Genomic DNA, 72,089 nt, shown 5'->3' with positions numbered 1-72,089 from the left:
GCGTGTATATAAATGTTTTGAAATAAAATACTCTCTTAAAATAATACTGCATTTGTTGTAGTTACCAAATAACAAACTTTTGGCTATCAGGGTGACTGTAAATACTTTGGTGTGGAAATACAGGGTTTGATTTAAAATTTTAAAGAAGATGTAAATCTGAGCCAGGCCTCAACATAGTAAATGAAATTTCCCAATTTAGGCTGGTTCTCAAATTGTACATTCTTGTCCTGCATTGTGGTTTTTCTTTTTTCTTCTTTTCTATGTAATGATCTAGAGATGAACAGTGAAGAAAGATATTAAGCTGTTCCAGTTCTGTGTATTATTTCCAGCTTGTCAGGTTTCCTCTTTTCTGGCCTTTCAGACATCAGTCTTTATTGTGACTTGTTGCTGATACCTGCTGATACTGGCGCTTGGTACCACACCCTTTTGAGGATATCTGGCACATTGTAGCTTCACCACATCTGGAAAATGGTACAAATTAATCTCTGCTTAAAGTCAGTCATTTTTGAATGACAACAATGGTGTAGTTTTCAACTCTGTGAGATGACATATGTGGAAACTTCTTGCCTGATTATCTTTCTAATCTATCCTCCTTTTATTTTGAATTTTCCTGTAACAAAATAGGGCTTCTTCCTGAAATGCTTTGATGCTGCTCAATGTAGGACATTTAGTGAATTCTTCCTTGTCAGGCTGAACATTTAGCAAGTTTTGGAGGAAGAAAAAAAAAAAATGCTCCTTATCACATGTCTTTTTTCCCCAGAAGCATAAGCTGTATAAAGAAACTGGGAGGCAAATATTTTGATGACTTTATGCTACTCAAAGATATTTTTAGAGGGAGATAACATCATAGTTCTAGTAGCTGCCTCCATGTTCTGCTGGTGTGTCAGCAACCAGATAGACCCAGTCACAGGCTTTAGCTTTCATTGTAAAACTTATGTTTAAAGGCTTCCGTATGCATATTTTGGTTGCTTCTAATATTACTTTTTAAGAAGCAGGAAGATACTGACTGCTGGGTTTTGGTTTGTGTAAATTTTTTCATTTGTTTGGTTTTGGTTTTTGTTGGTGTTTTTTTATATAAAAAGAACACAGAGTTTTGAACCCATGAAGTTGAGTATCTGCAGTTTGGTTTAAGTTCCTCTAATCTAATGCATTTATGCTTGGTTGTCATACTTGATTGAAAAAATGAAAGCTGAATCATCATTTGCATCACTCATATCTGTTACACAGCTTTTTGGATTTACTTTGAACATATAGAAAGTATTGTTATGTTAACCCAGACTTGTATTAAAAAAAGAAATACACCTGCCTTGTCTTCTAACTTAAAAAAAAAATTAGCCTGCGTGTATTGTTAGTGGTGGTTCTTTGGGAGCATGAAAGTAAAATTTTTGAAGGGTTATGAATTAAAAAAAACCAGTTTGTTGAAAAGGTAAAGGAAGAGCTGGAAAATGTTCCCTCTCTCCACAGTAATTGTTCTGATTTGATTGTATATGTAACTGTTCCAAACAGAGGGGAAAATAACCAGGTCATAACATGACCTCTGTATTCATTTTCTTTGGAGCAAAGCTTCCTACTCGCATTGAGACTTTGTCTTCATTGAGAAATATTGAGGGCTGGTGGAGACTGAACTGCAGAACAAAACAGGGGATACAGTGTGAGAATTTTGAGATTGACTTCAGCCTAGCTCTCATGTGGCTCCATAGGCTGCGTACCCCTGTGGCCAGAATGTATATTCACTTTAACTTCAGCTGAAAGAGATCCAGTCCTCATGCTCCAAATCAATAGTCATTATGCAAGGACAGTTGGGAGACATAACCTAAACCAATAATGAGACTCATCCATTGCTGACTGAGAACATGCCTACCATTGATTACTGGTTCTGACAATTTTTACTGGTAGTAAATGGGTGTGATGTAAAAATGAGAACTTTGTAAAAGATTGAGCTGTATATACATATCTATTTCACTTTTCCTTTGGAATTTGGGATTCCTTTTTCAGAAGCACGAATAGTATTTATAGCCTATCCTCATTTTCAGGTGTCCGTTTTTAATGCAAAAGTTTCATGGTGGTCTTAATTTTAAATGAATTAGAGTACGAGAAACCTTTTCTAGAATCTTGTGATCTATAATTAGCTTCTTGGACTGCAGAATGTTCTAAACTGCTGACTTCCAGAAGTTTGACATATACAAAAAAATGTAGCTAGAAGATGTTTGACAAAGAAGTTACACATGGATGCAGCAGTGACTTCAGCAAATTTGTATAGAATTGATAAATTTGCTTGGACAGCTACTGATTTACAATGAGGAAATTGTTCAGTATAATTCTGGGTGGTAAACAAAGCTTAATTCTTTTTAAGAATACACATATGTGTGCACATGGTATATATATACACATATATGTAAAAGTGAGAACACCTCTATTGTTTTTTCTGAGGTAAAGGAAAGCTTCATTCAGTGCCTAGAGTAACAGGAAAAATTTCACTAGATTTAGAATGTCACATATGATTCAGGTCTTGCCAGAGACTGAAGTCAGTGGGATGTGCTAAGTATGTTACTGGCCCAGGATCTAAGATTTTTTCAGACTCACAGAAGACTTGTGTGGCAACTGTGAAAGCTAAATTCAGATCTGATTCCTGGTCTGGCCTTCCGATTGCAGGAACATTCACCCTTTCTCTGTTCCTCAACTTCCTGTACTAAGTTTTCTTGTGTGTTGAGTATAAATAACAGGTTTGTAGGTCAAACAGATGAGCCACTGCTAGATTTAAATATTTCATCCCATATTCCATAAACTCTGCTCTGTTATCAGTGAAGCAGTTTGTAGAGAGAGTCCTTAAACATAAAATGATAAAAATGTGATAAAAATGTTCTTCATCTCTAACGCTCACTCTTTTTGTCTCCTCCCAGCTTTGCTAATACTGTCAATACATATCTCATGTGAGGCCTTGTGGAGAAATGTAAACTTTTAGTGCTCTGAGGCACACCAACTGTGAGCAACTTAATGATAAAAGAGCCATTGAAATATATTGCTGGAAAGCCAGGCTACATTTTTCAAGCATGTGTTTATAAACTCCTCATTCTAAGCACAATGGCTGCATTATAAACCAGAGCTAGGGAATAGGCACAGCTCCAAGCAGTCAGGAGTGCAGAAGGAATAACAGCTGACTTTTGTTTATCAGAGCAGCTTGAGCAGGATGTGCTTTCACATATCTAAATATTTATGTAAACAGATGCACATTAAACCACTTAGAAATAAATAAAGTTTTCTGAAAATAGAACTCCACAATGATGTCAAAGGCTATTTATCTTCAAGAACTGTGGGAATGAGCTTCAATATGCAAATATTTCATTGAAAAAAAGGCAAAAAACCACTAGATTCAGATGTAATTTCTTCAGATTATATGGTACAGGCCATTTTACTGTGCTGAGTGTATAGATGTACTAGCTGGTTTTTTGTAAAACCAGCCAATTTTACTTTCTTTCCTAGCTTCTCCTATGGTAGGTGGCATTTACTTGTTGGCAGTATAGACTTTGGGAGAGTGCTCCTGTCTGCTTTTCTGCATGCTGAAGCAGAGCTGGAGTTGTGTCCGCTCTGCTAGGCAAGGGTAGAGCTGTCTTGCCTGCACAGTGCAAACACTCCAGGGCAGCATGGATTTTCTCCACTTACATTGCATGTCTGTAGGGAATTGCATCTCTGTAGACAGTCCCACAATTTGAAAGATGCTATAGTAGAGCCACAATAGAAGGTTGCTCTCTCTATGCTTTTGTACATTTTTGGTTTTCTTGCTTGGGTCAGCTTGATGGTGGTGATTTTTTTTTTTAATGTCATTCTGCTTTTGGCAGCTTTGTGAAATTTTTCTTTTATAACTTAAAATATGTGCTAAATGTTCTTCTCCCCGCTCTTTTTTTGTTTGTTTGTTTGTTTGGTGCACAAACTCAGGTTGTTACTTTATGTAATGAACTTATCCAAAGTCTTAAATTTGAAACACTACTGTGGACTTCTCTGTGATCTTGTCTTCCCATGTCCTCTGAAAATGCAGCTGTTTTTAGATGTCTTTTCTTTAGAGCATTTATAAAGTTTTTCAGATACATGGTTAAGATGTTTTAAAAGAAAATTGCCTTAGGAAATATAAAAAGACCTATTTAATTAAAATTTTTACAGGGGGAGGAAGAACTAACGGGGACATGATCAGCACATGACTGTAATGTGCCTGGCACCTGTGTGGCACATATCTTGTGCCCACAGACACTGAGCACTTCCTGGCTCAGTCACCTGCTCTGCTCCATGTTCCCATCTGCTCTCCCTGAGCCTTGAGGCAGTGAGCCCTTCTCCTTTGGCCACTTGAGCCCCCCTGCAGCTGCAGGGTCTTGGAAGCTGGTCTGCATCCCTGCCCCATGCCAGACCATGGCATGGATGCCAGAGGGATGCTACTGGTAGCAGGCAGCAAATCTTGACATGAAATGGCAATTTATAAATAATCATTCCTGGATGTGAATTACATTTTCTGTATTTGATTTCTTCTACTTGACAACATTGATTCAGATTTTTGATAGGTTTCTATTCTATAAACTTGATTGCACTGTTAGCCCTTTATGGCTTCTTGGACCAGCTTCATGTGAATGAAGCTTGTAAAAAGAACTTTGAAACAAACTGTTGTAAATTTGGGACAAATTAACTTTAGGGGGTATAATAGCCATCAAGATATATTAGCAGATTTTTGTGATCATTTAACATCAGTAAATGCTAGTCCTTATTCCATGTGTTCTTTCTGTGAGAACAGTGCAGCTGGTCAAATGATTAGAGAGTTTGTGGTTGGAAAAGGAAATTAGTTCTGCTCAGTCTTAAATTGAAATAGTCAAAAGCTTTTTTTGCCTTTTTTCTGGTTCTGCATGAAGCACCATGTTTTTGAAACTTACTGTTTTGATACCTTAGGTTTGCCCTTGCTTCTAGTAAATGTGGAGGTTCTGGTGCTTCAACCAAGTAAAAAAAAATGTATTCTGTGATTATGAAATTCTTGTAGTTCTTTGTTCCCAAAGAGCTTCATTTCATGAATGGGATGACCCAGACCATAGTTCTTTTGGCCAGAACACTCATGGTCATAATGATAGACCATCCCTCCCCCCGCTCCCTATCCCAATTTACATTTGCTGAATTTGTCTACAGTTTAAATATATCTGTTTTGGCACCCTGCTATGTGGGATCAAAGTCAACAGTCTGATTTTGACCAGTTAGGCCTGATAAATCCAAAAAGTCAAAACTGCCATTACTTCAGATGCCAACCAAAAGTGTTGTTCACCTTTTCTATCTGAAACATTACCCTAGACTGGGGACAGAATTTTTTTCCTAGACCCTTCCTAATTCTTTCAAACCTTTTTTATGTTTCTTCTAGTACCTTACATCCGTTGAAGATAGTTAAAAAGAAAAAAAAACCCAATCAATTAATAAAAATGAGGTTATTGTTCTGCCAGTTTTGGTTTAGCTTCATGACAGATAACTTGCAGAATAAAACAATGCCTTAGCAGTCTTTAAATGCTATTGGATTACAGCATTATTATCATGCTTTGCTGCATAGGATTTATTGTAGAACTTACTTAAATTAAAATAAATAAATTTTATTTAACAATAATTCCAAATACATGATGACTATGTTGATTAAAGTGGTATTGTATTGCTATACTCGACTTCTCTTGGAGTTAGTAAATTGAAATGTGATTCTAGGTAAATTCTGATGTTACATCTTCTAGTGAAGTCAGGAAGTTTTAGTCTAAAAATAAAATGTCTTGAAATACAGACAAGTTAAAGAAAAAAAGAAAATTTCTTCTCCTATGAGGAAAAAACTGATAGTCAAATCTTTTTTGTTCACATTATCCTCCTTGCTACTTAAATCTTTAAAATTTGGTTAATGTAAAACAATATTTATACTCTCATGTAACTATGGGTTAAAAAAAAAGATTTGGAAGTTACTTTTTTTTTTTACAAGTGATCCTGATTTTTTTATTAAAATATTTATTCAGGCTTTCCCTTAGGTACCTTAGGTATGTGTCAGTGGAAAAAGGAATTTCTCATCCTTTTCCACCTGTCTTCTGAATAAAAAAAAAAAGTTTCTTAATTTGGTTTTCTTTGTTGCACTTCCAAGAGCTACAAGTTTGTAAGGAACATATTTCTTCCGTTCTGTTCAAATCTGAAAAGGAGGAAAAGTGAAAACTTAAAATTCTTCTAATTTTTCTGTGCTCACTCCAGCTGCTGCAAAATTAATGATATGGATGTATGCAAATACACTAGAATTTTTCATGCTTAGAGGAAACTGTACAAGACATCAGGGAAAAATATTCAACAAGTGTTTTCCAGTTTAGTTTTCTCTCCTCTTGTTGACAAGTCAAGATATGTGACATGGATTGATACATGTAGCCTTTATTTGTAGCTATAAAATTCTGAGGGATTTAATACCTCTTGGAGAATAGAGTTACATTCTTAGAATTTTTTGCATTTTCTGTGCTCCCTAATCAGTGTCATCAGTTGAATGTTTTTTTCTGTAAGCTCTCTTCACAAAAAAATAAAAAGCTTTTTCATGGATGTTTCTGTGAGAACATGTTAAAGAGGAGTGTATGAAAGTAAGAGGAATGAGAGATAACCAGAGATTTTCCCAAAATTGTCTTGGAAAGCACAGTTTCTACTATTATGAATGAGTTCTATGTCCATGCAAGTGCACATAAACAATCAGAAGAGTTAAATTAACTTCATGAATTTTAGATACTTTTTGGAACGTTTTTGAAGTTCACTGTCTTACATGAGTGATACAGTACCATTTATCCAGAAAACTAATCTTCTGTTCATACTCAATTTCCTATTAGCTTTAAGTCTCTGATTAAAATATTCTACAGTGTGTGCTCTGCAGGCACTATTAGAGTGTGTGCAGCTACTTCATGTTTCATTGGAGATATTTTTGGATTACTTAGTGATTCATTATGGATGGTGTCTTAACAGATAATGTGTTCCTTGACTTTGTGTCCATTATTGATCATGCTGGACCTTAGAGACACACATGTGATTTGTAGCACTGAATTTTTCTCAAGCATACAACTCTCAAATGATAACAACTCCCTGTTGTTATGAGTTGATTTGCTTTATAGAGCTATATTTCAGTTTTTCCAAAATGCCCAGTATTCAGTAGTGTAGTGTGCTTGGCTTTGTTGCTGCTGTTCTTGGCTTGACTATGACTATCCTGCAACTCTTCACATATTGAGAGAGGAATCAACTGGCATAAACGTGGAAGTGTTGGTTGACTGAGACCTTTCAAGGTCATCCAGTCCAACTTCCTTCTCGAAGCATGAACATCAAATCAGTCATAGCTTTAGTTAGCTTTGGACTTAAATCCTGAAGGCCACATGCTGCAGCCTCCAGGCAATGTTAGAAGCTTTTACTGGACCCTCTCCAAAACTCCCCTATTCTTAGAGCAAGGGTTGAAGAGGGATGATGTTCTCCAGCTGCAGCTTACCAGTGCTGCACAGAAGCAGAAAGTGTCTTCCCTTACCCTCCTGCCTGTGTTCCTCCTGCTGTAGCCCAGCTCTGCTGTTCAGTCGTTGTCATGGAAGTGCACTGTTGTCTTGTTTGTAGTTGGCATCTGCTGGAGCTGCCAAGCCTCTTTTCAGCAGGTGGTAGTTCGGCCTGTGCTTCTGCCCTGGGAGCAGAGCTTTTCACCTCTTGTTGAACTCTCTAAGTTTTCTGCTGGGCCAGGCCTCAATTTTCACCACCTTCCTCTTTGAAGCTCCACCCTCTAATTTCTGTTAGTGTTTGAATTCCTGACAAAACATCTGGGTTTCCCAGACACTGAATATTTGTGGCTTGTGAGAGTAGAACAGTCGCTACCTCACGCGGTGTTTCTGCTCTAGACAGAAAGTAACAGAGGTAGTATTTCAAGTTATGATCCAAATGACATTTTTCCATTCATTAAACTCTATTTAATGACATTTTGCTTGATACCAAAAGCATTTTGAAGACAGATTTCCACATAAATATGGTAATTGGAGATAATGCAGATAGCAATTAAGCTTGCTGCATGCAGTAGTGGAGGCCTTGAGAAAGAAGCTTAGCAATGAGGTTTGTCTCTGTTGCAAGCAGATTATAGACATTTTGTAAAGCTATGATCCTGGTTTGTGTTCATTAGCATTCATGAATGGTCATGTCATACTACTTTACAATGAGATTAAAATCCTCAGCTGTTACCTGCTTGTTTTGAAAGTTTCCTATTATGATGGTCAGATCATTCTGACACCATTCATGGTAGTCTTAAAAAGATGACAAGAGTTTGAGCCACCAAACCTTAAAAATATACATGCATTGTGAATAGCATTTATGAAAACACCACACAGAATTTCTTAATGTTCCATTTTGCATTCTTAAGAGTGCTGGTGTGACAATGTGCACAACAAACAATGCTCTGGGTGTTGGGCTTGTTTGTGGTTGGAAGAGTCAGTAGGCAACATTCACTGCAAAGTAGAAGGGATGTAAGAGTCAAGCTGGCCATTAAGCTTTTAATGGTAAGTAGATAATTCAGGAAACCAAAACCTAAAACATGTTCTGTAGTTGCAGTGCCTTCCTCAAATCCTCCTTTCCCACTGTGTTGACAGCTTTGCTTGTCTTCTCCTCGGTGTCATTCAGACCTGTTCGTGTCTGCCAATGAACCTGGCAGATACATGGCTTTATCATGTGGGATTACCTGCTAAAAGGCATACAAACAAGGCAGGGGAGTGAAATTTGTGAGTTTTGCTGGAGTCTTTGATTGTAGATGAAAGAACATCTGAGGAAAAATTGTAAGCATTTTTGAAAGATATTGGTTTTGCTGATTTTGTTTGCGATTTTAAGAGTGACCTTGGTGTGTCTGTCAGTGATTTAATTCTATGTCTATAAAAACAAGACTGTTTATCTGTGTTTTAATTTCTGTTTAGAAATTTCACCACACAGCTGATCTTGAGGTGGTGCTACAAGAAAAGATCTAAAGGCCTTTAGTAATATCTTAATGCTGTCTTCTTCTGTTCCATCTGTTCTGTTCTTCTGTTTTAGGGAAAATTGTGGAGTGATAAGTTTCCATGAGATGTATTCTTTCTGTGCTGTCCTTGATGAAGTTGATATTGATGCTGTAGAGAAAGGGGGCATGGTTGTCTTCTGCTTTCTTGATGCTGCTCCCCTTCTCCTTGGAAGGATCTGTGCTGTCTTCAAGGACCACTCAGGAGCCCAGAACAACACGTGGGCAATGTAAAGAGGGGGTCCTATCTTGTGGCAAGGTGTCCTGGCTCTGGCCAGGACAGGGTTAAATTTATCAGTAGCCAGGACAGGACATGGCCGGAACATGGAGATTATTCTGTAGTGCCTCACCTCATTGCCAGGCACAAGGGCAAGGGAGCCTCTTCCTGGGAAAAGAAGCTCCTTTCAGAGGAGTAAGGTGGCAGAAGGAGCAGTCAGGTAATGCTGGCTCTGAGCATTTTCATGTGAATTACTCACTTCTGTCTTGTACACTTTTGTTATTAATATTGTTCCTGTTAATTTTCTTACCTCATTGCTGTTTCCAGTAAATTGTTCTCATCTCAACCCACTATCTTTACCTTTTGTGCCTCCAAATCTCTGCATCACCGTGGGGGATGGGAGTAGGAAAGGGAGGGAGTGAGCAAGTGACACGTGGTTTTGAGGGTCTCAGTGAGAGCACTAAATTGGGGAGTACCATTCCTAGAGCACAACACAAAAGAAAGCAATCTTCATGTAGATTAACAGGGTACATCATATGTTGTAAATGTGGCTATTTGCAGCTATTAAATGTTTTTGGAAGGAAGAAAAAAAAAAGCAGCTGATATTCTGTTGGGCTGTAGTACTTATGGAAATACCTGCTGATGCTCCAAGACTGCTGACAGGGGAATTGGACCCCTATCCATCATTTCCACCATATTATTTAAGTCGTGTATACTTGGAGGTGTTGGAATGCTTAAGAAAGGAAGTGACAATACATGAGTGAAGTTTTGCATCCTGGGGATTTTGATGTTGTTTAAGTAGATTTAGAAAGCCCTATAATAATTTATATTTACAGTCTTAGCTTGTGTACCTTAAATGAACTCCAGAACATGGCACTGCTGACTTCAGAGATGTCTGTCTTTGTGAACAACTTAGTGTTTAAAATTAATGAATTAAAAAACAAAAAATGAAAGCCATGTCAAAATTCTGAAATGGCTTCTAAGAAACAGTTTGGGAAAAATAATTTCTTATCAGTTTTTCACTGCTTTCATTCACACTGCCAGATGCTTCTTCTATGTGTTGGTCAAGTTTGCCTGTGGGTACTTTTTTTTTTCCCTTCAATTTCTGCCCTAATTTCTTATATAACCATGGGTTGTGGAACTTTAGCTTGTTCATGTAAACCTGAAGGTGTCAGTATCACTTTTGGATACCGAAGTGTTTCATCACAAGAGAAATTTATGGTAAATTTATTTTTTTTTAATGGGTGGAGATTTACTGCTCTATTCATTTTTATAGTTTCTTGAATCTGACTTGAGTCACTGGGAACCAAGCCATGGATTCTTTGGTGTAGAGCCTTTGAGCAGCCTGTGTGTTACTGTGCTGAATCACAGCACCTGCACAAGCCCAAACAAACCGTTTTTCTCAAGCCCCTGGAGATCCTAGACTTATGAATCGCAATTTTCTAGTCCAACCAACATAATTGTAATAAAAGCATAAAATTTTTTGAAACAGATGAATATTAATCTACTTGTACCTGGTCTGAGCATAATTAAATTACACCTGATTTTTTGTGATTGATTCTATGAAGATTTACAAACTATGTTCTTGTGGTATGTGAAATATTTTGAATGTTGAATTGCTTTTTGTGATACACTTTTATTATTATTTCCATATGCACAAACCCTAGGCGTTTTGTTATCCGATGAACTTCCATAAATCATTATGAATTACCAAAAAATTGTTGCGTAGGTCAGATTACATTTTTCCGTCATTTTATTAAAATATATTTTGTGGTGATATTTTTTCTTATTTTCCATTCTTGCTTCCCTGTGATGTTTTTGTAGAACTTTCATCACTATTACTTGACAGTTAACTAAAGTGAAGAAAGAAGGAGGTGACACAAGTTCTTTCTTTCAAACTGACTCATATTTCCTATATGAGTTTGGGCAAATCACTTAACTGCTCCTTGTCTGTTTCCACATCTGTACAGCAGGAGTAAATTTCCCATGGGCTTTATAAAAATTAATTAATCTTTGGAAAGTACCTAGAAATCCTGAAATAGAAGGGCCTGTTGATTCCAACATCTTATAAATTACATCATGATGGCATTGACTAACGGAGGACTTGGCTAAAAGAATGTGCTGATTATTTGTCTATTTGTGTCAATAGCTGTAAGTGGTGTTAATATATGTTTCACAGGAATATATGATTATCTTGAGCCTTCTACATTATTCTCTATGGTTAAATAATGTCAACAGTAAAACTGACAAATGCTAGCCCTAGAAGACTTACATCATTGCTAAAAAGTCCGGCTGCCAATAAATAAAGTTTGGAGCAGGACAAAAAGTCTGGACTTAAAAAAAGAATTCTTTGAAAAAAAGAAATTATAATGTTTATTATCAAGGTAAATACTCTTGAAACACTTTGCTTGCATTTTTGTCATTGTGGCTCTATTTTTTCTTCCTGACTTCTCTTGCCTATTATTACTCCATATTTAATCTTTCTCTTTTGGGCCATAAGAATAAAAAGGATTGAATATTTGCAAAGCAATGCTACAGCCATCTGGAGAGCTGTGCATTTGGCCTACTTCTGTCTTTTTCATGGTAATTGTACTGCTTTTCATGGCACAATTTGTGATCAATAGATCTCTATATTGATGCTGATTATTATTTTAGGTGTTATTAGGAATAGCAATTAGAATGGCAAAGTGTTTTTCAAATTTTTTTTGGGTGGACCTGGGAAGGATAGTGAAGTCTACACTGAGGAAGCCTCAGAAAGGAGTAAGGAGGTTTTCATCATCTATGGTGTGACAAAGCAGCTGCCTGAGAGAGTCTTTGGTGTCCTTCTACACCCCATCAACTGAGGCTGTTGGTCTGACCCAGCCTTCACTGAACAAACAAGATTCTTCTGGTTCTGGAGGTGTCTCTGAGCTGTAAGAGCTGCAGTGTAATGCAATATCATCTGGCCATTGTTAAGTGAGAATTACTCAGTTGCAAGAACTACCACCTGAGGCCCTATGAACATAAAGTAAAATACAGTTGTTGATGATCAGCAATAGTAACAAAGAGAAAGTCTACCAATAATTAGCTGCATAATTACATTAGGTTAGACCTCTGGAAAAGCTGTTTTCCCCACACCCTTTTCTTCTTCATCCCCTTTGCAAATTAGCGCTTGCCCAGCCCAAACTTAAAACCTTTGGCAGGCATAATTATTGTCTCTTACTCTGTATAAAGTACCCTCCATGTGAGGCACACATATAGAGAAAGTTTGGGTAATAGTTGGCTTGGCAAAGAGATTTTTTTGGATGGATAAAAATTCCCAAGGCCTCTGTTTATTTATATAGTTCTTGGAATAACGCTGTTTTCAAAAGGCTCCTCGCCAGCTGCTGAGACAGCGTTCCAGCTAATATATTCCCAATGCAATCACCACACTTTGCTTTTCCCATCATAATATCCCCAAGGCTGTTCTTGGTTAAATCTCATGACTGGAATATAGGAAAGTTCACATTAAGTCAAAGCTCACAATGCCACAATGTTTCTTATTTTCCTTCTTTCTTTCTTGGTTTTTTTTTCCCCCCATTTTCTTCATTTCTTTTAACCAAGCCTCTTTAAATGGAAAGGTGCCCTTTTCAGCTGCTCTATATGTGAGGAGAATAAGGCTGCATATATAATGCCAAAAATAAGTGGGCCACTGTGGTGGATCTCAAAAAGTCTGTGTGAAGAGGTTACTTCTAGCAAGTAGATTAAATGTTCTGTTTCAGTGACTAAGATAAAAGCAGAACCAGTGCTAAGGATTTCTGTGGTATAAATGGCCTTTTAGCATTTCATTGTTCTTAGCAACCAAACCACTGAGGCAATGAGCCAGGACAACAAACTACACTTTTTCTGTTTGTTTTTATTTGACCTTTTTTTAAGAGTTGTAAAATTAAAGAGCAAGGCTCACATGTCTCATGGTCATAGTGCACAGAGAGCCCAAGGGGCTTGAGTTTATGAGACTTGAGTTTACAAGAATTTCTTTTTTTATTAGGTGAACTACTACTATCTTTGAAGAAAGTTCTTGTCCATTTCCATCCTTCCTCCCCATAACACTTCTTGTATTTTTTCCCAGGCATGAAAAGAGAAGTAAGTAATAACACCTAAACAGAACAATGAGCCAAACAATTAGTTTAGATTCATGATGGTGCCTGTTCTGCCCATGTGATGAAGGCAGTCCCTAGGAAGGTTCCCTAGGCAAAAGTAATTCATGTATACTTTCACAGTCCAACTTGAACCAGGAAAGGTGATTGTTACATGGTGCTCTGGGCAGTGAACAGTCTTGGACTGAGCATTATGCATTTTTAGCAAAGGGTGAATACAGGTAGAGCCAGGCCCAGCAAACCTGTCCTGCAATAGAACTTTACCGAAGACACTTGAAGTATCTGCTGTTCTCCTGCCACAGCTTGACTACACCAAGTAGCCAGTGAGACTGTTTTGTTTTTTGGTTTTTTTTCTACATAGCTAGTTTTCTTGATTCTTTTATCCAGGGTAAAGCAACTTTTACCCGTGATTTCACTGGTTTCTCTACATTCAGTGAGTATCACCAATGTCTTTACTTGTTACAAAGAATGTATCAAATTCAGTGCTTAACTTTACCTTCACTCCAAACCCGTTTTTTAGGCAGAAAGTAATTTAAAGTTTGGCCAGCTCTTGTCAAAATCCATTCTTCATTTCCCTCCTTCATAGGGCCTTTTGTGTTTATTGTTAACCACAGCTCATCCTCACTGTGATGAAGCAGTGCCAAAGACATCTCCTGCTTCCAGTGAAGTTTTTGCATTATGGAGAATTCTGTGACAAATATATTTCTAAGACATTAATTCCAAGTAAGCCTTGACTGAGCTACTGGCTTGTTCTACTGCCCTGTCTTGAAGCTTTTGGATGGAGGAGTGCTGCAATATGAAAGAGGAAAATATATTTAGAAAATATGACAAGAACCTTTTGCCCCCATGTTTAGCAGAAAAACTAAAATTGCTATAGAGTAAGTAATGGGAAAAGTGGCTAGCAGATAGCAAAGTACCATAGATTGAATTGAGCTCCCCAATTCAATACCTGGGGGGACTTCAAAATCCAGTCATTGGCAAGCAATTGCTGGGGGGCTCCAGCTTCCATAGAGGTCACTCTACAAAGACACTTACTTGAATTACTGTGTTTGTATTTTGAAAAAATAACGGTTGCTAGCTTATTTGGAGTCATTGTAAATATTGTTCATTCTCATCCCACTTTATTAAAATTTTGTTAGTTTAGAACTATTTATTGAACTCATCCTTTCTGAGAAGAGTCAAGCTTTCCAAGCATCCAGAGAAATGAATTTGATTTTTCTCAAAAGGCTGGATATGAACCTCAGGATGCTGCAGGTTGCTTGTCGCAGGCTGAGAGTTGCAAGGTCACTGTATATTAAAGGTCTTGGCAGCCTTTTTGCTGAGAGTCCCACTGTGTTTCATAGATGGCACTATTAGAAAACCTGAATGTTTTTCCTGCTGTTTCATTAAGCACACATGGGAAAGCAATATTTCTGTGAAAATGAGCTCAGCTCACGTGCACAGTCTGATTAGTGTTATCAGTTACATCTTCTGTGCTGAGAGTTAAAAAATCTGTTATTTACAACATCACATTACATTTATACCATTGTATTGAAGGAAAATAAAAATGTCCCATCTTCATTTGTAAAATGCTCCTTGAGACACAGAAACCAAAGATTACATAAATTATTTTAGAGATTTTAAAAAAATCAGAGGTCATGGTAGAATAAGGTTGATTTGGAAAAAAAAATCATAGCACTAATTATGACTATGGCTAATTTTTCCATCACTGAAAAAATTTTTTCCCTGTTACTCTGACTGATTTCTGAGCAGGAACATATGCATCTGAGATTATATAAATTTTTATGTATATAGGTGTATAGTTAATACAGCAGATATGGACTCTGGCTGCTTATGTGTACGTAAGCTCTTACCAATAAAAAGTGTAGTCTTTTTTTTTAACTTGTGCAGGCTATAGTCATTCTTTTTTCATGAATGTATGGTAAAAATATAAACTCTCAGTATAAGATGTATCTAAATACTTCACTAGCTCCTGTTCCTTTCCTCTGCATATTTAAGCTCATAAATACACCTGGCCTAAATGTTTCAGTATGAATAGCTGGTGGGGGAGGGAAGGGTCAGCCAGGCATAATATAGATAGATGTGATTATTTATTTAAAAGCTACTGGCTGGGCTACCTTAATAGCTAGGTTTGGTCAGTTCTATCTGGTTTCCACATGTGTTTCCTGTTTTTCTTCTAAATTCTATACTGCTCAGGGACCTGGGGAGTGCAAGTCCAGGATTTTCCTGAAGGGAAGGACTGCTTTGTTCATTACTGCCATGGGAATGTGTTAAATTGAAATGTGTTGTACAGGTCTCAGCTGTGTTTCTCCAATGGCAGATACAAGCTCAGCTTATTTGAAACATAAGAATGGGGAGAAAGCAAGTGGAATATTACTTTTTTTTTAGTGGGTAGTAAGTAGAGGGAGGATGTGCTATTTACTCTAGTTCTCCTTTTTGTCTGCCAAAGTCAGAGAGAGCAAATTTAAAAAGTGACTTTGAAGTATGCAAACTAAATGAGCTCTGTTTTTTAGCCTAGCATAAACAATGTCAAATACATCAGTAGTCTTGAACATTCAGGAAGAGATAAAACATCCCAAACAGAAAACCTGGAAACATTTTAAAAATATGTTTATTTGCAATCTGTGACTAGGCACAATTGTAATTTTTTTTTTCCTTCCTGGACAATAGAGTTTTAATTATAAGTGGTTCTGTCTCTTATTATGGTAATCCACAGTACACCCCTATAAATTGTTTGTTGGGAATTAAGGTTCTGACTGTCCAGCTAAGAGAAACAAGATACTAAGACCGTGGGAGCCAGTTCATTATCAACATACTTTTCTAAAAGTTACGTGCCCACTTTTAGTGGAATTATCACAGTAAAAAGCAGAGTTTTCCTGTCTACTTTGTCATGAGGGATGGTTGTAAATTATGTTCCAGTATTAAGTACTCTAATACATCCAAAAGAAGGAATTTCTACAGTCCACTCCAGGTCTCTGATATCAAATGAAAAAAATCAGAGCGTAATTTTTTCAAATTCCTTTTACAGTTGATAGAATATATGTTCTCCTGCAGAAGGAAGCACTGTAAAAGCAATTGCTACAAGAAACATCATCTCCATTGAATCGTAAAATATTAGCATGTCCAAAATTAACCACTTCATATTCTGTAGCTTCCAACTCTCTAGAGCAAAGCTCTCCTGCTTTTAGAGCATCTCAGAGTCACTGTTAGGGGCCAGACTTAAGCACAGCCCTAAAATTCTGTTTGTAGTCCTCAAATAGTTAGCTAACCTTTGACTAATTCATTTCATTGGCTTCTCCTCACTGCCTAAGGCAACAGAAGAGGAGCTAACAGCCTCCTAGCACACACTTTTCCCACGCCAACTCCAAATTATTTTATTTCATCAAATTGTGTGGAAGAGTATAGGTGTGTTGATTTCCTGGCTCCCTGTCCTGTTTGTTACCAACCTGTGCAATCAGTTCAGCTCCTCCCTTTTGAGACAATTGAAGACTGCCTTGGTACTGAGGTTCAGAAATTTACCTGATATCTGGACAGGTGGGGAGGCTCTCTTGAGTTGATGGGACAGGTCTGAGTGGAGACCTGGGTATTGCATTTTCCCAAAGTCAATCCTTCTCACCCAAGCCCTGGTGGTGTGTCCATGCGTGTGAGTAATGGGGTGGCCATGTCTTGGTCTCAGACCAGAGCTGTGATTTTGGTTCTTGATTACATTATCCAGGTGTTGTAGAGATGACAATGGGATGAAGTCATACTTGCATTAGTTAATTAAAGTCTTTAGGGAGGAGAGATGGAAACATTCTTAATCATATAATAAACATGCTTCATTCTTGTTTAGATGATTGAGGAAAATGTTGCCCAATTAGGGTTTAAGGAATCAAATTAAGGACTTAGGCAAGATCTAAACTAAAACCATATTTCAAAATGTCAAGAACTGGCTTGGGAGTTCCAATCTGTCTTTTTAAAAGTATTCCAGAGAATAATTCCTAATAATTTTTTAAGGAAACTGCAATTTTTGGAAAAAAAGGCAATAAAATATCTGTATGAGAGTATAGTTGATCATCCTTTCCGCTCAGAAGATTGGCAGAGGACAAAAGCTTGCTTAAAAATCCTTGTATATATTTCATCGAACTTCCTGGGGAAAAAAGAACAAACAAATAAAGATATATGGCCAAGTTATGAGACTTGGAAGGTGTGAACCAAAAGTGATCACCTTGATAAATGAGGGCAAAGGTAGAGAACATTACTGGAGAAAACAGACCTATGAAAATAGGATTTTCATCCTCAATTTTTAAAGAAGCAATAGAATGCAGAGATGCTGTAGGATAATACTATTTTTTCAAAACAGTTAAACAGGAATATTTAATATTTTCAGATAAATATAGAACTGAACATCAACATTAGGTGCTGTTGAGGGAGGAAAAGTTTTATGGCAATGTATTAAAAACTTTTGTGTGTGAAAGGAATTTGTGTTGTTTTCTAATGTGCCAGATTCAAAACACCAGGGAGTAGAAAACTCTACCATTACTCAGACAGGAGCCAAGAACTCACCTAAGTTGCTACCATAGCTATGAAGTTGTTATTGAGTTACCCACTATGGAGGAAATACCAGAAGTGCTTCTATGACTAGACCAGCTTTGCCAAATCATAGTATAAACAAACATGAACAATCAGGGTGACAGGGGAAGTATTTTGGCAATTTTAAGTTACAATCTTGGGCAGAACTTTTCCTTTTCTGCAGTGGTCTTGACCTTGCTTCAGGTAACAGTAGAGATTTTTTTTCTACTCTAGTGACCATGGGGTTTTGATACTCATAAGTCTTTTCTTCTAAAGAGAGCTAATTTATTTCTCAAGTGGTGCCAAGTCAGCTCTGTCTCTGCCACATTAGACAGAGCTCTGCACCTAAACCTGTTTAGCGCCAGAATGCTGCTGCTGCTGCTGGCATGCTGCTACTATCTCTAGTATTAACACCTTGACTATGTCTAACTGTGATAGAATTGCAATTTTTATTGAGCATTCCAAAAATGTATTGCAGTACCATGATTATGTATATATATTAGAGGAGAGTATGTATAGTTGTTCCTCTCCTCTGGGAGGAAATCTTGGCTTGGTATAGTCCACAGGTAGAATATTCCCTTTTGAGATCTGGAGCTGCCCTGTTTCATTCCTTCCTGTGTTATCTGAGAAGATTGTTGTGGTTCTTTTGTCTCAAACTGAGATAGTAGTAGTTATGGTTTCATGGGAAAAGCTTCCTTTGTCCTAGAAAGGAGTAAAGATTATTGGTAAAGTTATGTAACAGTTCATGCTGTGTGTCACCGTTCCTGTTTTTGGAATTGTCTATATTTCAATGTTCTTGGTCAAAATTGCCTTTTTCCTGCCAATTTGTAATAACTGGTACTAAGTAAGGATTTAATACACTTAAGCTGCTCTGATATGTGACAAAAAGGACACAAATACTGTATCTGAATGCATTTCATGTGAAGACTGAATTGTTGATTCTTATGGGGGCTTAACACGAAGGGAAAAAGATTTTCCTGATGTCTGATGGTACCACAGAAATGGTTTTCATGAAATCTGAATTTGATTCATATATAAAACTTTAAGCAAAAGTTAATAAAATCAGTCATTTTTTGGTGTGTGGGTGTTGCTGTCAGCAACACTGGGAGTGGTTGGCTCTTAGACACTGCACCTGATTGCTTGTGTTATTCCTGGTTTGAGGATGCAGCTACTGAAATTGTGTTGTGGGTTTTTTATTTTAATTGGGTCCTGGGAAACCAATTTGACAAATACTTGGACCTCAATTTTAATTTTTAAGTTGGTGCTCAAAAGTCCTGGCATCACAAGATTTCACACTTTGTGTCACAGTTTAACAGCAAAAGTCTACAAACAATTTTTTCCTAAGATTCCAAATAAAAAGTACATTTTTCCATATCTTAATTCTTCTAGAAACTCCTTGATCTTTTCTGTACACTTGCTAATACTCTAAAACTCTTTGCTATGAAACATTTTCCATAAGCTAGGTTAAAAATTCTGAAGTTTCAGAAGTATAACAAGATTTTTACATTGGTGATTTAGGATTACTTCACCCATTTTACTGAATCTCTTTCAAAATTTCTTCATAAATCAATGAATAAAAGTGTTTATTTTTGCATTTATCTTAATAAATACAGAAGTATAACCAAGGAGTGATTTTTTTTTAAAATTAAAAATAGGGCATATGTCTGGAAATTTATAGCCATTCTATCCATTCACAGGGTCAAAATAGGAAAGGAACAGCTCTTCTCTTGATGCACTTAAGTGTTGTTAGCTTTTTCTCTGGCCTTTTCCAAAGACTGGAATGCAGAATTGAGGGAGCTTTTAGTTAGCTCACAGTAAGATAGTATTCCTGATAGGCCAACTTACTTATTTGAGAATATGTATATATTTCCCTTGAATGAGGAAAATAACATTATAGTATATTGATAGATATGAAATTAAAACTATAAGAATATCTCTTCTTCTGGGAGTCTCTTTGTTTTTTCACAATTTTTTTTCCATGCTGAATAACCAGCTAATAGTTTTCAAAGCAATTTTCTTACCAAAGGAAAGTAAATATGTTAATGTTACCAGTAATGTCTATAATGACAATTATAGAAGTCTTTTTCGGTGAAAGACTTGTCTTCCATCATAGCTGACTATCTTAAAAAGAGCCCAGTGGGTTCAATTGTTGAATTCTCTCCACATCCTTTGAAAATTTTGTGAAAACAATCTCGAATATCAAGTTCATACACTAACAGAAAATACCCCTAGATGAAACTCAATATCAGCAACATACTGCTATGTATATGGTGTTGAAGAGCAATGCCACCAAAGGCAGATACTACAGATAAATATGCTGAAATTCAACAGTGAATGCTTTTGATGGAGTTGAATGACTCCTCCAAATGCTTCTCACTTTCTTTAATTTGATCATTGCATTCATAACTTGGATTCCATTACTACTTGGTTTCTTATTTTTCCATGCTGATTTTATTTAGGGAGTTAGTGCTTTGGGAGCTTTTATAGCCTAATGAAGAACTATAATGAGAAAAGAATAACAAAACCTTTAGGGGATAATGCTGTCTCTGAGGATTTTCAGGTTAACCAGAAGTTTTCCTCTAATAAATATGTTAGAACTCTATCAGGGTACTGCACAGTGTGTTTCTGATTAGGCAGTGTTGGCACCTCATTTATTTCTGCTGTATTTGTCATTGGCTTTGTTATAAAATACATTTTAGTTGAGTAATTTTTTCTTTTGATTATTGTAATGGCAGTGCTCCAGATAAGTTTTTTAAAACTCTTTAGATATTGCATCTCTCTGTATAGCTTATGTTTTTCTCCTGAGAACTGGACAATTAATGCAATGTGTAGAGGGAGTTGTTTTTTATCTTCAGACTATTAAGAAAAGAGTCCTTGCTTCCTTTTGGATTTTTTTCCTTCTGTTTTAGTCCTGAAGTTCAATTACAAAAAGTTCAAGGACAGTTTTCAATAGAACAGATGATTTCTTGGCTTCTGAATTTCACCTTGAATGGAGAAAATTATTCGGGACTCAGTCCAAATATAGGTTGGATATTAGGAAAACATTTTTTACAGAAAGGGTAATCAAGTACTGGAATGATCTGCCTGGGGAGATGGTAGAGTCAACATCCCTGGATGTGTTTAAAAGAAGATTGGATGTGGCACTCGGTGCCGTGGTCTAGTTGAGGTGTTAGGGTCTGGGGTAGACTCTGTGATCTTAAAGGTCTCTTCCAACCCAGTGATGCTGTGATCTGTGTTTGGGAAATATTCAAACAATGCACACATGTAATCAGAGTGAATAAAATATGGTGGTGTGTGTATATATATGTGCATTTGTATATACAGTTAAGATCTATGTGTATGTAAATAAAAATTATTAAATTTTTCTTAATTAAATATGGATAAAAGATAAATATAGAGAAAAAAATCTTAAATTATCATGTTAGTTCTGTGCAATTGGTCACATTTATACAATTCATTAGCAAGTAAAAGCCAAACCAATTTTTTTCCCTTGTTTCTTTCTTTTGAGTATTATTTTTTGCCCAGAATAATTTTTTTTCCATTAGAATTAACTCTGAAATTTGCTGTGGGCATAATGTGTCCATAAAATGCTTAAATACTTCACTTAATGGAAATGAAAAATGTCCTTTGAGATGTTAACTTCATTTTAGACATTGCATTCAAATGAAAAATGAAACTAAAACACCTTCAAAAGTGAAAATAAACCCCAGTAACTTCATAATATTTTTCTCCAAAAAGTACTGGAATTCTAGATGCTTGGCAGAGATTTATGACTACACATTTGAACTTTATTGTGCTTAATTTATGTTTTCTTGTAAATTCTGTCTGTTCAAAGTTGCTTTATTTTTAAACAACATTGGCAAATTCTGTGGTTTGCTTGTCGTTTTCTTGTAATAATTCTGCAGCAAAAATTTAGATTGGTATCAATTAGGATGCTCTATAAAGATAAATATTTGTGGTAAATAATATTCGGTGCATTCCACTGAGGCCAGTATTTAATACTAGAAGCTGGTTTGGGGAACTTTATCTTCTGTAGATCTCAGAATAATGATTGAAAGAATGTCTGTGCTCATTGTTTGTATTCTTCAGAAAGTCTTCATAAATAATACAGCTGAAAATTTGAAGTCCTTGGGAAGTGTAATCTGTTTATATGTCTGCTGATAGACTATGAAAAGGAGTATGATAATACACTTCAATAAGTAAAGTTACATAAGGAAGCTGAGGTGCTGAGAGTTACTTCTAACCTGTAACTGGTACAGCTAATTCCATCGTAGAAATAATCAGTTTGTATTGTGTTTAAAGGTCTTCCTGCCAGCTAAAAGTGGTAATTTCCAGATGTGATCAGATCTCTCTGCTGGGCCAGTGTGTTATGACTGTTGTATTTCTGTTGCTATGCATGTCTTACACACTGTCTGCTGGAAAGCTCTTGCAGGAGGATCTTTAGAAAAAACAGAAGATGAGATAAATTTGGATTTTATTAATTTCTGTATTTCAGATTAAACATTAGCATTGATTTCACCTGTCATGACACTAACTTCCCTTTAGTAAGTACTGATAGAATAAGAACTTCACTGAATTTCTGGACATTTTATAAAGATTCTTTATTTTCACACTCCTATAATCTTGACTAACAGCTTAGAAAACTGGAAGTGTGGTAGTGAGTAAATAGTCACAAAATATTTGTGACACAGGCTAAGTTTTGTCTGTTTCTGTAGTCTTTCAGCCTGCCATGGTTAAGCTATCTCAGTTTCTGCAGATGATTTCATACAGGAATGTGATGTCTGTACTGTGATAGCCACAAGCCCTTGCCCTGCTTGGCCTACCAGTAGGAAGGTTCAGACAAAAGTTCTGAGCAAGTATTATAGTAATGTCTCTGGATCCATAGCAAGAGACTTAAGTCTTTGAGAGACCAATGCTAGGAAACAGCAATATCCTCTCATGATCTTCTAGCTTAATTTTTGTTGCAATACCCTTTGTTCTCACACATGGACACATGGAGTTTGTTCTTGCTGTCCTGGGGTTCTCAGTGCATTTCTGTTCATTGTGCAGCCATTCTGCAAGTGTTCTGGTGGGCTGCATATTCTCTGCATCCTTCAGGCCTTCATGTCCCAGTCTGAGTCTGGACTGGAGCCTGAAACATGTAGTTGCCTTGCATGTTCTGTGACTGCAGGATCAGTTAGGGCTGAAAATTCTGGTTTGTAACTCACACAAAGAACATATTTTAGGACTAACGACAGGGGAAATTATGGGAGAACCAGAGGAATAGGTGCCATTAATGTGGTCAAACTGTATGATTCTTATTTACAGTTAAGTAGCCTTTAATTACTTTGACCACAGATCAAACGAGATCAAGATCATTCCTCAAAGTCTTCTGTGTTTCTGAAAGCAAGTTGCCTTGAAAAGGAAGATAAGGAGGGAAAATAAGGTAACCTTTAGAGCAGTTCTTGAGCTGAAGCTCACTCTCAGCCAGCAACAGCATGCCCCCTAGCTCCAGGCTGCTGTGGGGTGCAATCACCCTGTGAGCAGAGCTGCTGCATGTCCTGGACCTGCTCCCTGAGCAAGTGTTCATCCTGGCCTGTGCAGGGTGTAGGTCCAAGAGACCCTTGAGCCTACTTGAACTGCAGCTCATTCCCATCCTGCAGTGAAATGGAGGAATTGTGTCAGAAGCATTGCTGTTCTTGGCAGAGGAGCAGCTCCTTGAGCTCCCCATCCACTGAGTTCTTTGTGGTATAAAGTATGTATTATGTAAAGTTCTTGGGGTTTAGGATGTGGCATGTAGGATTAATAGGGCTGGACATTCCTAACCTAGAGTATTTTTAAGTATCTAAAGGCTTCTCTTTCCTAATTCATACTTTTTCAATAAAAACACAGTTATCAGATCAGAAACTTGGTTTCTTTTTTGTTTATTGATCCAGAAATATACTGTGAAGACATAACTATTGTTTTATGAAGGAAATTTAAAATTAATCTCAATATTATAAAGGAATTTACTTATTCTGTCTGGTATTGCTGTTCCACATTTTATTGCATTATGTCCAGGCCAAAAGAACAGGGGAGGATTGTTCTTCTTGAATATTTCTTAGTCAGCAGAAAGAAGTAATTTTTTGACATTTAAAGCCATTAACTCTGACTTCCTCAAGACAGTGTGGCATGTACTGTAAGATTCATTAACTCAGCAGTAGAATTCTGGATTTATGTTAATTATCCCTCTTCTGCTTAGACAAAATGTTCTCATATCAGATGTTCCCTTTGACAGTGATGCACAGCATTTGAAATAATGGTGCTACAAAATTATTGTGTAAACTTCAAATAATTTGTACAATTTTTTGGTTCTTGAGAGTCTACCAGCTGTTATTAGAATTTGCTTTAGCCTGTCACTATGTGCATTAATTAACAAGAGCTTCATGGTGCATGAGATGTGGCATCCATGTTGTTGTAGTAAGATTCAGAATAAATTCTTGGTTTTCTGATGCTTTCATGCACCAGCTAACTACTACATTATCATCATGAAAACTAAAAGTTCTGGCAAGCATTCAGACTCTCAGGAAGCATGAAGTATTTTAGTCCTGAACAGTGACAGTTCTGAGCCATTGGCTCTGGACTTGTCCAGGACAATTAAACCATATGTAAGAATATGGAACTCATATCTTTCAAATATATCCTTTGCAATCATATTAGTAGTTCATGCTTAATATGTTATTTACAGGAATTTATCATTATATTATTGCATTTTTACTATTTTCCTATTCAAATATTGTCAGAGAAAAAAAAAACCTATTTGATTTCATTTTTTAAATTATTTTTTGAATTAGGACAGACTCTATAAACATAGGATTGTGAGGGAGGACAGACATACATTCTGTGAATTCTTGCAGATTAATTATTTCAGACAGCTCACTTGTCACTTTAATAGGCATCTCAGTGAGGAAAAACCAAATTTATTCTCTTTGGCTGCCATGAGATAGGTAAGGACTAGAATAATTGATGCTTTATGATGCAACTTTTTAAGAGTTTTTTATAACAAAGGCATAAACCATTTGTAACTGCAGAAAAAAGTATAAAAAGTCAGTTCTTTTATAAACTGATGATCTACCCATAGTTGGTCTATTGCAGCAACTAGAAGGCAGAAAATAATGGCAGCAACAAAAATTACTACTCAAAAGAAGAAAAAAAAAGTTCTTGGCAGCAAGTTCTCATAGGCAGCTTGCCAGTATCCTGATTCAGTGTTTATGGGAGCATCTTGAAATGACTCCCAAATTAATGACTGTATCTTCCATCACTACAGTCTGATGTCTGAACATGAGGAGAAATAAACAATAGTTAATGATCTGGAAGCTGCTGGCAGTTACTCTATTAGTTCTGGTTCTTATTTTCACTTACCAGCAGCAAACTGTTCTGATCAGATGTTTATCTTTGAAAAACACGTGCAATGGAAAATAGCACCTCAGATTGCTATCTGTTTTACAGTCTCTTTCACCGGGACAGTTTCACACACAGTGAAATTATTTCATTTTGATTTCATAGCTAGATGGTTTAGAGATTAAATAGACAGTGTTTTCTGTTTTGGATTGGTTTTTTTTTTACTGATAAACCCTAGGCACCTGAATATATTGTACTGTAGGGTTTCCGTGTAAACTCAGTAGGGACACATGCCCAACAGTACCAAAAAGGCTTTTCTTGCCCAATACCATCGGCCGAGCCAAGCTGCTGGGAAGAGACAATTAGTTTTTTAAGCTAAGCAGGCAAATGATAAATTGCCTTAGATTAATGATTTTTCATTTCACATTGAGTCCACATATATGATGTAAAGGGCTTCTGTGACATTAGCTGTAAACATAAAATCAAACTTTTGCTTTTTGTACTTTTCATTTATTTGGAATTGAATGTATCATTTTGCTGGATAATGTCAGAAATTGGGTTTTTTACAAGCATTTGCAGGCTCATACAGTATGTAATTGAATGCAGAGGTAAGAGCCATGTGATAGATTTCACAATCATGTGATAAATGTTTTCAAAGTCAGCTCTGTATTACGTAATTCTAATACTGCAACCAAGCTTCTACAGGTCCCTTAGCAACTTCATAAGCTCACGTGTTTCTGCAACAGTGATTTTATTTTTGCAAATGAACATTTTGTATCAGCTAGGGACATAGGACTGGAAGGATGCCTTCATTTGTCAAGCCCAGAACCTGGGTGTTAGAGGCACCATGTTAAGTAGCTCTTTCCCTGTGTTTACAGTGCTGCATTTTAAGATTCTTTTTTTTTCCTTTCATGCCTCCCTAAATGTGAAACTCTTATTCTTCCTGAGAGAGCAAGAAAAAACTTTCATTCCCCTAAACATAAAATCTGTATCTTATTCTAATATCCTTTTGGTCAAAGAGAGAGAGCGAGTGCTTCATGTTGACCTTCCTTTTCAAAATATCTGTTTGTAGGGTTTGCATTATCCTAGGTCTAATATTCTGCATAATTTGATTAAAAAGCTTCTGAAGGTCTCACATATCCAACTAAAAATCTCTTATACTGAACAACCTTCATTTTGACTTATTTTACTAAAAGACTAGAGCTGCTGCCATGTATAGAGAAATAAAATAATACATTTTGTCTTTATATTGCTGTGGTCTTTATATTCACATGGTATCATAGAGAAGCTCTAGAGACCTTCATTTAGGATAATGTCTCAAATGCATCATTGCTATGTGCAATTTAGGCTTCTCCAGCTAAGACTGATGAAAATCTTTGTTGCATTAGGATATATTAGCTTCTTATATGCTTTTGAGTTCTAAATCTATTTTGTGCCTTACTCTGTAATTACTCTCATTCCAGCTCCTCTTAATAACTTCCCTTACTTCTCCTCAGAGAACAGTTATTATTTTTCTAGGTATATTATGAGGAATTACATCTCAAATGATATGCTTCAAACACTGCTGGAGTGGTTAAAGAAATTGCTAAGTAACTTAGAGAAATGTAATTTTTTTCTGTCTTAATTATTGGTTTTGCTTCTTTGAATAGCATTTCCTGAAATATGCATATCAGGTGTCATTTTCAACATCTGTTTCTGAGCTTGAGAACCCTCCTTGCAAGCACAGCTAATAATCTCCCAATCGTTTCAATTTCAGAGTTTCAGAACTGTATATCTAATTCCACAAAAAATCACAGACTATTTATAGGAAGCTTCCAAAGTAAGAAAATGGTTTTCATAGCAGTGGCTGCTGAATTTCAGGTGAATACACAGTATTAAACTTTATTCAAGGTTGCAGTTTAGGAAACAAAAATGAAATTCCAATGTGAGCAAATTTTCATCATTGTGTGTTAAGTCTGGATAAAAAAATTTACCATATATGAATTCATTGAAATACAAGTATTTATTGTCATTGAATAAAGGTGAATCTTGTCAAGAAAGAAATTAACCTGGACCTTCATATGGATGAGAAATATTGTATTAGGAAATGTCTCTTACAGCTACTCTAGCAAAAAATGAAATTTATTTTTCAAGAGTCAACAATTATAATTTCAGGTATAGAGGAATGTTCATGAAATTATGGCAGCTTGCCAGACCACAAAAACTTTCCCATTTTCCAGCTCTGCTCTGTGTTAGCCAAAGGAGAAGCAGCAAGGTGCAGCCAGACCTGCAGCTGAATTTAGGAGAGAACTCTGTCTGAGGTTTGGCGCATTCAAGTCAGCTGTGATCACAGCAGACTCATTGGGCACCTCTTCTTTCTCATACCTTGTGATTGAAACCAATAGTGCAGATATGCTATAAACAGTCTCCATTGCAGAAATACTGTATTTTATAGCTGTAAATACATCCAAGTCTGAAATTTTGTCCTTTCATCTAACCTGCTTGTATCAACTTCATCCATTTATGCTTTGGACTGTATTTGTCAGTGATCTCAAAGGCAAGTGGGAAACGGCACAGTTTACTGCTTGACTCTTGTACTGCTGGTTCCTGCATGAAATAAACATTCCTTATGAAATCACTTTGCAAGAATAGACGTATTCTTTTTTCCCTGAAAGAATTATGGTAAAGTGTGTTGAAGACATCAGGTTTCGGTATTCTGCTCTGGAGCTAAGGACATGCATTTGCCCTTCCACCTGGTTGCACACCAGAGGTTATTTGCAGTTCGACCAATTGGAAATAAGTGTAAGTAGGTATTTAGGATTGGAAGAGGAGGTAATGGTGCCTGGATATGCTGCTGCTTTGTATTTTAACAACTCCAGAGACAGGTGTGCCTTAGCTGATCTAGCCCTCATTACCTGTATTTGAATACCTCTTTTATCTTTTATATTGATGGTTAGGTGCAGGATCCAAAGTTAGATACCCATATTAGGAAACATGAGCTGGTGTCCCACATGAAGATATGGTTTTGTAATATAGATATAGTAGAATTACTCTGATTATGATCAGAGATTATTTTTAACTTGTAACTCACATTAGTGACTTTTTCCTTAAGTACAATGGAAGGAAAAAACAGATTTTTTTTTTTTTAATCCAGAGTAAATCCAGATAATCCAGATTTTTATATATATGTATATATTTTAGTGTCCAGAGTAAAGCTCACTCTGGCTAAGCCTCAGGTGAAAGCACCTGTAGGAAAAAAGTGTGCACTCACTTTTCAAGTTTAGGGAGTAAAAATCAAAACTGACAAATTAGGGTCCATTAAAAGAAAAATCTGTTTTAATTTCTTGATACCTGGAATCCATACTTGGATGAAGGAACCATGGACAAATGTAGGCTAATATCATTCTACCAATTTCACAGAATGACTGTAGAAATGGCATCAAAATTAGATAAAGACTCTTAGATTTTTGAGGGATAGGTATGTATCATCTGCTTGGATTCTCTGCCTAACACTAGTAAAACAAGCTCACATATTATCTGACACAAGGAGCCAAGACCTTCTGTTCAAGCTGCAGCACATTTATCTATAAAATAACAAACCTTATTTGAAAATTGTGGTTGGTGAACTATCTGCTTTGTGGTTTTAGATAGGTTTTTAAATAGCCAGTTATTGAAATGTGTCTCTCATTGTTGGTTTTTGTTTGATTACTGGCTTTATTAGCCCTTTCTCTGCTGTCTCGAGAGCTGTGGACCATTAGAAATTTCCTCTTTGTTAGTCTCATTATTGCTTTTGGGTTTTGGCTTGCAATTTTGACAGTGCCAGAATGCCCCCCCCCCACCCCCGCCTACTAGGCTGCTTCATTGCTCTAAAACTCAAGAGGGATTCACCAGTCACCTCTGCACACTTTGTTGACAAGGAGCTTTAAGGAAAACCTTGATTACTGTTAGTAAGATGGATTTTAAACTTCTACAAGATCTGCTTAAGTTTGGCCATAAATATCCCATTCAGTATTAGAACAGAACAAGAAACTGTGCAAACATTAAAGAGTTGTTTTTTTTTTTTTTGCATCCAACAATTTTCCCATTGTATAATTATGCAATTATTTAGGTAATAAAATTTTAAGCTGGTACACGCCTGTAACTTCCTTATACTTTTTCTATTAAAACAATGTGCCCTTAAGCATTTCACTTTTGTTTTATACTCGCTTAATTTCCCAGAATAATTAGAGATTAGTCATTCTTTATAGTGTCATGCAGGTAGGAACATAGGCCTGGTTTACCATCACAAAGGCAGTTCTTTGAGTCTGCTGTTGTAAGAGTAACAAGTTTTCAACAAAGTTCTAAACTTTCTGCATTACTTAATAAAAGAAATGAAAAATTCAGTGTCAGAACATCCAAGATCAGAGTTCTGGTAGTGCAAAGAAATATTAAATCTCCTGACTTTAATAGAAAAAGGAGGTTACACCAGCTAAGTATCACGGTCTACACATTCAAGATAAACCCCTGTTTAAGCAAGCAGTACTACACCACCTAAGATGAAGGAAGGCTGAGACAGATTGATAGGGTCACACTGTTCTATATTTACCTGTTTTATGGGACCAGAATTTTCGAGCCTTTGTGTTTGTGGGCAATGGATGTGTACCACTGCAGAGCTTGCACTGGTGTTTATAACGATTGCAGGAATCCCAGAGCAGGGCTTTGGTTCATGCAAGTTCCAAGTCAGCTTTCTAGTTTCATTTTGCTCTTTTCTTTAGACTGTGATAACATTCTTTCAGGGCTCCCTCTTACATGGCCCAACTATCTTGAAGCTTATCTAGTACTGATCTATGTCATTTAGGAAACATTGCTTTCATCTGGGAACTCATAATATTCAGTCAGTGTGTGCCATTCATAACTGAATAGCCTCTGCTCTTCATTGTTCTTTTTAATTAATGATTGTTGATTGGTTTGACTTGCTGCACATTGTTGCAAGGCATGATCAAAGAAAATCCATGATTAATCTGCTAAACTAGATGTCAGATTAGTAAATTCCTCTGTGCTATTACAAAGATTTTTCTCCCTCAGTAAAGGCCTGTCAGTGGATGAAGGCTTTGCTATACCTCTGGCAGGTCAGTGCAAAGGTCAGCCCCTGAAAACATGCATACATTAATGCAGTAAAGCGTGATGAGTCATTTATAGCTAGTTCATAACTCCAAGCATTCTCTCCATGAATGTTAGTCAGGCACCATTGAGAAAAAAATCATTTGCTTTGATTGCTTTTGGATACAGATGGAGAAAAAATTTATACCCTATCATGTTGTGAATACATGTAGGTTTTTCTCAGGTCAGTAGTGGAATTAATCAGTGTAGTAAGCCAGAGAATAGTGTTATGATTGTCTTTTCATTGGCTGGAATATCTCCCTCACTTCTCTGTAACCCCTTTAGACAGAACTTGATGGATATGAGAAGTACTGGACCTCAATTTAAAGTAATAAATAGTGAGCTGAAGCTCCAAACATTGACTTTTACAAATATCACTAGAATCACTGGTATTTATTATTCTAATTTTCCCCATTTATAAACTTTCATAAAAGGTATCCCCACAAAAAACCCAACCAAAAATTCCCAGTAGCAGAAGACGTGAGCGCAGTAATATGCACATAAATTGTTTTATTTATGAACCTTTGGTGCAGCTTTACTGGAGACCCTTAGTTGCTCCCTGTCTTCACTATGACAGCTTGCAGTCTGGAGCTGCCAGGCCTTGCTGGATAGCAGATAGACTGGATTTCAGCTGCCTCTGATCCTGTGGTGCAACTGCTTTCATCTGCCTTGGCATGCCAGAAATCCTTCTTTTCCCTGTCTGCCACTTCATTAGCCACTGCAGTGATGGCACTTCACTCTTAGCCAGAAAGCAGAGAGTTTGAGCTTAACCACGGTCCTTCCGCTTAATAGCTCAAAGATGTTCATATGGATCTCCTATTTCCATCCTTTCTTTCATTGATAACATCTGCATCCCACTGCTGGAAGCTATTGGTTGAGATGAAGGATTGCAATAATTTTCCCCAGTGACATAGATGGACTGGGCTTCTTTCTTCTGCTTTATGAAATGCTTCCTTATCTCCCAAAATAATACCTTTTTAGCAGAAGAAAATAAATAGGTGTGTTTCAGGCTGGCCCATTGGGGCCTTCCATTTGTCTCATTTTGACCATGTATCAACAGAATGATTCTCTGTTTTGGCCTTCTCCTTAGTACAATGGCTTTCGTGGTGCTGCCATCTGCTTTTGCTGGTAGATCTCTGCCACAAAAACTTACTTCAACTAATCGTGCTTAAATTTAGAGTTGATTTTTTTTATACTTTTTTCTCACTTTTAAAACCTTTTTGTTCTTTTTTTTTTTGTTTTCTTTTTCATTTCTTTTTTGTTTGTTTGTTTGTTTGGCATGAGTTCTTGTATTTCATACTACTGTTGTTTCCAGCAATCGGGACAAGCAGTGATCTCAGATATTTTTAATTTAAGTGATCCCATGTGAGTAATCAAAGGCAGATATCAGTATTTTCAGAGTTCACCTGTGATGAACACCATATCTTTTGAGTTGGTTAGTGTTCAATTAGGGAAATCATTTACTGATTCTTCAGATAACTCAGTATTTGAAATGCCATAGTGTTCTTCCCTAACTGTCCTATTAATTCATCACATGTGGTCAGCAGATTAAATATAATTATTTCTCTTAAATGACCATAATGTTGTTTACTCTTCAGCTTAAAGGCCAAGAAAGAAAAACTTCTAGCTTAGGATCTGTCAAGTTGCACTCCTCAGTTGTCTTTTAAACCACTACAGTAATTAATTTTTACTCCTACTTATTGAAGGATTTCTAGAAATATTCATTTTGACAGCCTAATTAGCTTTTTGCCATGAATAAAAGATGTTTTCTAAAACCATAGAGTGGGCAGAGGATTTCGAAAGTGATAGAAATCACATAAAACATTTATGTCTTTTTCATATAGGAATGGATGGCTCTGGCTGTTATTGAAGGGACACCATCTTTGGAAAAGTGGAAGAGAAGTTACCACTCCTGTAATGTTTTTAACTTATTGAAAAGTTATTTAATTACAGATGTTTCTCCAGATAATTGTTGATTCTCTGCTGGGAGAGCACTGTCCACGGTTGTGTTTGTTTTATGTCCACAATAAAGAAGATTTAGCACATTCTAAAATTGGGAAAAGAGCACTATCATCTCCTGACTTATATTTTTTAACAAGCCACAGGATTTCCACAGGCCATAGTACCTAAATGCTCCAAGGATAGTGTATGGTTTCCTGTAAATCTGCAAACTGAACTGAGGTCAGTTTGCACCTGAACTTTTCCAGGCATGTCAGCAAATTGCAGTAGTTTCCTTAAGAAAAAAGAAAAAGCAGAGCAGCTGAAAATAATTAATATTGAACTTGACACATCAAAAATGTCATTTGTCACTTGTGATTAAAGCCTTTATCTTTAGTTCTATTTTTATATTCGTCATAGGTCTCCCCTAGCTATCATTAGGCTCCACATGGTTGGAGTTAGTCTGACCTTTGATCCATCACCACAGACAAAGGGATCTGTTGCTGCTAAATTGGAACCTCAGCTAGTCAGCAACAGCATAGATCAACAAATGTAAGCTTGGTTAATAATGATCAGCTTAGCCACTCCATTTGGTTTTTAAGACCATGTGGTTAATGTAGATGCTGATCTGCAAAAGAAAGTTTAGATTCATAACAAAATTTAACAGTAGGAATTTACATTGTGGTAATTCAATCTGATGTGAAAAGTAGAAATAGTTTAAGTAAGTCATCTATATATTTTTAGTATACTCCTACACTATTCAGTTGAGAAAACAGCAAGTGATAGTTTTACAAACTTTCTGTTGTTTTTCTCATTCCTCTGAAGCCTTCCAGCAGTTTGCTAACTACCACAGATACTGTGGTTCTTATTTTCTAAGAACAAGGAACTGAAATGTTTGAGCCACCACTGTTCTATCCTACAACTGTCCTGCCACCATTTATATAATTGTAAACCTATTCTGTCATACTGCATACAAACTGATAAAATCCTTCAAAATATGAGAAATTAATCTTTTAATTATTAGCTATGTCTTTTTTTTCAGCATAGGCCTGTGTAGCTGAAAGCAATATTTTTATGGGTGTGACCATAGATGATGTCTTTTCAGAAGCATACCATTATTTAATTCCCTGTTTAGTCACACAGAAAGGCTCACACTGCAGCAGTTAAGTCACACTGCCTATTGATAAAAATAATTTCAGGATCTCAGTTAAAGACAGATGATGTGTTTTGTGCTACAGTTTTTTGTGGATGTGATGTGAAATTCTAGTTCCTGCCCCTCTGTGTTTACTGAATTGCTTTCCACAATAATAAAATCCTAAGCCAAACCCTAGTTTGGGCTCTGGTAAATAAAGCCTCCCTCGTGAATAGAGTGAAGACTATTAGATTTGTAGTCCTATTAGTAAGTACTTTTTGTGGTAACAGCTTCATTATTCTAAAGTCATTAACGCACTTCCTCTTTTACTGCAACTGATTGTGGGTTAAAGTAATTATTTTAGGCATCTACATTTCGTTTATCAACATCTTATCACAAATAGCCTGCAGTTTCTGGAAGCTGGAACAATAGCTATCTGAAGGTTATTATCCAGGAGACCATTTCCCCACCCCTCCCACTGCCTTCAGCAAACACCTCCATGCCTGAAGCAGTGTTTACTGTGGAAGTGATGATGATTAAAACTAGGAATCTGAGCATCTGAAGACTGAAAGTACCACTGTGTTTCCTTGATGTGCATAAGCATTGGTGCTGTTTTCTCAGCAGTTACCCCTGCATTGCCCACATAGCTTTCCCTTTGCTGTGAGGTGTCTCTCACTAAGGACATTAGGCTGAATCATCCTATTTTCTCTTGTTTTAGGTTAATTTTGGTAGATTGTAAATAGGCTTCAGTACCACGTTTTCCTCACTGAAATTTCCAAATTTTCAGTGTCAAGTTTTTGAGTGTGAAATTAGAACCTCACATCAAATTTTCTCATTTTTGTGAGTCTCTAATTCTCCTTGTTTAAAAGGGAGGCATATAGCACCCATACAGGAACAACTAGAAAATATTTCTTCCATGTGGCCTCCAAGTTGTTTGTTTGTTTGTGTGTCTATGGCAGCACTTTTGCCCTTTATTTATGTATTCAGTTCTTTGGGAATGTTGTTTTGTGCAAATCAGTGCATAAGTCAGTATTCCATCACCATTTCTTGTATCAAGCCAAATAATTTGGTATGAATTGGCAAGATCTAGTTTAATCTTCAGATATTCTAAAGAAGGCCAGTGAGAATTTAGAGAGAAGGTAAGCAATACTCATGTTTCTGACATATCATAACACTAGCAGCATCTTAAAACACTATTAGTAATTTTTTTTCAAAATCCTATAGCACTTCTGTCATTCATTTCAACACACCAGACTCTTTCTGACTTACTTTTTTTTTTTTTTTTAATTTATTTTGATTTAGAGCTCTCTTTTCCTGGCTTGGTCCCACAGCACTCACAAAACCATGGGATTTCTTCAGTAATGGTCCTGCACTTTTATATATCACAATATGAGAAAGATTTTCCTTCAGTGATGAAAATGCTGCACATCTGGATGGAGAATGGATTTAGGATTTCAATAACAGAGCCTAATCCCATCCTACTTCTTTCCCATGCTTCTGTTGTCCTGGTTTTCAGTTCACAGTTTTTATGTTTTTCAATTAAAAATCAGTAGTGGAAATAGCTATTTGACAAAATGGAATTTCTCACCACTTTGAAGTATTTGAGTTTTTATCAATGAGATTTGTAAAATCAAGTTATTTTTATAAATAAAATTTCCTCTATGCACTTCAGTTTTCTTCTCCAAAAAAACTTTTCAAAAAACAAACAAAAAAAAAAGGCTTCTTGTCACACTTGTCTCTCCTACTTTTTGGATAATTTAATGTTTTGCCCTTGTGGACTCTACTCTCTGTGTAGTACTGCCACAAAATGTGGATAACTCTCCATTTTGCCATTCACTTCAGATATATTTCCATAAAAGTGAAGTTCCAGTTCATATTTTGTCACTGTAGGTCTTAAGTCTATTGCAACAAACATAATTTTTAATTATACTTTTAAAATTTTTTAGGTGTTTTGTTCAGCCCGTTCCCTGCTTCTGACACCACTGATACCATTGGAGACGTAAGGTACAATTTGATATATTGTCATTCTCTGGAAGGCAGTGTATTCTGTGTTTTCATTGTTTCCTCTTAGCAAATAAGGTGTAAGGAAGTTATTAGGGAGAAAAAGATCTGAGTAAAAAGAGAATGGACAAATGGTATAATTCCCATCCTTTCCACCTTTGTCCATGTTAGGCCTTATACAAAGATAATATTTGTGTTCCTTTCAGCTGTTAAACCATTATTACAAAAAATGCTACGCAGAGAATCACATCATAAGCTGTAAAGCCAGATAAGGAATTTGTTTTACAGTTTTCATCATATTCTTATTATTCAGGTGCAATGAGAAGTCAAAAAGAACCTAAAAGTTGTCTTTTGTAAAACACCTCTTATCTCTTCTCACTTCTCTCCTGGCCCCGTGTGCCAACAATGGGAAGAAAACTGAAGTCATATTTTCTAAATAATGAAATATGAAGATTTCTCATAACCAGCAGGGTTTATTTGAAGTCACAAAGGGTTACATTTCACACATGTAAATGTGCTCAGCAGTTACTCAGCCTTTGGAAGTGTCATTCCAGTTTCATACCAATAAAACTGTTCACTGTGCACTGGTGATGTTTAAAATGAACATATTTCAGTTCAATTTGGTTTGTTCTCTTCTGACTGCAAAGTGAATGTCTCCATTTTTGTACTCTTTACTCCTGAGAAGGGCGTTAATGTGCTGCTTTGGCAACTGGTGTTGCTAGTGAAATGCAATCTCTGCTTTCATGGTGAAATTGCCAAAGTTATAAAATATTGAGCAGGCATGTCAGTCTGGAAATAGTTAAACAGGCCATTTACTGGAATATTTCATTGTAGGAGCAAGAATAAAATGGTTTTCCAAGATGGTCAGTGGTAGCCTTCCCTGCAGCAGAGCGGAGTGCCTGTGTTGGCAATGGGGGCTGGAGCTGGTGGCTGGAGCTGCATCCATGAATTGCATCCATGCTGCAGGGCAGGCCTTTGGAGATCATTTCACACTGTGACTGGCCCTTTTAGGCACCATTTTATGTGTTGGGCTCATCATGCTGCTCCTCTGAGCACTCGGCTCACAAGGGTGCTCCCCAGCACCCTTCTACCCCCTGGAGCTCTGCCACTGACCTTAACCAGGCTTTTTGCATATCTGAAGAGTGGCTCTGACTTTCTGATTGGATCCAGCTCTGAATATTCCTAACTATAGTGAGAAGGAAAATTTGAAGTGTACTGTGAGATTTTATGACTTTAGAAATTTGTGTTGCATCTTCCAAAAAAAAAAAAATTTGGGTGTATTTTATGCTCTGTTCAGAACAGGCTGAACAGAGCTTATGACTGAATAATGCCATGAATGAAGAACACTTTAAAACTCTACCTTCCCACTTCCTCCCTCCAACTATTTCCTGCATTTCTGCTTTGGTGTTAATCTGTTTGGGGGCTTTTTTGGATTACAAATAGTTTTGTTTGCTTTCATTACCAAATTACAAAACAAAACTCTAATTAAGCAGCTTGTACAGAAAGCATGTTTTTCTCTTGCTAGCTGGATAGGTATGTGTTGTCTGGCAAAACAGCAGTTGCAATGTGTATTTCTATAGAAGGTTAAATCTGGTGTTGGGGCCTTGCAATGACAGATGCAGTATGTTCCTATGGCAGTGACAGTTCCACTGAAAGATTCTTCCTGCAAGCCTTTCAGTAGGTTGAGGTTGTATTTTAAACCTCCTCAAAATACTAGGTTTTGGATTTTGTGTTCAAAGCGGCTGAAAGCTCATCAGGAAAACAGGAACAATTAGTCCCAAATACTGTCTACTACAAAGGGATTCAAAATGTTTAACTTACTCCCATAGAAACTTTAGTCAGGACATTTTGGAGTCAAATTGTACTGACTCCTGAGGCCAAATACTCTACCAGTGTAAGTCACAGTAAGAGCAGGGCTTGCTCAGCCCCCTGTGGTCCTCTTATGGGGCCTTCACAGTTTCACAGAATCTTTTTGGTTGAGATTAACCCTGATTTCTCTGACAGGAAAAGTATCCTTTCTCACTTGTACATTTGTTCTTGTTTGTGTGGAATATTCAGCAAGAAGGTTCACAGTTGTAAATGGAGATTAAAAAGGGAAAAGAAAGAAATTAGCAACCTCTGAGTGCTTCTTACGTGAAAATAAAACATATTGCTGCTGCTAGGGCTCTGTATTGCAGCAAGTCCTGACCTGAATGAACTGTGCTGGCATCGAAATACATGAGACTATCCAATGCTCTTCCAAACTGGGAATTGTAAATCTGTCTTTTTTATAGGCCCTTTTTATATGGAAATCTCTCCTCTGTACCAACAGTTTTGGAAGTTGAGCCTTCTTCCAGAGTTCCCAGATGTTAGTGAGGTGGCTGTTGTGGGGCTGGGCTCACATCAGCGAGTGTGCTGTGCATGGTCAACTTTGTCTTGTCAGCTTATAGGGCAAATACATTCCTAAACTTCCTGGAGAACATGTGGGGAAAATGAAGAGACTGAACAGAATACATAAGAATTAAATAAACAGCTGTATAAACTGGCATTAGGAAAGTTGATGAATGTTTCTGCCTTTTCTGTTTCTTCTTATGGCTTTGGTACCTAATTCTATGCTACAGACAGTTCAGAGGAAGTCCATCATGTGAAACTGATATATATATATTTTCTTCTTCTTTATGGTCCATTTTATTTCTGTTGCAGTTAAAGATCTTGCTCTTAATCTTGAAAACTTGGCCCAGATGAAATTTTGTTGCTTAAGCAAATTGTCCAGCATCTAAGAATGTGGAATTATTTTAATTAATACTGGTGTTTAGGACTGGGAGAGAAAACTGAAGGTAGGGTAGAAAGAATGCATCTAGAGCATTAAGGGTGCATCCTCTCATAATGAATTGAATTTTCTACCCTGAAACCTAATACTAAGCTGTTTGTAATGTTAAATTAATCCATACTATACAAAGCTTGATCAACAATTTTTGCTTCCTATAACATCTAGGCAGAACTCCCCAAAATTAATTTGTCATTTGAAGTGAGAATGGGAACAGCTTTCCAAGGCACTAAACAACAAACTGAGATACTGCTGTTCATATCACCTCCAGATGAGAGAAGGAATCAAGTACAAGTAATTATTTTTTCTCTTAATTGTGAAAATCTTGCTATTTGTCATGTCAGTTTGATATTTTGGATGCACATAGATTCTAAATTACAGTGGTTTCATATATAGAGGAAGAGTACTGTTTAGGATGGTGCAAATCATTGCCTTTTGAATAGAGTTGGGATTTTTTTCCTCCTACTTTGACAGTAAATTAGGGACAATAGAGATATTTGCCTTCAAGTCACTCTGCAAAGTAGCGTTTGTCTCAACAAGTTTGTCAGGCAGGATCTGTTGATTCATGATTTCAGACATAATGGAACAACAACACAAGAAAACAAACGTACATATTAGGTGAAGGGTAATTTTGCTGGGAATTGCAGAATAGACAAGGTAATATAGAAAGCAAAATAGCAAATGCCAAAGCTGAAGCCTGGAATTCAGAAAACAAGTAAGCATGTACTGTTCACATGGTAGTGTAGTGGTATGCATCTGTGTTGAGTAGTTAACATCTACTGTCATCTGAGGAATAGATGTCACTGTGGAGCTTTCATCTGTTGCTCTGATTTTTATTCCATTGTACTCTTATGCTGTTTGTTAGGGAGCACAGATGAAAGGAAAATAAAGAGGTTTCCTCAGGAAGTGACTTGTTCTTTGTCTCTTGTTGGAGGTGTCTGTCCATGTGTGTCCCACCTCTTCCCCCATTTTGATACTGTATACAATGAAGCATTGCTAGTTGTGATTGAGGGAGAAAAAGATTATTGAATCAGAAACAGTGGGAAGACTGAGGGTGTTCTGGTTCGAGGCTGTATTGTCCTTTTAAATGGAATATGGGAGGGAAATCCTGACCTCACTGAGGTCAATGAGATTGAAAATATGTAGTCAGAACACACTACTGTTTTCTGTTAACTGAATAGGGTTTAAAAAAATACTGAACAGCCAATCAGCTGGTAAAACAAGGGAGAAATATTAAAGTTTTTTAATTCACTGTTAGTTTTTGTTGGCCTCATCAGAAGACAGGCAGTGGTAAAGTTAGACATAACTGTCTAACTTTAACTGTAAGACATATTTCCTTCAGCCTTTAGGTCACATTGACCTTCCTCAAAAAAGTAAAAGAAGGCTTATTTGCCAAGATGTGATAAAGATGTGGAGCAAGTGACATTAATTAAATTTAGTCTTTAACTTGTCCATACCTTCAGGAATCTGATCTTCCTGAGTGAGTGACACACTTGTTAGCTTGGAATAAATTAGAATTTTGGTTTTTACAAAATTTGTGGAGATTGCCTATTGGAAGCATCCCAAATTATCTAAAAGTATATATAAATGATTCAGAGAGCTGCTCGCCTTACTTTCTCAAGATTGTCAGGTATGAAGGTGAAACTTATTTAGTGGTGCATTATTTGGGAGTCTGACACTCGTTCTCATTAATTTTCTTTATTGATGCCCTTAAAAAATGCATTTCCCTTTTAGAAGGACTTTGAAAACAGTTATTGAAATTCAGTTATATTCCTTTTTATTTTTACCAGATTGAAAGAATCTGCTTAACTTATGGGCAGACTGAGTTTCTTCTTCACAGTGTGTGTCTTGTTTTTTGCTATGAGTTTATCAGTATTTCTAAATTATGCTACCATGTCATGTTATTGAATACTCCCTCTTCAGCTTTTGCTTGACTCAAAGTATATTTTAATCTCCTCTCTAGTTCTGATTTGTCCTTCATTCTTTTACTGCAGTTAAGTTCCCACAAAATTGTTTGTTTTTGTTCACTGTTCAAGACACTGCCCTTTCCAGACAAAGAGTGTGTTTATGACTTCTGCAGTGCATGATATACAATCAAACAAGAAATTATATGCCATTCTTGTTTACTGTAATAAAAGCCAACATACAGTGACATAGTTCTTCCTCAAGTAAAAAGTTACAACTTTGTGTTTTCTTGAGAAAATACAAATATTTCTGAAATCACAGTGTGCAGTAGCATTTATTGTTTTTCTTGGATAGTAAGTTATATATAAGTAGCTTGTGAATCAATAGCTAGAAGTTTTACTTCCTGGTTTTTATTAAATCCTATGCTATTTGCTCCTGATTTAAGGCCCAGGAAAAACAATTATAACTTGCATGCACCAACTTGCTGAGTTACTGAGCCAGTTTACCTTTGCTTCTCTAAATAAAGGACTCAAAAGCATAAAAAAGTGCTTTAAGGAATTTTTGCATTGAGTTGTCACTTTGAGCTCTTATAACCACAGAAAACTGTACTAAATCTCAAAAAAACAAACAAACATAATTTTCAGGTTTTTTGTGAGATTTTCTGTCAGAAAAAGATATGTTCAGAAAGGCTTCATTTTTAAATGACCTTTTATTTAAGAGTGTTCTGTAAAATTACTTAAGAAGTTTCTTGAAACAGACACAAAATTTTGTTTTAGTCACCTAAGTTAGATTACAGCAAGTCAAACACTCTGGATGTTTTAGAAAAATGTGCTGATTGGTGAACCTATCACAAATGGATTTGCCTAAATGCTGTTCTCTCGAAATTATAGTAGTAAATGACTCCTTTGTAGGATGGCTATTTCAAAGAAAAAGGTATTACACTACATATATAATGATAATGAACTGTCAGAAAACTTCCTGCTCACTATGAAGTCTGGATAAACAGTTAAACCCTAAGTTAGCTCCTCATGTCATGTTACCTGCTCTACACAGGAGTGTGTGCAGGAGGAGTTTGTTTTGTTTGTAATTGTTTCTATAACATTATAACTTTAGAACCACATTCCTCCTGTTCTTCAGTTCTGTGGGAATGCCTGTGAGGTGGAAGGGTGACCGTGAGTTACGCTATGGATGTACCTGAAGCTCTGGATCTGAATTCTGACCCTGTCACTTGGGTCAGGCCATTGTGTAACCACTGTCATTTACTTATTGAACATTTAGACACAGGGCTATCTCAAAGTATAAACAAATTTTGTGGAAAAGAAAATCCAATAAAAAAAAATAGGTCTTAAAGATTCTGGGGACAGAATGGGGAGCATTGGAGAAGTGAATAAGACTCTCTTAGGATGCAGACTAAGTACCAATGATGTTGTTAGACAAATAGCTTTTTAGGAAATCGACAAGTGATTTGTGAAAGTATAAAGAGGAAGTATGGAGAGATCATTTTTCTGTCCTTGTTGTGGAAGCAAGGGCAGAATTTCTCCTAGAAATCTTTCTCCAAGTATGTTTAAGAACACTTGGAAGGTTTTGATTCTCTTGCAGTTCTTTCTGTTCTATTTGCTCTTTACATATTAATTTATAAAATAGAAGGAAAGGAAAACCAGTTTATGCCTTTATTTCAATTTCAGTTCTATTGCCATACTTTCTGTTTCAGGGAAAAGTGCAACTTCTGTTTTAGAACTGTGAAGAGTAGAATAAAAAGTAGCCATGTTGCTTTAATGTCTCTTTCCATTTTAGGGACAAGAGTTAAAGGCAGAATATACTCTGAGAGGCAGATAAGAAACACAGTTTTCTTCCATTGGGGAGCGATTTGCAAATTTAGCCTCTAGACCCAATGTGAGTGAGTGCAAATCTCTACTACTTGAACATATTGAGACCAGGTGTGAGTCTGATCCTTCCTCTCTTGTGGGTCATGCAAGTTTCTATTCGCTGTTTGAACTTGCACAATGGTTGTCATCAAACTATTACTCCTCATTATTTAAGAGGTCAGTCATTAAAAGGGCTGAAAAATGTCAGATTTGTAGCTTGCCAGGCAATACAGATGAGTGGTAGTAGCACTGTTATCATTTAACTAGTGAAATTTATGTGGCTGTTCTTGGAGATAGCAATGAATAGCAACCTCTTTGTAGTGGCATGTGCTCTACATGATGGGGAGATTCTGGCTTTCTCTTTAAAGACAGCAGCACAGCCTTCAGGTACCTCAGAAGGAGCTGTGTTAGGCATGGAGTGGGTTTTGGAGATATCAGTATAATAGAAACCAAGTCATAGATGTCACAGACATTTTTATATTTTTTTAGGTGCAGGTGAAATAGTGAACCTCTCTGACCAAATGTTTTTCCCTGGAACATTACAGAAGTATTTTATTAGAACACCAGGAGAAGGAAAATTTTTGAATAGTATATTTTTGTGCTGTGCTAGAGGAAAGCCCCAAAATTTCCCTTTTCCATCCCTCTTCAGAACCTTGGTCAAGATTTAACATTTGTATTTTTTCTCAAACTTCCTCTATTAAACTTTTTGTATCACATTTATTATTATACATTATTATAAATTTATATTTATTATTTATTTAAATTTATATTTATTATAATTTTATAAATTTATTATGAAATTATACATTATTATAAATTTAACAGTATTAAATTAACATAGCCTAGAGCTAGGAGGCATCCTTATCCTTAGGCACTTCAACAAAACATAGATACACCAGGACTAGATGAACACATCTATCTCAGTTGTTACATGCCTAATTTCACTGAAATGAGAGGTTTAGAACAAAATAATAATGTAATTTAAATACAAGGCAAAAATCAACACAGTGCATGCTGCTGTATGCAAATTAACCCTCACAATTTTTTCAATATTATCTTCCTTCTCCCTAGCTGTTGCCTGTAGAGATCTAAACCTGATAAAGGCAAGGAACACATGAACAATATTTTCTGTATTCCTATGCAGGATAGGCTGTTCCATATTTGACAGTGTTTTCCCATTTTCCAAAAATACTTCTTAAAAATTAGAGATGTGTCTTTCTGAACAGCAGACAGATTAAAAAAAGGAAATTTGCTTTACCTTGAAATAAAAAATGTTGTAAGAACTTACGCCATAGGAACAAACTTTTGGTTGCTTTAGGGCATCTATTATTAATTTTGACATTTTTGCCTAGTGTTTTAAATCTATGACTTTAAAAAAATTGTTAGTGAGATTCATTAACTTAATATCATTAAACTCTTGCTTTTGAACAGTGTTTTCTTAAAGGAAAATCTTACAGTAGAGATTTCCTGCTATGTTTGAGAGGTTGTTTCTTGTTAACCCTCATCAAATGTTATGAAGTATCTTTGTTTGTGAGGAGGAGTTTGCTATTGCTAATATTCCTCTTTCAGGTTTTTTTTCTGTTTAGAAATGAGAGTAGATACATTTTTCTGTCAAAAGTACATATCAAAATCCTTTGTTCTTCATAACAAGTAATTTCATGGACTTACATTTAATTTATATTTAATAATAACCACCACAATGGCTTGCAGCTTTCGAGGTCTGAAAGTACTTATTCCTTTTGAAATTATTCACAGTTGTATCTCACACCTATTTAAAAAATCACAGCAGTTTTATTGAATGGAAATACCTTGTCAGTTCAGAGAGTCCATCAGCTAAAGAGACTTAACATTTTATAATTTTCCTTTAGCTGCTTAACCACCAATATTTACCAAGGACTCCTATTGCGTTCTCCTGTCAGTCACTTGGGAGAGTCAGTACATGGAATGGAACAGGTTGAAACAGGTCAAGGAGCAGATATGTGCTGCACATATATTTGAAGGTTAGGTTCAGTGACAACCAACACTCAGATTCAGTCCACAGCAGAATATCTTCTGGTCCTGGAAAAGTTTTTGTTGTCTTTTTCTTTTTATCCCTGTTTTGGAACGCTGCAAATAACTATTTGAGATTTTTGCTATAGAGAATGACAAAGTTTTGCTACTTAGGCAATAATTTCTTAGGCACAGGATGTTGTAAAATTTCAGATATTTAAACAATAAGGAAAAAAATCCCCATAAATTAAGCCTTTCTCTGGTTTTGACTCTCATAGAAAATAAACCTACAGGGACTGAACCTGATATCCGTGAATGTCATGTATTTAATTGTATCATTCTCTTTTGCAGCTTTTTTTGAGAATCCAGAATCCTAAAGTAGGAATCCAAGGCTGTATATTATGTCAGCAACCAATAACTGAATTATCAGGCATAGCAGATAGCACCAGTCATGTCAGATAGATGTGGCCCTTATTTCAGAGTCCCTCATCATAGTAAAACCTGTTTCAAAAATCCTATTCTTTTTGAAAAGGCATTAATTTTTGCTATCTTCTGTGATAATTATCTTGTCTTTCAAGTATGCTGAGACAGAAAGCTTCCAAGTGAGACAAGAACTGTGAGAAGTAGGTAAATTCCAGATAATAGCTGGATCTCATTTGCATGAGAAATAAAATATTGGGAAGAGATTGACAAAATATGTCACATAGCCAGAGACTGAAGTGCTTGAAGGTTATGTCCTCCATGCTCATCCTTGTATTTTGAAGTAGCTAACTTTATCTCTGTCTAATACTAATTTATTCTGATACTGCACTCAGATTTTGTGGAGCTGACTTGTTTCTCAGCAAATTTTATGTGTTCAAATGATTCAGTAGTTGTTTCAGAGAAAAAATTATGGAGAAAAAATTATGAGTTTTGACCTCAGCCATAACGGCACAGCACATTCTGCCCTATCTGTAGGCTCAGCACCTTGCAGTATCAAGATCTTCAATGAGATGCCTTTGTGTCTTGGTATAACTTACCAAATGGGAGTATCCGGTGGTACAACGGGTATCACTGCTGTCAGTCAGCCTGCTGTGACCACAGGTACTAAATATCATCCAGTTGAACATTTCAGCTTTGAAACCACATGATTTCTAATGCTTCAGGTAAAAGGTAGTTTCAGTAACACTCAGGGTGAGAGCTCCCTGCTAGTCCATAGTCAGAGTGCATCTTATTTTGCTTGTCAGTTGGTCCAGAGCAGGCCATACATAAAGAAAAGAAAAGAAAGAAAACACATTCATAGTCCAGCTTATTTCCTTTCACAAGGCTGCATTTTACCTTTTTTTTTTTTTTGTATATTATATCCAATAATTGAATTTACCTGTAATCAAAGCAATTAAATTGTGCTTGAATAAATAGAGGAAGAATCATCCTTATGTTCTTCTTGGATTTAAAAATTCAAAATTATCGCAATATTTTTATAATAAAACTTTAACTCATTCTAAAGTTGTCCCATAAACAAAGAATATTTAATTATTTCCTCAGATCTTCCCTTTTAAGAAAAAAATATTTTTAAAAAGTTAAGATTTGTAAAATGTGAAACAGCTGCAGCCGCTGATTGGTAACTAATATTTGCATTCTCTCTATGCAGTACTAGCCTCATTTAGTGGGTCTTCTAGTATAAGTAATGCAGATCAAATGGCTTTCTGGCCTTTATTTGCTTTAACACCAACTTATAACAACTGTCACTGGAGGAATTTAAAAAAATCATGATAATCTATTCACTGAACTGTTAATAATACTGAAGTCTTTAAAATTTTTCTGTCTATTTGGAATTCTCATGTAGGACTCTGAAGAGCAGAGCCAGAGCCATTCATGCTTCCTCCCTGCAGCACATGGATACCAATTGCTTGGGACAAACTTTTCCTTGTTTTGAAGCTGCCTCTGTTCCCAAGTAAATATTTATACTGGCAGTCACCCCATTTGTTTACTAGCCATTCACAGATTGAACTGCATTTGAAGAATTAATTGCCTTACATAAAGATGCTGTTTATTTGACAGCAGGTTTCTGCATTGCCCCTCTAGATGGCATTTCTGAAAACAATTCCAGATGGAAACATGCAAGATATTTCTGTGTTCCCCAATTCCCCAACAGCTTTAAAAATAGATGCCTCTGCATGTTTCACACTGATCTCTATGTGCACCTCTGAGCTGACCTGAGCTATAAACAGTTTATAAATAAAGTATGCTGAAAGAGTAGATACACATTTTCCCCCATTTCATACCAGTTTGCTTTCCTTTTTTTTTTTTTTGCTCAGCTACATTTAGAGAAAATTATGCTTATGTAGAACTAGAGGATTTTTTAGATAAGAATATCTTGCAGGGTTTCCTAGTATTTTGGTTTGGTTTATTTCATATTTTAACATAAAATTGTAATCAGAAGATATTCATTTGAAATATGAAATATCATCAGTTGAAAAACTGCAAATCTCATTTTAATGTACCTGAAGATTTGGCTCTGTGGTATAAGTTAAAGCATCTTACAGAAGCAGGATTTGCTTGCTGAAGCTGGAACATGGAAATGGAAGCTTTCCTATGGTGTGGAACAATAGAGAACCACTGCAGCCACAACTGTAGCCTGCAGGCTACAGGAGATGAGGAATCCTACTCCTATTCCTCTCCCATGTACTCTGTTCTACTAGATACAAGACATAGGAAGTCTTGTATCTGCGGCTTATCTCATGATTAGATTGAGCAAAATAATTTTGACACATTTCCCACCTAGGTTTTAAACAGGTTGTAAAATCTCTGGCGTTCTCAACCAAAGCGATCATCTGTTATAACTTCATCGCTTGTTAATGATTTCCTTAAATTTCCTGTTAAAAATAAGGTAACCTGAGAGTCAAATAAGGTAACCTGAGAGTCAGGATTGGCGTTCATGCTCATAGCTTGTGCCCATAAGGAATTTTTTTAAGATGGAAATCCTATTGAGGTAAAACTATTAGCCCTGAAGTTTTTGTTCTTTGAATGCTAGATAAACTTTAATGTTTTTTCCTACATAGTTACTCAACAGCAGTGACTGTTATTCATCAAAATGTTTCATGTCTCTTAAATACCATAGTAGTGTTCTAGAGAGCTTTTAATGGACAGTGTCATAAAATGTGCAATATTTTCTCAGTGAAAGATAACAGTCCAAATTACAATATTGCCCAATAAGGCTGTAAGGTGCTGGCAGACCTCAACTTCTCTGATGGAGTGAAGGAAAACTGAAAGGGTCTATGTTCTAAAGAGAACCAAAATCCTTCTCCTTTAGCAGCCATGTTGTTAATGGAGTTAGAGATGTGTGAATGCTTCTCAGCTGAGCCAAGATGAGAAAAACAGAGTTAAATCTCATAGTGTGTTCTTCAGAAAACTTTCAATTCTGGCATTTTATGAAAAAAGTGATGTAAAATATAGCTTTTATCTTTCAATGAAGCTGAGTGAAAGTGAAGCATTCTTGAATTGCTTTTATAATAATAATATTGCAGTCATGAAACTCTTCTCTTTTGACTTGTTTGAGGCTAAAGGACCCTTAGCAGTCAAGCTGAGGAAATGGGGGAGGAGTGGGGGACAGACTCATTCTCCCACTAAAGCTTTTAGGGCCAGGGATCTTTTGCTGCATGGCAGCAGACTGAGACGTAGGAAGACTCAAGCTGTCCCCATTTGAATATTACTTGTAGAGTCTGCTGGGAGTAGGAGGGATCAGGGATCTACATGTCAGACCTAGTCCATTTTGTTTTATAAAATAGCAAGAGGGGAAAAGAATATGATAGGTATTGTTGGATACTGTTATGAGATTTGCCTTCTTGGGTGTCTTTGGATTCACTGTTGGGGAAGAAACCCTCTTTTGCAAACATACAGTGTCAACATTCAGTTGTGGATTGTTCTCTTACTCTGCTGTGAGAGCTGTGTTGTCCTAAATAAACAGCCAGTAGATTGTGAGACAGTACTGTGAGTTTTTCTCCTGATTACTTTCTACAGTTTACTAGGTAATTTATTTATATTCTCTAAATACTTTCTTAAAATTAAATATGTGGTGAAATTACTAAATAACTTAAAAAGGATGTTCTAGGTTTTGATTTTTCTTTTGGTTTTGCTTGGTTTTGGAGTATGGGGGTGAGATATCCAGAAAGAGTTCCTGCTGTCCTATTTACAAAATTTATTGAAATTGCTACTTGCATTCTTATCACTTTCTACTTTTCTAAATATTCTTATTTGCAAATGAATAATTCTGGCATTACAGAGATAGTAAAATTTTGTCTACAGAAGTATGATTTTTTTTTTTGGTCAGAAAATTTTCTTCATTTTGAATATGAAGTGCTTTTTAGAAAACTAGGAAGTTTTCACAGCCCCAGACATCAAAAAGATTTAAGAGGTGGTGTTAATTTTGTAAACATCCACTGCTTGATGTATACCTTGTCTTGCCCCATGCCCTGCCATAAAAGAAAGATGCATGCAGTGTTACTTCCAAAGGAAGAAATATTTTCCCCTTATCTTTGCAAGTAAAAGCACCCCCTGAGATATTTTAAAGACTACAGTCTGCACCACTGCAGACTTGGAATGCAGTTAACAAATGGCATGCTATCCGTTACAGGGGAGCTGGCTGTACGTGCTCTATCATCTGAGCCTCATGCAAGTGGATCACTTTCATGGACTAGCTCCATGAATATAGTCAGATCATAGGAATAAGTAACTAAAGATGTAAGAGAAAGACACAAAATCACACCTGATGTTTTTTCACTACAACAAATATAGGAGATTAAGAGGTAAAATACACAGACTTCCCTTGCATCCTCGGCATTTGTTGAAAAAGCTGGAGGGGATGTGATTTTTTTGTTTGTTTTTCCATACTCAAAGCAGAAGATGGGGAGGGTGAAAAATTCTGTTAGTCCACTGTCATTAACTGCTAATGATGGTGATTTAAGAGAGGATATTAATTATATATTCACTCTAAGGCATAAAAAGCAGAGGTCGGTGAGTAGCACCCATTGAATGAACCTTTTGAGTAAGTTACTAGACAGCACCCAGGAAGCTTCATTTAAGAATTTCAGTGTTGCTCAATGGGATTTATCCCATAGCCTGAGCAATAACTTGTTGGGAATGATAGACTAGATTTTGAGATGATTAAAAAACAAAAACAAAACCAAAACCAAACCAACCAAAAAAACCACCAACAAAACAAACAAAAAACCCCCACAGAAACAAACAAACAAAAAACCCCAAAAGAGCAAACCAAAATTAAATCTAAAATAATGGAATGAACAGGATCTTTAATAGGCAAGTACTTCTATGCCCAGAAGGGCTATAAGAGCTAATTTGGGCTAGCTATCATTTTGTCATAGAACAGTCAGAAAAACCATTCCTGCCTTCTCATCAATAAAACTTGAAATTTTAGCTATCATTTGTACTCTTGGCTGTTTATCAGCATTGTGAAAGTACCACTCACATCCTCTTCCCTCTTCTGAGCCAGCATTCCTGATATGCTCTTTATAGCCCAAATGCCTCGACTGAATCCCAGGCAATCTGAAACCAGCTGAAAAACGTACGTTCATTGCAGGGGGATTTGGATCAGGCACAGCAACAAGAACATTGCAAATTAGGAATGATGTGGAAAAGTGGGTGTCATGGCAGAAATATGTGTGTGGGCGCTTGTGTAAAACCTGTTCACAATATGCTTGTGCTGTTTTTCCAACTATTATTTCTTTTTAGCTGTTTATTTGAAAAGAATGCACTTAAAAGTTTTAATATTGATTTGATGCAGATTTTCATAAAATAGTAAACAGGGAAAATCCGTATAAAGATGTTTTCCCCTTATTCTGCAAAAGCAGAGAATTTGAAAGTGAGGAACAATTCAACTGAAGTACTCTTGAGAGACTCACAGGAATATTTTACTTCTCAAACAACAGCTGAAGTGCAGCACTGACCTTGTATCATTTGAGAAAGACATATGCTGAACTGTTCAGTGCATGCTGGCGAGTGATTATTTACACAATAAACAAGATTTGACCAAACAAATCTCTCCTCATGTCACCAATATACTTTGGCTGCACTTTTCCAGATTCATCCTGAAATCCCCCTTCCCCATGTCTTCTGTTTTCTCTTTTTTTCTGCAAGGACTTCCGAATGCCTCAATGTGCGCTGACAGCGCCAGGCACTCATTACTGGGAGACTCGCTGTCAAGACAATGAAACTATGCAGGGCAGGATGGCGTTGTCACTATCTTCTTCAGAGTCTGCCTTCAATATGGGAAAAGTTCTTAAAGCAGCTTCGACCATGGCTTCTCTCATGTCATGGTGACCTTTTGTTTTTGTGCAACTGGAACTTCATTAGTTTGTTGCTGCATGCACAATTTCCAACGGCTGCTTTGAAGATGTGGTAATTATAGTAATAATTTCCAACTCATTTACTAGTCATTGACTATTTTCTTGCAAGGCAACAGTGGAAATAAGGTCTTGCCTAAACCACTCCTCATTGAACAGTAATGCCTTAAATCAAATCTCTATCTGGAATTTATTTTCTCCAGTAAATTTTGCCAGAAGCTGTCCTTTTTCCAAGGTCTGTGCTTGTAACTGCATAATGCAAACACTAATACTCTAGATCATTTCACACGTTAGTAATAGCGGAAGCATTTACCCATCAGAGGAGGGGAAAAAAAATCTATTAGATAGAACACTTCATTTACTGAAAGCTAAATAAGCTGTTATTCAGTGCAAGTTTGGAGTTACTGTGCTTTTCCTTTAAGCTTGTGAACAAGCCTTTGGACTGCACTGCTTATTTGGTCATCATAACCATCAGTAGCTTCACTGTAGAAACTCCAACAAGAACTCCCTGTTTTGGGGCTTGATTCTGCAAGGAGCTGAGTACCACCTGGAAAGTATTTTATGTCCACAGTTTCTGGCTAAAGCAGTTTGAACCAGCCTAGGTCTTTGGCCAAGATTTATCATGAGAAATATAGGAATCTTTTCAAAAAGAGCCAAAGAGAGTCATGCGTGGACATAATTGGTAAATGCTCGGTGCTGTCCATTTGCACATGCAAATTTGCTAACATAAATACAGACTGGCATGTGTATTCATTCGTTTATGGGCTCTGTCTTAGTACCTGCTTGGATTTAGCCCTTAGTGTTACTAGTTGCTCTGATTGAATGCACTGTTTGGACTAGATGTAAGCAAAATATCTGAGTTCTGGTTCAGTTCTGGTGTATTACATGAAGCATGCTCAGCTGAGCAATGCACAAAGGAGAAACCCCCTTCTCCTAGATGATTCATGGGAAAGTAATAATTTGTCAGCCACCATTCCCTTCTGCTGTTGTGTGGGACTGTGAATGAAAAGTCAATCTCTGTGTTTCCTGTGGCCATCCCTTTTGCAGATGATTGGTGTCTCAAGCTGCAGAACAGCTGAGCTTCAGCATTAGCTGATGGTCCACAGTGGTTTACTTGAAAAGCTGAATGCAGTGGCATACCAGCTATTGAGTAATTTTTTCTCGTACTTGTTCTCGTTGTTTCCTACACTTGATCAAATGGGAACAGTTGTCGTAATGGGATGGTAGAAAGTTGCTTTAAGCTTTACCACAAAAGGTGACCACTTGGGAGCAATTCCAATGGTGGCAAGCCTGTTGTTGGAACTGGGGAGATTCCTCCTTCAGCTGTGATGATCCAACAGTGCTTTTGCATTGGGTGCTTGGGTAATTCCAGTTCATGCAATGTTGTCATGATTAATAGAGCAAGTACTCTGAACAGTGATGGAGGAAGAGGAGCAATAGGTTTGGAGTGTCTCCAGCAAGAGCCCACTGCAGCCATGACTTTGACACTGTGCAGGCCCTGCACTTAGTAGAATACAACATTTATTTAGGCACCCTCTCAAACGAAAGGGAAATGCTTAGTGAGGCAGATCATATATTACACATTTCAGTGACAGCTCATTCGTCACAGATCTGGTAACTGAGCAAATGGTACAGCTCTCTTTGGAAATGAAAGTTATTTTAGTAGTTTAAAAATAATTTTTTTTACTAATGCATAAATGAATCTCCAACATTTTTAAGTGTGATTACTGGCCTGAATGCAATTTGTTTTTAATTGAAAGCACAACTCATTTAAATAAAGGAGTTTCTAACACTTCCTTGTTCAACTGTGCCAGAAACTTTTAAAATACTGTTATCTTTTTTGAAATTTAGAAGTTTTTACTTTTTGATCATTAGGAAGGGCTGCAGAGGGCTTTATTAACAGTTACTGAGAGCCAACACTGAGTTTTATCTAGAATTTAGAAGAGGATTATAACCAATTTATTTCTGAGTGGTTCGTTATTGTTTGTGAGCAGGGGACAAACATGCATGAAAGACTGAGGAGGTGATTCTGCCCCTCTATTTAACCCTTGGTGAGGCCTCACCCATAGTCCTTTGTTCAGTTCTGGGATCCTTAGTAAAAGAGAGACATGGAGCTCCTGGAGCAGGTTCAGTGGAGGGCAACAGAGATGATTAAGGGACTGAAGCATCTCTCTTAGGAGAGAAGGCTGATGGAGCTGGGCCTGTTCAAAGCCTGGAGCTTTGAGAAGAGACAACTGAGAGGAAATCTCATCAATATCTCTTGGTGTCTGAAGGAAGGTGTCACAGGATGGAGCCAGGCTCTGCTCAGTGCTGATGAGCGATAGGACACGAGGCAATGGGCAAGAACTGATGCACAAGAAGTTCCACCTGAGTATGAGTAAGAACTTCTTTACTGTGCAGTAACTGAACACTGGAACAGGTTGTCCAGAGGGGTAGTGGAGTCTCACTCACTGGAGACATTCAAGAACCATCTGGAAAAAATCCTGTGTCATGTGCTCTGGGATGACCCTGCTTGAGCAGGGGAGGTTGAACCAGGGGACCCACTGTGGTCCCTTCCAACTTTGCCAATTCTGTGATTCTGTGAAAAAAGTTTTAAAATTATAACCTCTTGTCTCAAAAAATTGTTGTCAATTTTCTGATTTTATAAAATATATACCTTTATATAAATGTGTCAATTTTACTCAGGCAGATTTCTTGTTATTTCAGGTACAATACTGGTTTTTTCTTTCTATGTGGCTGTCTGCTCATTTTTGGGACTTAAAAGCTGTGAGGGAAGCCAGATACTCCTTTTCTCTCTCTTCAAAAGGGAGTTGACATTAGCACAGAATGTGTGATGGCACAGCTGGGCCCCTATGGGTGCAGGGTAAAGCCTGCTTTTGGTGAACTACAGTTCAAGCTTGCTTAGACCAAATTTCTGTGGATGATGCTGATGATTTTTCCTCAGGCACAGACCTGACAAAATGACATCTTTTCCTCTGTGGGTGGGTCAGTGCAGAGGTGGTGGAAGAAGAACATTTGTGGGAGAAGGAGAGGAAGTTGTGTTTGTGCATGGTTGGCCCAGCACCCACCATCCCTGTGACTATGGGGCTTCACAGGAGAACAAAGAAAGAAGTCTTATTTAGTTTCTGTCAGACCAGTTTTAAAAACCTGCTATTTCAAATTTTAGTCATATCTATATATATTGATAAGGGGAGAGAGAGAAGGTGTTCTTTATCTAGCATAATTTCATGGGAACATGCTTGAAGATCTGATCTGAGATGTGTATATGAATACACTCCCTTTTTTGTCACGAAATAGTTTTCTGTGTTTTCTCTGGTGGGAATTCATCCATATTAAATCACATCATGAGTGTGCAGTTGTCTGGATTCTCAAAGCAGTAAGTTGTCAGTTGCTTTGAGTGTTATCCCTTGGGAATGCCAAATGTGGTGCTTATAGCCTCATTTTTCCAAAGAACAGAGACACAGTCACGGACAGAATATTATATGATTTTTTTTCCCGGTGTAAAAATTTTTATGCTTTTTTTTCCCTCCATATAGATAATTTCATTGCTGTCTTGGAAAACAACAGCCTGTTTAGATGGTTAAAATATCAGTAAGCACATAAATAACTTCCCACCTGTAGTAAAACTCTGGCCCAGCTGTACCAAGCTGTGCAATTTGACAAGGAACTGATTTCAGTTGACTAAAAAAAGAAGCCAGGTGAAATAACTGAATGCTGACATTTAAGTAGGAGTAATAAATCAAACTGGTGGGTGGGGGAAAGGAATGTTCCTGTCATCAGAAAGAGGCCTGTTTTTTTCATGTGAAAGTGAAATGCATTTGCAAAGGCTGGCTTGTTTACACTCCATACCATTGCATATTAAAGAAATTACTCAACAAAAAAAAAAAAAAAAAAGTATAATTACAACCTGTTGGATAAGTTCAGTAGTTTACCAGTGGCACAAGTATCAAATTCATTAGAAGCACAACTTAACATATTTAACATGGTAATTGCCTTTTTTCCTTTGTTCTGATAATATCTACACTTGTGCATTCCTGCCACAGCTCTCTTTTGGTATCTATATTTGTCAGTAAGAGCTTTCATTGAAAACTGAATTGATCAGTCTCAAAACTAGTTGCTAACTAGAAGATATGCCTAGGTCAAAAATAATTTAATCTGTGTTTGTTTCTGGCGTGAGAGGAAGCACAGCCAGTGTGGTGAGATGTCTCTGCAGGAAACCTGCACAGGCTACAGCAAGAGACAAGTGAGGAGTAAAAAGCTGTAATGACTTCGACATGGGTAGCACAGCTCCAGCTTCTCATAGTAGCTAAGAAGAGAATTTACTTTGTGAAACACAAATTATTTTTTACTTTTGGAAGATTTTGTTAATCATGTTTCTGTTTGTGTCCCACCCTACTGCTTATCTGGGAAGTCTTTGTTCAGTTCTTTATTACTGGGCTAGGAATTACTCCTGTAAACCTGTAACAATTCTCCAATTTGTCCTTGGGGAATTAACTCTGTCACAGTCAGAGGGAGCTTCTTTTCCTGAACAGATAAGTTCTTTGTTGGACCTATGTAGTGCAGTATGTACCTCTTGATATTCTCCTCTCACAGTTCTTCCCTCCCAATGCCCTAGGACCTGCAGTTAGGAATGAATGCTTCCCATCATCTGGTGTAGTCAAGTGCCATCTTAATTTTAGGCTTCTAGGCTGAATATTCCAACCAAACTTAGTCTGTAGGAGGGAATAAGGACTTCTCTTTCAAAACACATTCACAGAAAACTATTAGCAATAATAAAAAATACTTTCTGATCCATAGGAGAATATTTGAACTCAGATATGAATTCCTTGAAATCATTGAAATTTTCAGCAAGATCGAAATTTTTTTTCATGTTTCAAGTGATGGATCATTGAAATATGTTCACAGTGTGTTAAGTTTACCAAACTTTAGTGTAATTTTGATACGATTGCCCCTAGGTGAATTATTCAAATAACATATACGATGTGTCTCATTTCCAAACTGGATTTGTATGGCTTTTATGGGAATAATGAACCATCTTAATATGCTGTGCAAAAATGTCAGTGAATATATTTGTTGCTGTTGTTTGCTGGATTTTGTAGGAGTAATCCTGTGCTAGCTGACCCAGTGCAGTTCAGCTGCTGGCTCGCAGAAGGATTTTTTTTTAGCTCATTGCTTTTCTCATGAAGGAATTGTTGTCATTGAATCTGTATGATAGGAGATAACAGAGCTGGAAATATACCTGCAACCTTGCTTGTGACTTTTCAAGGACTGATATGAATCATGCTAATATTAAGTCATGATTATTTTTTGCACAGGGATGAATGTATGTCAGCACATAGATGTACTCACTCTCTCTCTCTCTCTATATATATATACTTATATATATATAAACTTGTGGAAGAGTCAAGTGACAAATGGGCCTCAAGATTACTAGAAAATATAGCTGAATGCTACTAGCTAGAATTACAATCTGATGTTACATCCACCTGGTGCTCCAAGGGACTCCTGAAATTAAAATTTAGATTATTTCCCTTCATGTGTCAGTGGTGTGTGCATGTGCTGCAGTTCATAGACTGATAACAGTATATAAGGTGATATTTTAAAATTAATTTTAATGAGTTATGTGGGTCTTACATGGACTATAATACTTATGATGTTTATAGAAATGAGAGAAAGGTAAAGGGAAAATGTCTGTTTTACAGAAAGCTGCCAATCTGCCCTCCTAGAAATGATGTGGGATATGTGCAATATAGTAACACTCTTCCCTGACAAGTAACAGGAGAGATGCTATAGTGTTGCAATTGTGGTGAAAGCCATTTCAATGTCACTCTTTGTTTGACACTAATGAATGTAGGTCCTCTGGGTTGGACTGCTTTACCAGATCTTCATCTAAGACAAAGCAGGGAAGAACTGCTCACAGGACTCCCCAGACCTGTTCCAGGTCCTGGCTCTGAAACTCGTCTAGATCTGATAGAGATCTGGAATTTGTTAATGTGCACAGAAAGCCATAACAAAACATGGTGATTGATGTATTCTGTTCCATAAACAGATCTTTCTCTGAGCAATTAAAAGAATTTCATTGCACTACACCTTCTTCAAATTCTCTTTAGAGTGTCGAAGTTAACTTGATGTTGAAGTTAACTTGATAGCGCATGTGGAAATAAATATATTAAAGTTGCCTAATATTTATAATAGTCTATCCTCACTTGTTTATAATATTGCCAAAATGTTGTCATTTCAGTTAATATTTTCTGCTTCAGCTTAATTATTTTGGAAAATGCTCAGCAAAAATGGTTCAGTCCTTCCTAAGAAGGTACCAGGAGGGGCTAGTTTATCTAGATTTAAAGACATGCAGATAATGTATTGAAGAGTTTTAGTAACTTTCCAAAGTCAGTATTTGGTGGTCATGTCTTTTGATGACCACCTTTAATGTCTTTTGTCATTCTATGAGAAAATCAGTGAGTTTTGTTCAAATTGTAAGCTTCTTAAAATTTTACATGTGTACATATTCTATTGAGATTTGATAGAATTCAGCAGCATTGTCTGCAGGATCCATTCACATTAAACATATCCTGGACCCTTTATTTCTCCAATCTGCTAACTAGACTGTGTACTTCAGGACCATAATTTATATTCTAGTCCAGGACTCTAAGAGGTAATCAGGATTTTTCACTCCTTTTTCTTCTTCCCTAGCTGCTCAGCTTCATGGTAATACGAGTCACAAAGATATAGATTTTGCTCTTAGCAGAAAAGACCCATTTCATATTACCAGTTGTATAGCAGATATTACAATGTTTTGTCCTAACTTGACTGGGCATATTTATTAACAAGGTTACTGTATATGAAGCTGAATTCCAGCCTGAGTTACACTTGTTTACTCCTGAACTTTACATATGCAACCAACCTGTACCCATAATTTTTTCACACAGTGATTTACATGGATAAATATGTGTTGCTTAATGGTATTTTGACTCACTGCAGCCCTTGAACAGCCATGTTCAAGGTGCACGACTGAAATTTGTGGTAATTGTACCATCTGGTAATCTGAATTCATAGGCAAGAGCATGCCTGGGGCATTGAATAATAAATCCTCTCTCTGAGGTTTAAATAGTTTATATAGAGCAGCCTGGCAATAACACAAACTTTCTACCCCAAGTCTTCTCTACATTCCATCTAGGCCTGGGAATTGGGAACATGCTTTACTAGTTAGCTACTACTGATTTCTGTGTGTTTTCCAACCCACAGTGAAATTTTAATTTTAATTGAAGGAGAGAGAGGGGAGAGTTTCATAGTGAGATAGCTTTTTCCTGAGACACATGTGAGGATAAGGGGCAAATAGGAAGCCACAAATATTCTAAAAGCACAAATTAGTGATCCTGTTTCCTGTGACTACTCTTCAGCGTGCTGTTCAGCAAGTTTCATGTAACAACTCTCCTTGTGGCCATGCTGGTTCCATTGTGCCAGCAGACTTCTTTGAAAAAAGTATTAAGCAGTCTAAATTTCAGCTGAATACACAACTCTAAGAAAAAAAAGGAAAAAAAATCCATTTGTTTTCTTTCTTAATGGCCAGCCATTAGTGATTCTGAAAATAGAATCCATTTTGAAAGCAGTTTAAGCGCTACTTTCATCAATCTTTATTATTTATTGGTTGACACAGATGACAGATCTGAGCTACTTTATAGTTGAAGGTGCGGCTGATGGTTTGTGTGCCCTTCTCGACCTTGTCAAGGGCAAATGCAGTTTAAAGTTGTTTATAAACTATAAATCTCATGGTAAAGAATGATGTGTGCAGTATACTTCTTCAATGATTAAAAGTACATTGTGTAAACAGGATGCTGCAGTGGGGAAGTCCCTGAAGAGTGTGATTCTGCTAAGACTACTGTGAACAGACACATAGTACAAGAAGATGATTAAAAAAAGGTTTCTGTAACTACACCTGGTGACTGGGGCAACAATTTTGTGGGTATTAGCTGCATGTAGCAATGAAACTCCTGCAAGATGTTGATTTTTAGTTTTAAAGAAGTTAGTTAGGGGTAAAACCGAGTTCCATTAACATTTCAAGAGAATTGCTCATGATGATCAAAAAAGACTGCTCTGTTCCTCACCTCCTGACAATTTAGAGATGTATGGTAAGAGCAGGCTGCAATGGCTCGGGTGCTCAGTCTCAAATTGGATGCCTATGGCTGTTAGACATTTGCCCTTTAATTATACTCATTCCAAGCCCTGCCTTGCCTCTGGACAGGTTCATTCGTTCTGTAGCACTGGACACACTTCTCCACAATTTTTGCGCATATTATAATGTTTGAATGAAATTGGTGTATTAAGGCTGGGGCATTTGCTGCTACCCTGTGCTTAACTTTGACAAGGCAGAACAGGATTTGGGCATTTGAGAGTACTATTTGAAATGCTTTTTCCAAAGCAAAGGCTAGCAATCTCAAGGCTTACAGTTCTTAGGAAAACAAGCTGCGCACAAGACTTTATGGACTTGCCACGGCATGCAGATAAATCTGTTCGTTTAGTCATGATTCACAAGCTTATACAAATTCCTGTGAAAATATTCGAGAGTTTTGATCCTAGAGAGCTTAAACTGATTGCAAAGTGGTATGTAACTGTACAGTTTTGGCACTCTAAAATTACCATGATTAAGTGGTGAAAAAAATTGCATATTTGATGGTGTGATAAAATAGAAACAAGAATAACTGCCTGCTGATTGTGGTTTTGTAAGATCACGTTTCATCACAGCATAATAGAGAATTTGCTTCTCTACTTCCTGCACGAGGCTCCAAGTCCTCCCCTTGTGTAAGATTTTCTAAAACTGTTTTTTGTATGGCATAATATAATCCTGTACTGTTCCTCCCCTCTCCACCCCGTTGTCAGTTACCCATTAGGTTTTACAAAATATAGATGATAAAAACTCATGAAATTCTGGCATTGAAGAAACTGAGGGTAATTTAATGCCCCACTAATTTATTTATTTAATTGCAAAGGTAGAACTAAATGACAGAGACTGCAACACAGTTTCTAGTTCACAGCTTAAGTTTGTTTGCATATTTTGAGTATTTCTCTGGTACATAGATCTTGATGTGAGTCTGCATTCCTCAAATGAAAAAAGAGTTGGGATTTAGACTTCAAACCTTCCCACATTATTATTTTACACTTCCACATATGGCTTTTACTAATTTCTGGAGTATTTCGATGGAAATAGTTTAATTTCAACTCTCCCACTGAGTCATGTTTCTACTCCTCTGGATGAGTTAACAAAGGGCATCTCAAAGGCATAGTTATATTTTTTCATTTGCAAAGATTCTTATCAAAACTATATTGGAAGTCTTGCTATGATGCAGTTGTAGACATGCTTCCCTCTAGCAAGCAGAGGTGAATGCCCGAAGCAGGATTTGTACTCATTTTGCTCTGTAAATATAAGCTTTAAAAGACAGACCAGTTGTGAGAGCTGATCTGACCCTGTTCGTAGGGGTTTTTTTTCCAAAATTGGAGAGCAGGACCCCTTCTACTTTCACACAAGCAATGCTTTTCTTGAAGTGTTTTCAACCAACATACAAAAAGACAGTAGTGGTATGTGAAAATGGAAAACTAGCTGGACACTGAGTGTGTTTCTGCATGAGCAGGGACTGTACTGGAATTCCTTTAAGCCAATTACATGAATAGCTCCTCTTTTTGGGGTGCTTCCTTCTGCTTTTCATCAAGAAACAGCAGGAAAACTTTCCTCTTGCACATAATAGCTTTATTTAGGTCTTACCAACTTTGCTTATCAACCTGTCAGAATCCAGATTGTCTTCAGTAAGTCAATAATAACAATAGTTAAGAAGACAAAGGGAGAGGGATCCATGGCGTCTATAATTGGAATTTAGTGCAATATCACACGAGGAGAGTAGAAAGGAGCAAGAAGTGATGGTGGAAATATATGGGAAATTATAGAGAGACCAAACAATGTTCATTTTCTTTGGGAGGGGGCAGGGGATGGAGTGTGGGGAAGAGGAGGTATCTGATCCTCTGTGCTTCATTTGAAAATTAACTAATTAATTAACTAATTTATTATTTTAATTAATTAATTAATTTAGTTTAGTATAAAATTGTTAGTGCTCCAGGTCTTACTTGACTGCTATGAATATTTTGAACTTCTGTGTTTAGTATGCACATTAGTTATCTAGCTTATGGTGCAGTTTGGAGTTTTGTTTAGGTGTTCAACTTATGAACTAAATATTAGAGAACCACAGTTAGGCTCAAGCCAAACACAACACCTTAGACCAAATTTTAATCCACAGCAAAAGCTTTCTCATTGTCTCAACTTAGCATTTTGAGCTATTTTCAGCTAAACCAGAACTGTATGATCAAGCAGCATGGCTTTTTTATAATATATGGTGGGGAGCAGAATCTGGTTCCACGCTAGGATTTTGCAACTTGGACATATTTTGAAGCCAGGATTTTGCTTTTCATCCCTAAAACTCCCACGGTCCAAAAGAAGTGCATTGACTGCTACAAATACTGTATTCCATTCACTGTGGATGAGGGCATTGGAATGTGCCCCTCACTGAGCAGCAGCATCTCTGCAGGTACATGACAGACATCACCTTAACCAAGTAAATTTATTTCATCAAGCTCTTAGGTGCGGCACTTCTGAACTTTAGGCAGCAAATATGAAGATTAAAAGTAGAAAACCCACAAGAGGATATAATTGATCTCCTTATAGTTCAACTGATCCAAAACATATTTTTGCAGATCCATATTCCAAGAACCACCCACACAGTCACTGATCTGAGCAGACTAAGCAGCATTAAATGGTAATGCTTTTTCCTTTAGTATTTTTTGATGGTTAGCAGAGTTGCCAGTCTGCTAAAGAACAGTTCTTTTATAACCACCCTAAAATTGCCAAAATGTTATATAAATTGATGAGTGAATAATAATATTTTTTACTCTGAGGAAATGTTGCAAATCTTCCTAGATAGCTGTTGGTTTTCTTTTATTCCGGTTCTATTTAATAGTTACTTGCCCAAATGTTTTTTGGTGTTGGTTATAAGAGTAATACGTATCTCAAGTGCTCTGGGTGTATTATCAAGATATGCAGGATTTATTCTTCATTTGCATGTAGCTGTGGTAAAATAATGATGCTACTAGAAAGGAAAGTAGCAATGTAAGTGCTAAAAAATTTAGATAGAGCTTTACAGGCTGTATATATATATGGCTGTATATAGGCTAATTTTACAGATTATAAACCTGAAACACAAATTTATAGTGGCCTGTCTGGGATGAAAACACCTGCAGTTGAATCAATACGTTTTGAAATGCTGACTGTTCTGATTATATTTAAGCTTGGTCTCTTCGAGCTGAGATATCTTAAACATAATCCGGAGTCTATGTGGCAAACTCTTCATTGCTGTAGAGCAGTACAGCTGGTGGAGAATCCCATGATGTATCTGAACAGCCTCTGGCCCACTGATTATTCAATAATATTTCTGTGAGATTGAGAAGATGGGCTCCATAAGGACAGATGGAGAGGAAGAGGCTGGGATCTTTGTTTTGCTTTGTTGCTTTTCAATTAAGAAAATAATCAGACATGACATGATAAGATTTTGCTGAAGATTCAACTCATTGAATAGCTTGAAACTTTTCAAATGTCTAATTGTCTAGCAATAGTAGAGATGATAGTACAGTATGGTGGCACTGTATCCTCAAAAACTCACTTACTTTTCCTGTTGAAGATAACTAGAATATCCCTCACACTCACAAGGATTTCTAACCAAATAGAAAATGCATGATTTTACCTGATCAACATAGTATTTTAGATTCTGAGCTTAGAAAACTGTAGTGATGACAGTGGGTGAGAGTTAATTAAAGTCTCAAAGTACTTTGCACTGCTTATATCTTAAATAATGGCTTGTTCCATGTGCGTTCAGATCATCAGACTCATATTGAGTTCAGTGGTCTAAATTTCTGGTGCAAATTTCTCTCAAGCTTCCTTTCCAAATAGTGATGAATTCCTAGATGAGTATGAAATGTGCAGTTGATTCTGCTCCTTGTATTCTTTCAGTCTTAAATGTATTCTTTGTATATTGTACTATTTACTGGTCTATATATTACTTAAAAATAGAAAACTTCTGGAGCTGGTAAGATCTCAGTCTTTACTCAGTAAATTCTCTCAAATACACCATTTATGTCCCTTTATAACAAAACCTCGAGGTTCAATGCTTTCAGCCTCTCCTCAAAGCCCCAGTGGTGCAGTCCCTTCCTCTATTTATCAACATCTGTCCTGCACCGGGGACCACAGCTGGGGACTGTCATGTGATGTGGTGACACTTACCTGTCACATGCTCCATCCTTTGCTCGTCTGCCAGAGCAGTTTCAGCCATTGTCCCCTGCGTCCCCATCACTGCTACCAAAGCAGCACTGACCAGAACCAGAATGTTGAGGTCATATGCACAGAGCTGAACACAATCTATTTTTATGGTAGGTAGAAACTGGAGACTCCAATTTTCCACAAGAAGCCTCGTGTTAGGAGTCATACAGCACTACAGATTCCAAGAGTTCTTTGATGTGAGTGAGGTCTGTCCAGAAATTCCAGCAAAACCCTTTCTTGGGGGGTTTACTATACTAGATATTAAAACATATGCTGACTGTGCTTATTATGCAGAAGAGAAATTTCCCCCTAAACTTTCTCATTAAAATTGTTTTCCCTTAAAGAGGTAGAAGAGGATTAAAATATTCACTCCAAGCCAGCTACTGATACTTTTTGACCTCTAACTATAATAAACAAGAAAAATGTTAGCTTTAAATAAAAATGCTTTGATTATTAGCATAAAAAAATACACTAAGCACATTGGGTATTTAAAAAAATATGGCAAAACAGCCAAGGTCATAATAAAAATTAGTTGCTACCATATGTGAAATATTTCTACAACAGTCTTAATATGTGTGTCTGCATATTACCATTGTTTCACTGTACGGAAACATCTACTTTTGATTCTAATTCAGGTATTTACACATACATGCTGTAACAGAACAGGTCTCCTTTGGGTGCTGTGAAATAGGGTGTCTTGACAGCTTCAAGATCAGCCTGGCATGTGAGCAAAAATATTGGAAATGCCTGTGGTCCAAAGGCTGTATAAATAGCTGAAAGGCCGTGCTGAAAGTGGAATTACAGAATGGGGAAATTTCAATCAAGTTGAAATTTAAATGAAATCAAATTAAATCTTCAGTAAGAATAAAAGATCTGAAAGGGTGGAGGAATCTTGAACAAAAACTCATTAGTTATGAGCTGAATGTTGCATAAGACAGACTTATCCTACAAAGAAACCTGAGCTGGTTTCTGTAGACAGTGTATATAATACAGAGAATTAGAGGTAATTATTCCTAATTTTAGTCAGTGGTATTGGTAATCCCAAGGAATCAGTGAATGGATTCATCTCCCAAAATCCTGAAACTGAATTCAGAATAATTTTTCAAAAAAAAAAACCAGAAACAAAACTGCACCCCCACTCCCAAAATGGAGGTGGCGGAAAGGTGTTTCATTTTAATTTTGCTGCTTTTCAAGACCTTGGGAGACATTGTTACTCTTTTCTCCAGGACCATGAGGCCTTCCTTCCTCCCTTGTGAAATTCCCATATTGTCTCACAACTGCATTTAGGTAAAAAAAACCCCAAAACCAAACCATATTTGAATTACATGTGAAAAAATCACAAATTAATAGCACAAACAGAACACTGGTTTTCTGTTTGTTTTCAAGCTTTCAATTATTGATTTAGGGTAAGTTTTATACAAAATTTTATGATCTATATCTTTGAAAAGTACTGGTGGGCTTTGGTGTTGCAATGTAACAAGACTCGGACCTTCACAGATCTGTAAGTACTGCTTCCCTCAGTTGTCATCTCTTTGTGGTGGCTGGTTTATATCAAAGGGTTACATCTTTCTGGTTTGTGTTTTAAATTGGGAGATTTTAGGACATAATTTCATGATTAGGCAGGATTAAATCACAGATACACTTTGAGGAACACTGTTGATTTGGTAAACAACTTTTTCACATTTAGGGAACAATAAGCAAATTTATGCACAGTAAAAAAGGCAAAGGCAAAACTAGAAATGTATTTTTCAATGCTACTTCTATATAGCATATTTTCTGGGATGTGAGAATCAAACTATTTGGGAAAAAAAGGTGAATGTCTCTGGGTATGTTTTGATTCAGTTATTGTTTATATTTTGACTGGAACACCCATTTTATTGTTCATATTCAATATTAATAAGTTGTCTTCCAGTAATTATTCAATAGGAAATAATATTTGTATACGCTCTATGCTTAGTCATTTCCAATGGTATTTTTATACTTTTGTGACCTATGTTAAGTAAATTAAAATATCTGCCTTTTCTCTGTAATGAGACCAAGTGTGTGGCTGCAATTAAATTAAGGTGTCAGCCTTCCTGAAAATGAAACATTCTAGACAATTAAATTTCTCCCTCTGAAATAATTTAATACTTTATCCTTTGTAGTAAATGAATAAATAAAATAAATCCAAGCAGTAGCAAAAAATAATAGTAAAAAAAAAAAGTTTAACTGTGTCTTAAAATTATTTAGTGTTGGAAACAGGACTTTCAGTGGGACAATAAAAAAACTTCCCACCAGACTATAAAAAAATCCTGGGAACCTCTTTTTAATATCAAATGGCTCTGTCATCCTAGTACATTCTTTGTGTCTCCCTTAAAGTCTTCACTGGGCACCTTCAGATGAAAACATTGCAGCCTCTGCTGCAGGCTGGTCTCAGAGAGACTTTTCTAACATGATGTGCCAGAATCTTAGGGCAGTGTAGAACCCATTTTTCCTTCCCCCACCCCCCATGTTGGCAGGCCAATCAGTCACTCAGATATCCCCACAACATGCCCTGCATGCCAGCAAAGCTTTGGAAACTTAGAATCTAATTGCTCTCTTCTTATGTCTGCCACTGAAAATGAACCCATGGCTCTGGATAGCATTTATTTCCAGCCCAGTGCAGTGGACACAAGGCTTGTATTAGTGGTTCAAAGCTTTGGAAAATACCTAGGAAGTTGTTATTTTCTAGGGTTACTAAATATTCTTGCATTAGCCTCTTGTTCCATGGACTTTTCCAAGAATTAAAAAAAAAAAAAGAAAAAAGTCAGCTTTGTAGCTGAGTAGAAATTCCTTAATTTGGAAGGTCATTCATGTAGTTTTTAGAAAATTATTCAGATACACACACAAAAAAAAAAAAAAACAACCTCTGAAGATGAGCTCTATAGAATCAAAATAGCTCTAAGTGTGTGAAGCTCATGATTGTTCCCAGCCCTGCTTTTCCTGCTTTTACTGTATGTATATACACAGGATAGTATTAACTGTAAAATTTTATATGCCTATAAAGCCAGATTACTTTTTTTGCATTGCTTTACTAAATAAGGTATGTAGTGGAAAGCTGGAGAAGGAAGAGATTGCTGTGGTCAATTTTTTGTGAACCTTTGAGGGGCCTGCAACTCTGTTAAGAGGTCCACATTGACAGAAACTGTTTATGAATCTTCTCCTAATTTACTGGATAATAAGCAGAAATTACAGGATAGGTCAGGCCCTGCTGAATTTTGATATGTAACAGCTTGGCATTTTAGTCAGATACTGTTAAAATTTAAGTTTGCAGATAAAATGCAGTTGTTGCTGAGTAATGTAAGAGCAAAAGAAGAGTCCTATATGTTTTAAGAGTCCCTCATTCTGCTCCCTCTTGCCCCAGTTCTAATTAATCTTTCTTTGCCCAAAGGATTTTGTGCTGGAGACAAGGGTTACCTGTTTACCCAGGAGCTTGGCATTAGATGTGAGTTCTCACAATTTCTAGATAGTTCTTCAAACTTCTGCTCTTTAATTTTTGTGCAGGGAAAACCAGATTCCACCTGGTTTGTTGCCCTAAACAGCTGCAAAGGAACCACACTAGAAAGCTAAACCTGAAAGAAAAAACCCTGCATTTTACTAACTCAGTGCAATTACCCAGACTTTACTGGAAAAGATAAAATTAAAGGATCATTTAAAAAAAAAGATGAAAAATTGATGGGTCAGGGCTTGTGTTCAATATCAGGCAAAATTTGCCAAAAAAATTAAAAGTGGTTTTCTCAAATTACATTTTCTACCTGAGGTTTTAACAATTGCAAATCTGCTCTGTACATGGGCTTATTATTTTTTTTTATAAATATTGGCTAAAACAAACTTGATCACATGCAGCATTTGGAACAAAATCAAATTTGGAATATGTCAGAATATAGGGTTTTATTCTGGCCCATTGCTAACTTTTATAGTTCCCAAGATGCAGTTCAGATTTTCAGAGGCTGGAGAGGGAGAAATTAGAAAATCAGTGTTAAGGATAATTAATAACAAACAGTTATAATATTTGAACAGTTACAAAATAGTTAGAATATTGCCACTTGTAAAAACATTTAAAAGTGGATAACATTTTACATCATTAGATAAATATGTTAAATGCAGCTTTGAAGCACATTTCTTTAAAACAATTTCAGTAGAAATCACCAATATGACAGGTAAGGTTTAGAAAAAAGTAGTCAAGCTTACCAATGCCTGTAAGTTCTTTTAAATAGATGTTATACACTCTGATTCTCAAAGAATGTGACAGTGATGTTTATCATTTAATTTATGATATAACAAATAATAGTGAGATGCACAATAATCACATAGATAATTACATAGATAGCTGGGATTCTACAAAAGTATAATAAGCAAAAATGTGTATTTATAAATGCTAACTTCTCCAGCAGGGGTGGGAGGAAGGGTTTTCTGAGTTTAGTTTGAGAAACTCCTCTTTATTGTGTGCTTCAAGTAAAAAAAAAAATCAGGACTCAAGATCAAGGAGCCATATGGTGCTTTTTGTTGTTTTGAGTAAATGGGGTTTGGGAAAATAAGAACTTAGGTGAAAAAGATGCTTTGACCACACAGAAGATCCTTGTAGTCAGAAATACAGCAAACAATTTCTAGAAAAGTGTATTTTTAAGGTGTTTCCAAACACCATTCAAATAGAACTGTTTTGTTATACATAACTGTTAGTTGGTCTGGAGCCTTATGCTTGTGGTTCAAAAGGAGCATGGCAAAGGATAATATTAATGTGAAATGGAAATCTCTGAAATAGGATGGCAGAATAAAAGTGAACAGTGTGCTACTACAGCAGAGAAAGCCTGGGGGATGCTGGGTTGCATCAGCAGCAGATAAAGGCATTATTCCATTCTACTCAGCACTCATCAGGCCACATCTGGAACCAAAACTCTTCTATTTTAGTCCCCACTGTACAAAAATGTTGTGGGCAGGCTGGAGAGGGTCTTAGAAAAGGGCCAAAAAACAGGGGCCAGTGACAAGGCCCAAGTGAATGGCCTGAAATTGTGTCAGGGATATTAGAAAAAGTTCTTCCCTCAGAGGGTGTTTGGGCGCTGAAACAGGGTCCCCAGGGAAGTGGTCACAGCACCAAACTTGTCAGAGTTCAAGAAGTGTTTGGCAATACTCTCAGGCACTTGGGGTGTCCTGTGCACATCGAAGTGCTGGACTTGCTGATCCTTGTATGTCCTTTCCAACTCAGAGAATTCTATGACTCTGTGATGATGTTGGCCTTAAACCTTTCAAAAAGCATACTCTTATAGAATCATTTAAGTTGGAAAAGGCCCTTAAGATCATTGAGTCAAATCAATGGCTGTTAAATCAGGTATCACCTCAAAGATCAAGCCACCTGAAACACCCATTGAGTAATAGCTGCAGCTTTAATTTCTGTGGAAGAGGACAAGACATCTGTTTTTTCACTGTATAGGGAGGAATTAGTAAAGGAAATGAATATAAATGGGAAAGGCTTTTAGAACTGGGTTTTTTTTTGTGTGTGTGTCCCTGGCCAATATCTGCTCTTAGGCATTAGTTGATATTTCAAGTGTAAAAAACCACAGCTCATTGCAACATTTTTCTGGCAGTTGACTAAGTTTGTCCAAGTGGGAGAAAAGATAGACTTGCTGTGGGGTTATTTTCCTGCTTGGTCCTTTGCCAAGATTAAACTGTTCAGCTGAGTTTAAATGATAACGAGCTTGCAGCCTGGATTGTGGTCAGAAACACTTGAGTGGTACAGTGCAGGGCAAATAACTGCTGTGGTAGAGACAAACCCATGTCCTGCAATGTGCTGTGAACCCGATGGCATCCAGCTGGATCCATCCAGATTGCAGTTTAAGGAAGGTGAAAGGTTACACAGGCTGCAACGGGGAAGGCTTTCAGCAGAGTACAGTTGCTGGAGGGAGGGAGGTGGAATGAAGTAATCCTTTAAAGCAAACAGAGTTGGTTAAATAATGCCATGAAACTTCCAGTTCTCAACAATGATCAGAGATCAAGCTGTGTTTGTATATACAGGGTTGAAGGTTAACCAGTAACTAAAGTCTTCCCTGATTGCCACAGGTTTACATTTTCTCGGTCACTGATGTTTGCCAAGTGGGATTTTGTGAGATTAGAAATAATACAGCTGGGCAAACGGGTATATTATAGGGCTTACCCAAACAGAGCTGAGAGGGGGACCACGGTGATACAACACACATGGTGGCTTCAGATCACTCCAAGAGGCCTGATGGCTCCTGTCACAAGCAGGGGCTGAATGCAGGAAATTTTAAAGCAAACTCCATAGCTGAAAGACCACACTTCCCTCTCATTTCATGTTTCAAAGAAGTTGCAACAGTACATAAAAATACTGCAACTAAAAGAAGTTACAAAGGGATGTTTTCTTTTTGTTTCCCAGTGTATTCTCCTTGTGGTTTGACAGTCCTTTGCACAAAGCTGGTTTCACTCTTTGCAGTCTTTTGTTCTCACATCATTAGCTGAAAAGCTGCTGATAGTCAAAAAGCATTATAAATAACTTCTCTTCATAAACAGTAGGAACAGTAAAAATAATAAGCAGTAAATGATATGTAATTAAAATGGTTTTGTCTAGTAATTTTCAAATAACTGAAATGTGCAAGATTAATTCCCTTAAGGAGATTCTTTCCATTGGCACTTTGTTCTTTTCCTTTCTCTCAGCCAAGCAGAACTGGCTAATTTATCTCCATTCTTTATGCTCCTGCTATTTTTCTTTGAGCTGTAATGAAAGCTTATAAAAGTTTATCGGTCAGATATGTGATCTTGATGCCAATTCATTTGGCTGTTGAACCTCTTTGCCCATTGTTGCTTACAGGAAAGATTATTTACATTAATCTAAATTCTGCTGAGATAGAAATTAGTTCTGATACTAATAAATGATCTGGCAACAAACAGCAAAAAAAGAAAGAGTATTGAGATGTATAAGTCTGTTTCCTAACCCAGCATGTCTGTGCATCCAGCACCCAGTGTGAGATGACTCCAGTTACCTACTCAGCTGCAGGGATGCTCTGGGACCACAGCTGGTAACAGTAAGGTTTTGTGCAAAGGGGTGAACTTTGGTAATAATTTCTTACTCAAACTTCTGAAAGTAAATACAATTTCTCATGTCTAACAGCAAGAATCACTAAAGGTTGTGTCAGTGTATTTAGCATGTGGCATGATAGGCTTTAAGACATACTTCTTCTAATGGCACTAATGTTGCCTGGATAACACTTTTCTCAAGAACAAGCCACAGAATACTGACTCTCATCATAATACAAAGTTTAGCCTTGATACATTATATACATCCCAGAATATGGTAAAATTTACTTTCTAAAGTACAGCTTAAAACCCTGAGTAAATGAAGTCTTCAAAACATTTCTGCATTTTAAATGTATTAAAGGCAGAGAAATAAAGCAGAAGACAGCAAGAGAAGAAGTTACAATATAATTGAATTCCTGAAGAATGGATTATTTCTTCCAAATGTTGTATAACATTTCTAAGATTCAAATGCCTTCATCTGTACCTACCCTTGATGAAAAAATACTTTGGACTCTCAGAGGCTAGCACTTGATGTAAATACAAGCAGCCCACACTATCCCTCAGAACACCTTTAAATTTACTAAAATTCTTTTTCACAGACTGATTGGTTTGTAGAATTCTGAGAACTGACATGTGCTATTAATTTGATTCCTTAACACAAACTAAACTCCCCTCACTTTTGCCCTTTTTAACTCCTGCAGAAATAAAAGTTTGAACAAGGCTTTTTGTATAATGCAGCAAAGGATTGAGCAGAGCCTGTATTGGTACAGGGGGCTTCAGTTCTGTAGTGTCAACTGAACTGTGTAATATCATCACCTACTGAGCTTCATGTAACTTGTGGAGGAATGAGAAATTTTTGCTTTATAGGCTCCATTTCTGTAGCATTGCTTCAAAGATGAGAATTCTTACCTCTGCATTTTATCCGAATCCGACTCTCAAACTTTTTGATGTTTTTCCTTAAATTAAAAATCTATTTACTCTTAAACATCTGTTTCTGTTCTCAATTAATGCTATATGGAAATGTGTCCAGATGCTTAAATCTCTCTTACTCCTTGCACTTTTGTAGAAATGGAGTGCAATCAGGACCTAGCAAGGCTGTTATGAAAATTCTTATTAGTTTTGGATTGTGCATACTGCTTCCAAACTGTGAAAGACTTGATCATATATATCTTTTGTTTCATATAGTAAATTCCTTAAAAGCTGGAACTATAAGTTTTCACTTCATTTTATATGGCAACAAACCAGGAAAAAATTCAAGAACTTCAGAATTATAAGGTCAAAGTCCGCCTATTGTTAACACTTTATTTACTGACCTTTACACCATAGAAAGAGATAAGTAAGTGATTAAGGCTTTTTTAAATTAATGTGATTAAAATGCTAATATCTTTTATCCTAACGGTCTAACATATAGTCAGCAAAACAAAGGACCTATGAAAGCATTTAGCAAGTAAATATTTGTGCATGAAAGACTAAACAAAGATAATGTTAAGGCTTAGCTACCATTAAATGTTGCTTACCAATGAAAGTTAATAGGTATTATTCAAAATCAGCTTTCAGAACACTTCAGAACTGCTTTCAGCATTGTCAAGAGAAAAATACCTTTTCTTTTGATACTCTTGCCTTAGCAAAGGAGTAGGAAGGTTTCAATGTTAGCGCAGTTGGGCACGTTTTCTTATTCATTAGGAAAACTTTTATAAGAAACATTTAAGTGGTTGTGACCCTGAGACCATCGAGAGGGTTGTCACATATTCCTATAAAGTATGTTTTTAACCACTTGAACAAACAGCTGTATTTCTGTTGAGGCCATATGAGTGACATCTTCACAGAGCTGCAGTCAAGTTAATCAGTTTGGCACTCGGTGTTTGTGTACTCCTGAATAAATTCTTGACAATAGGATTTTTCATGGGCTGTGGTGCCATGGGATCTCTTCCATGGCAATAGATCAATTCATATAATTAATATGGACCAAAGCTTCCAGAGATGCGCTGGGTAAAAACTGACCAGATTGACTAAATTGCTGAGATAAAAATATGCTCTCTATGTCAGCAGATTTAGCTGTTAAGTAATGTTATTGTGACAGTGACTTCAGTATTAGAATAATGTGCATGAAATTTTTGATTTTATGATTTTAGTGTTTACACTCACAGAAAAAAGGTCAAATTTCTTAAGTTACTGATTAACAGTTTGTTCAAGGTGTTTCTCTGGGTGGTCAGGAATTTCTGTGCGAACATACAGTTTACCCATAGACTCTTACAATGGTCCTTTATATTTTGTAAAAACCACTCAAGAATGTTAAGTCTCTTCATTGTAATCCAATTTACAAAATCATCCTGTAATCTCTTA

This window comes from Motacilla alba, chromosome 3, assembly GCF_015832195.1.
Source record: "Motacilla alba alba isolate MOTALB_02 chromosome 3, Motacilla_alba_V1.0_pri, whole genome shotgun sequence".
In the NCBI taxonomy this organism is placed as follows: domain Eukaryota; kingdom Metazoa; phylum Chordata; class Aves; order Passeriformes; family Motacillidae; genus Motacilla; species Motacilla alba.
Note: the sequence above shows the minus strand (reverse complement) of the source record.